Raw genomic sequence first — 65,807 nt, 5'->3', positions numbered from 1 at the left:
CAACGCTGCGGTTCTGTATAGGTACTGGTGGAACTTTCGTGGGGTAGCGCTTTTGAGTATAAGTAGTAAGCAAAGGTGGATATAGTTGGAGTGGACACATGATCTTATATATGTAAAGGTGCAGCCGAATACTGGCGACAATGGGGATTGTCCAGGCAGGAAGCGGCTCTCACGCAATTCGGATTGGCGACGAGTGTGTGTGTAGAAACAGTAGGAGGCAACGAGCCGAATCGCCGATGCACATCTTTGGATGTGGATGTAAAGGTGTACCTATCACGTGAGAGCTGATGGCAGAGTGTGGATTGCTGGATGGTTTCTAGAGTATAATTATGTAGGGGCTTTGAGTTTGGGGTATTGGTACTTTTGAATGCGTTACGGGTGATTGTGTGGGTAGAGACTTTGCAACCAAGAGTTACGGCTGAACAGTGTTTTATATTGTTTGTTCTGTTTACCATGTCAAGTTCTAGTGGCTGCGCACTCTTGAAGTCATTAATGAAGACTTCATAAGTCATTCTAAGTCTTTCAAAGACTTCAAGTTTTTTTACGAGGACTTCAAGAGTGCATATAGCTTAAAGTCTTTAAAAAAGTCTTCACAAGTCATATTAAGTCTTTCAAAGACTTTGGAAGTCTCCAAAAGACTTCAGGTTGTTTACCAGGACATTGAGAGTGCATATAGCTTAAAGTCTTTAAAAAAGTCTTCATAAGTCATTCTAAGTCTTTGAAAGACTTCAGAAGTCTCAAAATTACTTTAGGTTGTTTACCGGGACTTCAAGAGTGCATATAGCTTAAAGTCTTTAAAAAAGTCTTCATAAGTCATTCTAAGTCCTTCAAAGACTTCAGAAGCCTCCAAATGACTTCAGGTTGTTTACCGGGACTTCAAGAATGCTTATCGCTTAAGGTCTTTAAAAAAATCTTTATAAGTGATTCTAAGTTTCTAAAAGAATTCAGAGTGCACAGTCACTTGGTCAAATAAACAATATAGACTGTTTGAAACATATGAAATTGGCAAGTGACGGTTTCGATGATTAATACTGAGTCTGGTTTTTTTATATTGTAATGGTATGTCAATGTGATACTATCGAGAGAAAAATATTTGGTGCTAACATTTCGTTGTATGATGACGTTGAGAAACTGTTCTTTATTTTATTAATAAACAATTGTTTAGTTTAGCTAGGGTGATTAGAAAAACAGTGACATCAATTTGATTCTTTTTATCTTTGTGGATACAAATAAATAATTATATTTGTGATAGGGGTTTACTGGTTCAAAATGTTTTGTGCAATTTTTTCTCAACTCTTAGATTATTCAGAAAAAGTTAGAACTGCAAAAAAATTCAAATGGTTTGATGAATTTTCTATAATGTTGTGAAAAATTTGTAACAATAGACCCTCTTTGTTCATTGGTCCAAATAATTTGTTTTGCAAAACTTGTGTTTATGAAAACGTTAATAAACAATAAAAACCACTTCTTTCGAAACGTTTACACTTGACATCTTTAACAATACTATAATTGTTTATTATGTAAGGATTGATGGTACATTGAAATATAAATATTCCTTACAGCACAATCATACATTGACAAGCACTAGTGCGTAGCAATGAACCTAAATCATACAAAAACTTATCATTGTAAGAATTCTTTTATCAGCTCTCATTAAAAAATACGCAACTTGATAGCATCTCCGTCTGATCGACATAAATGTTCACCAGATCCCGTCACAAAATCGATCATACCATAGTCCATTCAATATCGCAACGAAAAACCTGACACTCAGCTTGAAGGGGAAGGGGGAACAAGTCAACAGAGGCTAACCGTATAAGCCACATACACGAAACAGGCGTGTGGCGCGATTTTCGCAGACACAAAAGCCGATAAGGGACACGGCAAGGCACCGCTAGTTTGGTCAACGGAGCCGATTGATAGGAGCTTCAAAGCCATAGGATGGTAACGAAGTGACGAAGAAGAGGGAAGGAGGAGCTACTGTGGCTTGCTTGTCTATGGAACGTTTGGATGGATTTTTGAAAAATTTTGGTTGGACTCGAGACATAGATTTTTAATAAACATGGCATGATATACATATTTTTGTTTTTGTTTTCAAACACAGTCTATATTCCAGTAAATGTTTTAAAACTTGTTGATTTGGTTCAAGGTTAATATTTTTGTTATCACACTCTCAGAATTTCCAGTATTTGAATAGTAATTAAATAACATTGGATCTGTTGCAGATTTTACTTTCTCCAAGTAGGATTTAGAACATACATTACGTTACCTGAGTGTACAAAGAACTCTTTTTCAGTATTATAAATAAGTTTATCAAGGAGAAAATCCAGAAAAGGCTTGATCTCCATATTTGCAGAACTTTTTATTATTTTGCGTACACTCATGTATACCTTATGCAAACCTTGTATCAAATACATTAATGCTTTGATACGTCGGAAGTCAATGGACATATTAGGAAATTATTTCAAAACATTAAACACCAGGTTTGCATGAAGTACCAGTCAAAAATAAATATTTGTCTGATTCTGTTAGAGTACTGATGGTACTGGTACTAGACTGTATTATATTATGAGTGTCATACAAAAATTAAGCTGCACCAAAAAACGGAAAAAAATTTACTATTTTTAGAGTCTGATTTCAGAACTTTTCCAGGCTACAGATTTATTAGATAAAATACTAATTACTGCTACTGTATTGAGGCTTTAAAAATTCCTTAGAAAATATTAATTCATCACATCAAACTTTCCTAACCGTTTTATTTTGTTAAAAGATATCTTTATGGGAATATAAATAACGCATTCTAACATGTTTCTGTTTAAATTGTATTATTGGTAAAAAAAGTCGTATCACTCAAAAAAACTTATACACTTTATTGTTGTGTATAATGTTAAATTACGCTTAGGGCTGTGTATGGAAGGTGTAGCATTTATGTATTCTGTTTGGCATAAACACTTAATCAGTAGATCTAAATGTCTAAAAAAGTTGTTATCCTCAAACTCTTTTTATGCTCGCATGATAGCTACCCTTTGTATAATTACAAGTGGTAAATATTGCACGATTTTATGTGCACTGCTAAGCTTCAACATAGTATTGCACATGAATCGTCTTTGAAACGTGAAATTTACTTTTGTTCACGTTAAACAATATTAACCTTTTTCTCACCAACACAAGCTTCGACGTTAATATAATAACAAAATAAAAGCTGATATAAAATATCCTCGGAAGAATATCTTAACATTGTATGATCTAATAAACTAAGAGATCGAGTTTTTAAGAACGAGGATAAAAATATGTGCTTTGCAACAACTTTAAAGAAGTGTTTTAAATAAATAGTCATGAAAAAAAAAAATTCGCAGGAGCTAAAAGAGTCAAAATCAGTCAGACTTCGTAAAAATTTTGAGCTTCCCTCGAAAACTTTATTGGTTTGAGCGATACTTAAAAAAGTTATATGTAAGTTTAAATTAAACATTAAATTTTTTTTTAATTTTTATCATAAAAAAATGATATTAACTTAGGTTTTTTGTGAGAGAATTTAGTTTGTTTGACGTTGTTAACAGAATGTACGTTTAAATATTAAACTAAAAAATATTAACAGAAATGCAACATGCATTATGTTCAAGGTAGGTAGGTGCAAATAAAGGTGTGCACCAAATGCGAATATTCTTAGGTACAGTGTGATCTTGTTCAATTAGCTGTATGTAATTGAATATTATAATCTGCACATATGTGTAGGCACTTTAATTTTACTTAATGCGTATACAAAAATTTTTTTCAAATTAAAAAAATTAAAGAAAAGTTTGTTTTTTATTTTATTTACATTAAAGTCAGTTCTTAACAATTTCAAGCTTATCAACGTATTGGTTTATTCTCCATTCTCTCTAGGATTCTCTACTTGTTTTTTGCTTGTGAGTTTTCGCGAAAGCATCATATCCTCTACCTGCGAAGAAAAGTGGACGTTTTGAGAAACTACTATGAAAAAATGAATTTCCAGACTCTTACTTACGCGAGAGCTATTCTTCAAGTACTGCATGAACGTCTGCATACTGTCCAAATGCATAATGTCTTTCCACATAAGACCCATGTCCTTGAAGTCCTTCGGAACGTGTTCACATTCGAGCCATTTGTGGGTGAATTGACTTTGTGGTGGAACGAATCGTAGATCATTAGGCAAGCATTGCCCAAAAGCGACAGTATGCTTGGGAAGCTTCTCGACTTCCAAGTCTCGTAGAATCTGTTTACGCGTCGCTTCTAACTCGCTCGAAAACTCGCAGTGGCGGGCCATGGCCACTGGGATCGGCACAGTTGGCATTTCTTTTACAATTACCTAAAGATGAGTCAAAGATTTTTGGATTATGTTTACAACAATTATCATCTGAATTTTAAGGAATTTTTACCCCAGAGGATTTTGTTTCATAGTTGATTTATCATAAATAGGAGAACTTATGTTCAAAAGTAGGTTTCTATAAAGTTTAACTCAAAATATATGCCACAAAAAAATAATGCTCGGATTCGTCATGATACGCATGGGAGAGGTTTTAGTTCTAGTTATTGCCGTATGATGCTTTTTTGCATTGTAGAATGGTGCTAAATTTCCGTGACTTTCTTTTGAACACATAAAATAGTAGAGGTTTTAGTTTCAACTTCAGCCACTTCGTTTACTTTTGTAAAAACTCTTCGGCGCTAGTAGTCGCATCTCATGACGAATAAATTTAAATGCTTATTTTAAAAATAAATTTGTGTAGAAAGTTGGTGTGCCATATCATACAGAAAATCTTTTTTTTTCGGATTTTGGTAGTAAAACATCTGAAACTCGGTGCCTGTGGTAATTTTATGGAAATAACTAATTACTCTCAAAATAAAGTGAGGCATTCGCTTCGTGCCACAGTTTGTAACAGCGCCATCGTCAGGGGAAAAAATGTCAATCGTCAATGCCACTCAATGCTAACTAGCAAAAATACATAGCATCTTATAGACAATGATATATTACAAGTGTTTATTTTAATAATAATAATATATATTTAACAAATAAAATCAGTTATTTAAGTCTCAAGAGCATACTCATAGCAATTAATACTTTTATTTTTTTTTATACGAAAAAACAGTAAATTTCTAGTATGAAATGGATGTAACGTATGAGTAAGCATAATAAATATTATTTTCTAATGTGCTGATTTCAAGAAAAACCATAATACACATTTATGAAATACAAGCATATAAGTAGACAATTTTTTTAATGCACTCTTTCATAGGTATTTTCCCGATTAGAAGTATACCCAATACCCAAAGAAATTATGTCAACTGTTAAGGATATATTATTATTGAAATAAACGCTTGTACCAGATCATTGTCCATAAGAGACTGTGTATTCTTGTTAGTATCGACATATTTTCCCCTGAAGGTGGCGATGTTTTAAATTGCTACACGAAACGAATGTATAGACGTAGAAATAATTTCATCCAGTATCTATCACCTGTTTAGTATCAATACTTAAATACCTGAGTGGATTTGCAGGCTTCCGCTGTAAAATTGATCGTAAACATATCCTTGAGTGTCTCCTCATCTATAATTTGTTCATCACCGCCAAGTTGCTTTAGCCACTCGCAAAATTCCCGACAAATTTTGTCTAGTAGCCTCGCAGCTCGCATTTCCAAAGTGGCCTCAGGGTCGTATCCTTTTAAATCCTTTTCGCACAGAGGTCGCCACGTTACAACCTTTTTGAAAATAATGAAAAAAAAACATAAAATAGAAAAATTGTTTTTATGAATGATTGATGGTAAACTGATTGTTGTATTTGGCAAACAAGGTTATAAAGACATTTTAACTCATACCTTTCTCCGTGGCTTTTTCAAAAATAAAGCATATGGATTTACCAATTCTCTATAAAAAGACTTATCAGCATTTTGCACCAATTTTTGAGGTGTGGGTGGGTGTACCTTTAATCACATGAAAAATTAAAAATTAACGTTCTATATCGCTAGTACAGATATAAATTAAAAAATTTTGAACTCAAGGTAACATACGCTCATTCCAGATGATCTAATAGATTCATCATCATTTTTGGTGTAGACCAGATTATCAAAACTAGATCTGGTTCGCTGATGGTCCGGATGGTGCCTTGGTATACTCAAAATGTCAGCTATCAGCTCATGAGACGTGGATGGAGGGACCTTTGGGTGAAAGGAGTTGGTAAGGATGGGATATTTGTAGTTAAATTCAAGGTCAGATTTAAAGGTAGAGGGTCTAAGATAAAATCTAGAATTAAGTAATGCTTGGAATAATCTAAGACCTAATTTTATGGACTTGATATCTTCTTCTTTGTCTACATTTTCACATTGATCTTTGATTCTTTTAACGTATTCGCTGGAAAGTTTTTCGATGAGATCATTCGGATCAAAAGAGTTTTGTAAACAACTTTTAGTTATTCTCATAATATCTTCTGATGTCATGATTGGTGGTAGTGGAGAATCTGCTTGATGTATCCGTATTACGTCAAAGCAAGGCAGTTGTTCCTCCTGCACTTCTTCATTCGTTTGATTCTTTGGAATCGTTGAAATGTCTTCTTCGTCTTCCAACTCATCAGTCGACGATTCATCTGATTTGTACTTTATCAAATCGAATGTTGTCTTTGCTTTCTTGAGAACTTTTGTATCTCTCCCCTGATTTTCATCCACAGAGGAGACCAATCTAGCAATGTTTTCCGTAGCAGTTTTGATTCTCACCAGCGGCTTTTTGGGCTTCTTTTTCTTCTCTTTTACTTGTTTAAAATCTTTAATTACCTCTTTATCTTCATTCACTTGCGTATCGGCGAATTCCTTGGCTTTCTCGTAACTATCACTATCACTGTCTTCACTAGGTTTTGCAACCAAAGCAGCTGCTCGTTCTCTCAGAGATGTGGCTTTCTTCAATTTTAGAGCCTTCAATGGTTCAAAGCTAGGACGCCACACAACTGGTGCGTGACAAGGTGCTGTGTATTTTGAGGTAGGCAGTTTGTTTTCCAAAGCTTGGTCATCGTCCAAATCGGAACTCTGATTGCTTGGAGTTGAGGATCTGGATCGGTCTGATGACTGGGCAGAAAGTGAATGTTCTTTGGATCGAAAAATAGCGTGTTTTGGTGACGAGACTTCGTTTCTTACAGGAGACAGTAAGTTGGTGTCAATTACCACTTTTTGAGGATCATTGAGGGAGTCAAATTTGTCAGAGATGTCTTCTTCATCAACATCATCTTGATTCTTACTGATTATTGGCAAGTCAATGAGGTGACTGTAATCTTCAGAACTGTAAAAGAAGATACTTTTTAGTTCTTCAGAGTCAGAACAACTGCTTGACCCAACAACGTTGAATACTTGAGGTTCGTCCTCAGCAAATTTAAGTGCAGCAAGTGACAGCTTACGATTCTTTCTTATTTCTTTTTCAAAAGGCTTGTAAAGGCAAGCATAGCACTTATCAAAGTAGGCTCGAGGAAAAATTTTGGCAGTGGGAATTTCTCGCAATACAAATAACGATGGGACTAGCTCGTCGTTGGCTTGAAAATCGAGACTCAGCCCAGATGTACTGCGTGACGCTGACCGAATCGTCATCGAACTCATGTTTGTACAGTTATCTGTGATTAGTTTTGGATTCTTTTGCACTTCTTGAGAATAAAAAAAAGTACTTCTATCTTGGCACTCGATTTTCTTGTAATTTATGTCAGTATCAAATGATTTTTTAGCCAACTCATGTGCATGAACATTTCTTGAAATTTTGCCATTTTTTTTAGTTGATCCTTTATCATTATTTTTTTTTATTACATCTAAAACTTTATGAACATGTAATTTTTTAGAATTAAAACTTTCCTTTTTTTCTCCATTTATCATGTTTACCATACCGGCTTCTAGTTTTTCCGTATTATTTTTTTTTTTACTACTTGAAATTTTCTCTGGAATTTCAACTGAAAAATCCCGTGTGACATAATTGTCATGATTAAAAGATTTATCAGGTAAAAGTTTCTTAAAGCTTGGATGTAAGCTTGCGACGTACAAATTCGGCACTTGCAGGAAGTCCTTTTTCTCAACTTTGGTGTCACGAGCCTTCCACACATCGTCATTGTCGTATTCAAAAGAATTTTTGCTACTATCTGAGCTATCAATTGATACAGGTTTTGCAAAACTTGGCAAAAGACTAGCTTTACCAAGCTTTGGAGCTTTCTTAGTTGTTTTACAAGTGATATCTTCAGGGGGCAGTGACGACGAAGAAACTAAGTCTGATTCGCTTTGAGATACCTTGTAATGACCGCAAATAATTTTATCCTCCTTTAAAATAGTTGGTAATTTTACCGTATTTTTTCCATGGTATGGACATGATTTCTTGGAAAATACCTTCAACTTTTTTGGCTGTGAAATTATTTCGGGTTTTTTTAAACTGACTATGGACGATTTGGTAGCCTCGAGGAAATCATTATTTGTAATGTTGCTATATTTAGTATTCTCAAATCCATTTGATCCAGCATGATTATCATACTCGAATCTTATGTGTGGTTGGTGTGTTCTACGTGAAGGTGTAGGTGGTGAAATCTCAAATTTGACATTTTTACTAGGAAGCTGAGTTTTAATAGACGAAGCTAGGGGTTTGGAAAGTGGAAAGGAATTAAAATTGTCTCTTACTTTTTTATTTCGCTTCTCAATCTCACTGAAAACTCCATCCCAATATGGTTTTGAACTGGGTAGTGGAAGTTCCCATCTGTAATATAAATTTTTTCAAGTATAAATATTACTCACATTTACTTAAAATGTGTTATGGATAACTCAACTATTACTGTTTTACTGCTATTTTATAACGATAGTTATGAACTACACTAAGTATTCTTGATCCCATATAGATAATATTATTTAGTATCGTTTATTTTTAAAATAATAACCTCTTAAGAACAAGATTCTTAATCACTCGATAGAAATCTTACTACAATATACACGTATCTGACATGCGAAAAAATTCGTGCATAAAATATACGTGCAAGTATCAAAGAATTCAATATAAAATGGAAATAATACTTTGATAATTTGAGAGGCTTCAACCATTTTCCTTTACTTCCATGACAGAATGATTTCCGGTTGGACACATCGCACATTTTAACAAAAAATTTAAATCAATCGATGAAAAAATATAACAAATTTACAGTATTATATTCAACTTATGTTGTTCTACATATTTAAACTATTATCTAGACTTAATGATTCGAAATCCATTTGCAACCTAAAAATTTCTCTACAGTGCTTCAGCACCTACAACTACGTTCAAGCTTTAGTTATTGATCAAACAAAATTTGGCATGTATGAAAATTCAAAAGCTTTCTATTTTCCGAGCGATGCATGATTAATTTTAATAAAAATTCTGTTTACGTACTCAATTTATCTGTATAATGTAATTGGATAAAAAATAATGGTCCACTTATTTTATATTTAAGATAAACAGCAGTCACTCAAACTTGTATAGGTGGCGTAAGCTTGCGGTGTTAACAAAAACTTTTGAATTGCGTGAGTTCGACTGTGAGTAAGAGCAAAGCTGTCGATAAAAGTTTTATCATATAGGGGTAATAAATATTTATGGCAGCAAAAAGCAGCTATTAGTTAATTGACTTTGAAAACAATACTAAGGAGAAAGCAGATTTCTGGAAAAATTTTTATTTATCTAAAGAAGTACAAATAATTATTTTTCAACTGCTAAGCAGACATAAGAGCTTAGAAGATTTTATAATTATAAAAAAAAAATTCGTTGAATAAATTGTACATACAAATTGATACACTGAGGGATTTTGTTTACAAATTTACTGAAAAGTTAAGGAGTCCATTAGTTTGAATTTGTATACATTCAAACAAAATGCACGTACAAAATCAAGCAAATAAGGAGAATTTTTGGTATAGATATAAAAGATAAGACTTCAAAACGTTACAAAATTGTTTTGATAGAAAACTCAGCTCAACCGAAATTAAAAATAAGTCATGAAAAACATTTTTTTTCTAGAAGATCCAACTCTTGATACCTCATATGTTGTGATATAATGTACTCCTGCCCTTAATTCTTTTATACGAGCATGTGATTCAATAAATTTTTAAACAATAAATCATAACAATCTACACGGTAACATTCAAAACTATAAAAAAGTTAGTGAAAACGGCGTAAATAAGCTTGAGGTGTCGATATCCATGAATATATTCCGCAGAAGAATCTCAAATAATTTTTTTTTCTGCTTTGTTTTGTTTTTTTTTATTTTTTTTTCTTTGGACAAATATTACAGACTCAGTAGAAAAAATAGAGTTCCCACTTGGTGACATGCACCACAAGATACGATAACTATTTTAAAACTTTGCGAATTTCGAACTGGAGAACTATGAGAATTAGAAAAACATTGCATGTAACATTCTTAATTGTTTACTCGCAACGAAGAAAGATTTTATCTCGAAAATTGTTAAAAGTTGAAGACATTTATGTAATTGGCACAAAATTTATTAAAAAACGTAAAAAATTAAAAAAAAATTCTATCATACTTTTTTTATTCATTGAGAGATACTTTAAGCTCTAAGTTTTATTGTTTATGTTGTACGTTTGTTCACGTAAAGTTAAAAAATTGATAGTAAGTTGTCATAGCATCATTATACCAAGTACGTATACACCTAATATTAACAAAGAAATAGCGATGTGAAATACATTGTTTTATTAAATTAAGTTAAACAAAATCTTCTATAAAGTAACACAGTATCGCCATCAGGAAGCAAAAGTCCAAACTTTCCTCGCGTAAGCTATTGATCACAAACGTGTCGGGTTGAAAGCTTGTATGGTAGATGTCGCAAGCAGTGGTCTTTAGCTCTGTTGACTCTGTTCTATTATTTAGACTAGATATTATAGGCATTTATTTGAATATTATGATGGATCTTACTTTATAAAACATTTCTAATTTTTTTTGTCATCTTTTACGGAGTAAGCTTGTTGTTTGCTTACAATTTTATATTAATTATGGGCTTAAAACTTTACGATTATGCAGTTTTTTCTATTTAATTGTTGTACTATGCATGTAAGTATTAAAAAAAAAATAATAAATAAAAATTAATATTTCTTCTAAAAATTTTTTCATCTATGTTTCTACTCTACTGGTTTATTGTTGGGAAAAAAAAAAAAAAAAAAAAAAAAAAATAGAAACTATAACAAACAACCAACCACAGATACTTCGAGCAAGTCATAAAAACGATTGTAGCTGACAATGTGCAGCCTCGACTATATTTCTCATCATCTGTTCTTACCGAGGTTCTTATATAGATTTGACAGTTATAAGTACCACTGTTTCAGAGCGTATGTGCGGGTATTGGCCCCCTTTTGAATGAGTTCACGTGATCTAAGTTATTGTGATTGCCTTTTATAATTGACAACTAATATTTTTGTTTTATCAATTTTTATATCCCGTAAACACACTGCACAATTCACAGATAACAAAATGTTGCCCACAAAATTTTCACTTATTTTTTCGCCTCGGTAAACGTATACTCACTATAAGTATATTTTACCCACGAAATCTTAACATTTTTACTTCTGAGTATAATTTTCATAACTTTTTATAGATAATACCTAACGAAAATACTACAAGAAAAATTAAATAACGCGGCAAGATACTTTACATCATTATGGTGCATAATAAAATATCGGTAGAAACGTGAATTTCGTGATGGTACTTGTTTACTCGTAGATCTATGCACTCTTAGATTTTGAGGATTTTCATACTCCTACAACTATACGAAAACTTGTATCTCATCACAATACGCTTAAATCGGGTACTTTGCATCCCCTGGGTTGTAGGTGCAAGAAGTTAAGCTTTGTACATTGGGTGTAAAAGCTGATATTTTTACACTTAGTATGACCTGATAATACGGTGTTGATGTTATACCTACTCGTCTGACTTGGTTAAGGTGAGACCCATCTGCATTCGGGTATTGTTAAGTCTTAGTAGTGAATTTCATTCATTATTACTAATTACCAAATTTGAACGATGGGTCTGGCAACTCTTTTCCACTACCTCGAAAACTGATGTCGTCAGAAAAGTCTACGGTAAAATGAGAAGAAAAAAAAAGAATTCAAACTCTCCTGAAATCTAAAACAGACCTGATGACGATAAAAAAAGCTGAGATCCCATTGATGTTTGACCACCGCACCCTGGAAAAAATCTCGTTCCCCGTGCCACGGCAAATATCAATATGCATTAGAATCGAATCAATTAATAGAAATGGGAAAACCTGGTGGCCGTCCCTCATCAGGAAGCGTATAAAAAGCTCAGCCCCTCGTGATCGCGGAATATTTATGTGGAAGGTACGGCTGAAAAAAAAAAAAAAAAAGAATAGGAGAGGGTTTCCAAGGTCCCAGTTGTTGACAAGGTGTCGTCATCGGACTCGGTACTCGAGAGCACGCCGAGCAAGTTTGTTTGCTCCGACACTGATTCCCCAAATGACTGCGAGGATATACGTACGTCTCGCTCGTCCTCCGCTGAGAGTAGCAGAGGGACCGTGAGATGAATTTGCTCTCCTCCCCGCCCTCCGGCCACTGTCTCTGTGGCACGCATTTGATTCAAAATCCTTCCTTTTGTCGTGCTCTACCGAGCTGGAAATCGATTCCTTCCGTTTTTTTCTTTTCCCCTTATAATGTCGGTGAGAATTTTCTTTTTTTTTTTTTTTATTTTTTTTTTTTTTTTAATACCCCAATGGCCGACGATTTTACGTTGAAAGCCCACCAGCCGAATTCTTTGATTTCAAACGCAGGGTTTTTTTTTCCTTCCGCCGTTTTCTGGTATTGCTGCTTCTTCTGTTGCAGCCAAGATGCACGATGGCCAATTTTTTCTCTCCTTTCTTTCTTTCTTTTTTTTTTCCTCTTTGTATGACGGGTGAAGATTGAAAGGTGCATTTTTGTGTACTTGTCTCTCTTTCCTGGATCAAAAAGAGTGAATGTATTGGACTGTTGCACATGGGCGTGTAGAAAGTATCTTTTTCTGGATGTTACCTTTGGATATGTCAATTAATTAATGGCCTTACATCTACGCTTCTCTTCTAAATAATCATGAGAATATAAATAAAAAATTTTTTTGAGCAATTCCTGAAGGGCTACTTCAATAAGGCTACTCGGTCAAAAAATTTTTTTTTTATTTTAATTATAGAGGATTTAGAAAATGAATTCTTTTATCTTTTAACTGAGATAATTTTTACGAAGTTTTTGTTTAACAGTGATCTTTGAAATTTAATAAAAATGAAGGCATAATTTGTTTTTGTTAATTACTTCAAAAATTTTTTTTTCAATCTTTTAGTGATTTCGATTTGTTAAATGTTAAAGATGCATCATCTAAACAGTGGGACTTATAGGGGATGAAAAGTTCATTTTTCACTAAAATCATGAAAGTACTTATCATATTCTTACAAAGGGTTGATAAAACGTAATAATGATTTAATAGCAACTTTATAATAATTTACCATTGATTTTTGAATTTGAAGAAAAACTAACTTTTAATAAAAAAATTATTTTTAATCATTTATGTAGCCATAACTATGAACGATAGTAAATAATTTCTTGTTTTGATTTAGTTAAATTTTTTTCATTAAATTATTAAAATAACTTATACATACTTGTATTCAGTTTGTAATGTAAGATACTATATTAAGGGACACATCAAAAGATTTTACAAAACAAAAATAATCCGTAAATGTAACTTATTAGTTCACATTGATAACTTTTATTAGAAGTTAAAATGGTTCAATACAAAATAATATACTCTTATAATTTAATTGATGATCGATTTTTTTAAAACTGGAAATCGCAATTTGAAATATATTTTAACACAAAATCATTACCAGTAGGGCACCTAGTAGCGCTTTTTACTTTGAAACTTAATTTTTTTAATCTGCTACTCTAGTTGTTTTTTTTTTTTTTTTTTTTTTTTTTTTTTATTGGTTAGGGCAGGGTAAAAAAGAAAAAATTATTATCTATACGTCAGAAATTAGGCCACTCGGTCTCTACCTTTTCTCAATATCATCTATACTATACCACCCCCTGTTTCCACCCTCGTTTCCCCCACAAGTTATCGGGAATCGCGCTTGTTCGAAGAGCTGGATTTTTCTCTCTCGTTTGCATTCATTACGTCCGTGAATTGTAAAAAGTTCGTCGGGTGGCAGGAGTAAGAGAGTGGGAGATTGAGATTTAGAGCTAGAAAATTACGACGTATAAAAAAGTTGTGTGGTATGTTTCACAAAAATGGCACTGATTTTCCACAAATTTTTTCTCCCTCTTTTTTGTCACCTGCTTCCGTCTTTATTTTAAGAGAATAATGCGGGAAAAGGTAGCTTTTTCATTAAAAATAACTTCTTTTACAATTAAAAAAATTTTTTTCTCGACAGGAATTCGGGATACACAATTACTTTAATATTTCTCTGTGACTTTTGTAATAACATGCAATCATACCGTATGAAATACCGTACAAAATCTAGATGATACGTGAAAAGCTTTTTTACATTAGTTTTAAAACTTCATCTTATGTTCGTGCTCTACAGTTGCTAAATTAATATAACACAGCTGGATTTTCTGCGAATAAAAAAAATAATAACTTTCAACTGACCAAAATATGTACATCAAAGCATGAGTATGTAGTTTATCGGCCTATATGCTATCACGTAAAAGAGAGCACTGTCTACCGTTTGTATGGCAGCACAACGCATTTTTACGCGATGAATTGCAAAAACTTTTTTACTTTGATTGCTCTTTTTGAAATTTAACTTACACATTCACAAGGTTATTAAAAAACAATTTAAAAAAAAAGAACTATTGACGGTATTCAACGTATTTTTATCGTTTCAAGTTGTCATGATGAGGTTAAAACTTTCTCCAAATAAATGAGTAACCATTTATAAGGCTTTTCATCGAATGTATGAATAATAAGACATTTTCATAAGTTTTTGATTAGTAATTTAATGATGAATTTTATGATATATTTTAGTCCAACAGTAAATTGAACATTAATTTATTAACGATAACTTTATAAGATGTGTTATAAACATTTTAAAAATATTTTCTATGCAGTTTCAAAAAAATACCTAGGTTATGACAAATAAATTATAGGAACGTTCCTTGTTTTCGAGTGTCGATGTAAATAAGGCACTAATATTTAGTATAAAATAATCGACGTTGCTTTGCATTTAGCTGTCCATGACAGTAGTGGTCAATAGCTTCGAAAAAATTAAATTCGAATAAAAATAATTATAGAAAACTAAATACGAAACCTCATTGCGCTTGACATTAGAATAACGTGAGTTATACTTAAACTAGCAGCCCCCCGTCTCGGCTTCGCCCGAGACTTACTAAATAAAACACCGTAGTGTGTTGACATGTAATGTGAAACATTTTTAGTTAAAAAATTTTACACATATTCCCGATACATTTCAGAACAAAAATCTTCTTATTAAAAACATATTTTTTCGGAATCTATATAGTTTATTTGGTCAAATAATGTGTAAAAATTCAAAAAAATAATTATGCTGAAAATTTATGCCATAAAATAATCGATGGCTATAAGAAGTTGTTGATTTAGTTTCTTCTGTGTAATTCACAAAAAGGGTTATTTTTTAAAGCTGTTAAGATTTTAAACCCCCAAAAAATTTTTATTAAAAAAAAATTGTTTTTTCTCATATCTCACAATTTTATTACCAGAGCAACAAAGTCCTGGACCTTAAACCCAACATTTTTATTGCCACAAAAACACAAATACATTTTCTACTCATTAAAAAATCTGAAGTAAGATCCTTAGAGATTTCAGAGATTGCTGTGAGGGTACAATGAAAAGCTGATCTCTCACGTAATGGACTCTTTAGTTGACGATTTTGACGCTGCTGTTTCAATCTCGATAAATTTTCTGCGTCAGTTTCTTGACGCCTCAAATTGTATTCATTAGATACATTTGAGGTTTTCTTTCCAATATACCCTTTTGCGACTATTGGTATGCTTATGACTTTTATGACCCTTGAAGGCTATTTTCAGTCATTTTTGTTAATTTTAATACATTTATTGGCAAGGTAGTTAGACGTCCAATGGCCCTAAAAAAGACCGGTTAGCTTCTTAAGTTAACTCTTTCTTGACTGCAGTTAACAGCAATTGTGACTGTCTGGATACCCCAGTCAGGGTGATCTTTTCTGGCCTGTTGCTTAAGACCCAGACTGATTGGGAGAAAAATTACAAAGTCCGAAGCTTTGGGGCTAGTTGTAGTGCTCTTTCCCAACGTCTCCCGGTATAACGTCGAAGACGTTGGTGTCTAAAGCACCTTTTTTTAATTGCAGATTCAGTTGTTTTGGTGATCTTAGATGGGGCGATTGGTTAGTGATACTTGTCCAGTGGAGGCTGTCCCGTTGGCTCAAGTTTTTTTCCTTTATAGCTGTTATAGGTTTGCCCAGCGCAGACCTTGGAAAGGATCAGTGATTCCTGGTTGAATGCTTAGAGTCGAGAGGGTAATATAGGGTCGTCGGTCACCGGGTTTTCCAGCCTTGCGAAGAACAACTCCGCAGGTGACGTTTGCCAGTGAATAGCTGACTTGGTTTAATAGTGCCCGTCTTTAGTTGAAATAGTCTTTTAGTCGACGAATCGCTTCCGGAAATGGTAATAAAAATGTATTTGTTGGCAAGGTAGTTTACACTTAGGTGGATCCTAAAAAAAATTGATGAAATTGATGGTTAAGTAGGGAACGTAAATACTTATAAGGGTGCTAAAAAACGCCAGTGGTGAAACTTCCAGGCTATTCTTATTCCTGATGATGAAGAGCTGGCTACGGTTGCTTGATTCTTACCCTGGGAGTCTCGATGTACGGAGACTGTGATGGAGGAAGGTACGCTGCTGACCAAAGAATATCTCGTCTCGGGTCGTTCCCCGGATAACCAACTGCTCAATTGCTCATCTTTAAACGGGAACATGTGGGTAAGCGCGTCGGGGACGCGACGACCAAGATGGTAGCCATTGTGGCTGCCCGTGCCCCTCAGAGCTGTTTTCTCTTGCTTACATTTGTAGCCAAAAATTCTCTAACAACACCAGGTGGGATGGCGGGACTGCCACACAACTCTTAAGAGTTGGTGCAGATTGTGCTCTGGCTAGATGTGTCTCCTGGTATTGTGGCAGAGACGGCATCGGTTGAAATTAATTTTTTTTTTTTTTTTATCGCCCTCGTCGAGTATCAAGGTGAATGGACACTTACGTCCCTTTCCCCTTAGAGAAGAGTGTCGTCCGTAACCGGGATATCCAGCTGCAGGACTATCAACAGCATTCTCTGAACAGCTTGTTGAGCTGCCGAAGCTCGACTATACCACCATCGATACGCTCCGGCCTATTATAACCACACTTATTAAATTATGTTGCAGGTAGCTTTGATTTTATGTCGACGCCACCTAGCGGATTTTACTGAACTAAAGTGAAAAGCTGGCGTATTTTTGCAAAACTTTGAGCTTATTTATTGCTATTGTTATTAAATTTCTTAAAATAAAAACTATACTAAATCCATCTAGGAAGTATCATAAACCAGTGTGCAAAATTTCAGCAAAATCGGTCCAGTAGTTTTCGCGGTTAGCGATTACAACGGTTTTAGCGACTTTGCTTTATATATTAGTAAGATAAGGCATGATACACAGCTTTCGCTGGACTATTATTTAGACATGGCATACTAAAATTCATCAACTATTAAAGCAAACACTAACATTCTAGCTGCATTCGAAAATATTTTCTCCATACTTGACCAATTAGATGCGCTTTGCTCACTCAATAATATTTATTAATGATACATACTTCGACAAGTACTTATTTTATTTACAAATGGTATTAACTGTTTGATCACCAAATTTTTTCGTAACGAGTATTACAATAGAATTAGTAAACTAGTAAATTAAATAGTGTTGTTTTTACAGTATACAAAATTTTTTGCGTTGAATATTTTTTAGCTAACAGTTTTTTAAAATTTATCTAATCTTGAGAAAAAAAAAAAATTCCGATGTCAACTAGAATATGTTTGATAAGTTATTTATCGAGTGGATATCAAGGTGGATATTTTAATTAAATGATTAAAATCTAGCCTAAGCTGCATTAACTCGCTGTTGCTATGGCTTTTAATTATGGGGAAGTTTTTGATCGCTTGTTCAGTTTGACTTTAAACAAAGAGGTGAACTGAAATTATTAGGGAAAGACTATACATCTCAAAGTAGAGATTTTCCAAAAGAGGTAAATGTAACATTGTTAACATGCTCCTCTGTCGAGCTCATGATGTAGTTATATTTAATGCTTTTTGAATTTTTTCTTGTACTCCTATTTTAATAATCACCAAACATTTTTTACCGACGGGTTTACTTTTTTGAGAACTTAAAAACTATATACAATCATTAATAAAAAAAAAAAATAATTATTTTCTTTCGTCGTACTATTTCATTTGCAACTAGTTTTCTTAATCAAATCATAATTTTATTTATGACAGAAAATTCCGTTCATATAGTATAAAAACTGAATTTCCCCACTCTATAGGAGAAGGAGAGGCATTGAACCAAGTGGGAGAAAACCAAGGCGATGAGCGAGCGAGGACTAGCACAGAGCGGCAGTTTCAGCTAGGAGTCGATAGCGAGTGGTAGGCTCCTACTACGAGCCTCGTACCCTATAGCTCACTGTCCTTCTTCTGTAACTCTATCAAAACCAAGTGAATAGACCTACATTGAATAAGACTTGCTTAGTCTATTATCGTAATTTGTGTTATATTTTAAGATTAGAAAAATTCAACAAACAACAAATTTAGCTCTAACTTTGGAGTACTTCTATTGTTTGCTTTTGGTACCTTTATATGCCTGAATGTAGTAAGGACGACTTTTGGGCTTGTACCCTGAATTTCGTTGTTCCATCCATATACTTAATACATTTCTTTTACTTTTTTTCTTCAAAGATCATATAGACCAGTATCTTGTGATTAAAATAATCACCGTTGAATCAACGAGAAGACAACAGTGGGAACAACTAATCTTCGTGTAAAGGAATCGACGTTATGAGCTCAAGATGAGTACACCTATCGTGGGCACCCAAAAACCTTTCTAAAATAGTACGTGTGAAAACACTATAGTATTGCTGACACCAAGAACATTTCTACCGTGTCCTTATTCCTTCCTGATCATCTCCTGGAAGGCCATAAAATATACAAATTATTCATACGTACTACCCATGCTCCGCGTTAGAAGAAGCCTACATAACGTTTCACTCCTTCGATTATATAATGTAATGAATCAAAGTCAAATTAACACATACTAAATATAAATTTCCCATCTGCTACATACATTTTTTTTTTTTTTTTTGTAGTAAGTATAGTGCTATACTTGAGCACTTGGGGGAAGAAAGGAATGAAGGATGGGAGGCCTGCCATAACTGGGAGAGGATGGGGAGAAATTAGGCAATTATATTTCATTTCCTTGCTCGAAGATATATTATGTAGTAGTAGCACTCTCATTTCAGAGACGAGCGAGAAACCAGCCAACAGGGGCTCCTACCCCCCTCGCTTACCGCCATCCATCGTTGCTTTATTCCTTTTTTGGCGTTAGCTGACGCAACAAGTAAAAGACAACCACCATGGACCCTGGAGAAGCCAGGTCGAAACTCCATGCCTGGAAGAAGAAGGCAGCCCAACTCAAGGCCACATTGCGAGATCAGAACATGGAGATCCATGGAGATCACCGACAGCGACAAGGATCTCTTATATAAAGGTATAACACCCTTTGGCCCTCCTTTTCTTTATGTTCCAGATACCTCCTACTGCCAGATAACTTAGCATACACAGCTGGTTTCGAGCGCAGGGAAGAGTCTTAGTCCTAGAGCTAAGGCCAACAGCCATACTTTTCGGTCGATTTTCGACTCTTAAGTCGACAACAAAGGCTAACCTATCCCCGACCTCTCTGTTTCTGCCCTTAGATGTGCAATACCTGGTAGACGATGACAAGGAGAACAAGGACAACAGGAACGAAGGGGAAGAAGCTGAGGTAGAAGAGGAAGAGGTGGCGGAAGATGAGGTTGGATTTTTTATGGGCGAAGACACTTCGGCAGCCAAAAGACCCGAGCTGACCGTAAGGGAGGACATCGTCAACCGAATCCAGGAATGAACAAAGAAGGGCATTCTCTCCCAAAACGAGACCAACGCCATTTTAAAGGTAGCCCCGGTTCTGTCCAGTTTTGACCTAAGCGTGCCGAAACTCAATGAGAAGATCTCAGCACAGTTAAATGTTAAGGCCCTGTCGAAGGACAACCATTTCCGATTGTATCAGAACCTAGCGGGTGCAGTACTGGCATCAACAGCCGCTGCATTAAGCTACGTCTTCGACTGCATGCGTGAACCTTTCGACTGTAAGGTTACGCTGGCCAACCTATCGACAGCAGTAAAACTGCAGACTGAACTGTACCATAACCTCAACCAAGCCGGCAAGCTCTTCCTAATAGGACGCTATGAGGACAAGATACAGAAAGTCCTGAAAAATATCGAGTCCACCTCCCTGCTCTTCGGTGACAACTTGAAGATGACCATCGAGAATGCACGCACGTTAGACAAGATGGCCAAGGAGCTCACCGTCCAAACCAGACCCACCGCATAGAAAAGTTTAAACTCCAAGCGCCCCTCAACTTTCAAGGGCCAAAGGAGGAGGGGCTATAGACCTATCCAAAACAAGAGGCCATATTACCGATCATCATACAGGAAAAATCAGAGCAGGCCTCGCCAGCAGCCGTCCAAGAAGTACTACACCCAGTCGCAGCCTCCACGCCACTAAACACAACCCAGGTAAAAATTGCAGGCAGATTGAAATACTTCACCAACAATTGGCCCCAAATAACCACAGACGAAGCTGTGCTGTCGATCACAAGGGGCCACGAAATTGAATTAATTAGCACCCCTCCCTGTCAAAACGCCCCCCCCCCAGCCACGCAAGTATCTGAGAAAGACCATGAAAACGTATTGGAGGCGCTGGACAAGTTGTGGGTAACGGGGGCAGTAGAAAAGTGCGAAAGGATTGAGGGCCAATTCGTATCACCATATTTCCTACGTCAAAAGAAAGACGGCTCACATAGGTTCATTCTTAATCTAAAGAGCTTAAACAAACACATTCTGCAACAACATTCCAAGATGGAGGACATCAGAACGGCCATCAACCTTATCGAACGAGGGGATTATATGTGTAGACTAGACATTAAAGACGTGTACTTGCTGGTCCCTATACACAAAAGATCCCGGCAACTGCTTCGCTTCAAATTTCGCGATGTGCTTTACCAGTTTAAAGTCCTCCCGTTCGGGCTCTCTTCAGCACCAAGAATTTTCACAAAGCTTATGAAACCGGTCCTTACGGTCTTGAGATCAAAGGGCGTGAGGTTGGTGGCGTATCTCGACGACCTGTTGATCTTAGCTGAGGGTGAAAGAACTTGTGCACATTACGCACAGCTAACACTAAACCTGCTCCAAAGGTTGGGGTTCATAATTAACTGGGAAAAGAGCATACTGACCCCCAAGAAGGCAATGGAATTTTTAGGATTGATTCTTGACTACAACAAATTAACCCTAGAGTTGCCTAACGAAAAACGAATCAAAATAAAGACTGACTAAATACGAGCTCTTAGCTGGGACAGCATTCGGGTCAGGGACCTAGTGGCTCTAATCAGAGTTTTGGTCGCAGCATGCTCAGCCATCGTCTACAGCTGACTTTACTATAAAGAACTCGAGCGGGTCAAACAATCAGCCTTGAGGTACGTGAACCACAGGTCTAAAAAGTGGGTCAACTGGTCCTCGGGGGCAATAACAGACCTCGAATGGTGGCTGAGCCAGATCGACCACAACACAAACAAACTTAGATGCGCATCCTACGACATGGAAATCTTCTCAGATGCCTCTTGGTCAGGCTGGGGGGCCGTTTGCGGAACGCGAAAATCTCAGGGATTCTCGTCATATGAGGAAAGCACAAAGCACATTAACCACTTAGAGATACTTGCGGCTTGCCTCGCACTTTAGTACTTTGCAAATAACCGCCACGATACACAAATACTACTTCGCATAGACAACATTACAGCTCTTGCTAACATAAAAAAAATGGGAGAAACTAGGCATCCAGAACTTTATAATCTGACTCGTTACATATGAGAATAGTGTATGGAAAGAAACATATGGATCTTCGCAGAGTACGTAGCCTCTAAAGAAAACTTGGCAGACGAGGACTCGAGGCTTTCGAATGTGGACACGGAATGGAAATTGGCAGACTACGCTTTCGAAGATATACTGGCACGATTTGAAACGCCCTCTATCGACCTTTTTGCATCAAGGGCAAACACCAAGTGCAGCAGGTATTGTACTTGGGACAGAGATCCGAAAGCAGTCGCAGTCAACACGCTAACCATATCTTGGACTAAGGAGTTCTGGTACGCCTTTACCCCATTCGCGTTGTTGTTGAGGACTTTGAAAAAGGTACGAGAGGAGGCAACCACCGATATCTTGGTGATTCTTTTCTGGCCAGGACAACCCTGGTTCCTGACGTTTAACAAACTACTGATAAGTGAGGTAATGCACCGGGGACCCCCACCCCTCCTTACTTATTATCTGCACCCAACAGATCTATGATCCATCCTCTGGCCCACAGCCTTACCCTGGCTGCAGGAATCTTATCAGGCAAGTGTACCGGAGACAGGGACTAACAGAGGACACGTTGGACATGCTGGTAGCCTCACTGGCGGACAGCTCAATCAAACAATATAACTTGACCTTGAGGTTCTGGTGAGATTTCTGCCAGAAGCGTAATCATGACCCACTGACAATCAGCGAGGCAGTTATAGTCTCATGCCTTACACGAAGACACAAGGAAGAAGCAGCCTACGGATCCGTCAATACGCTGTGCTCTGCCATCGCCTTGATCAATGGTATCGACACCTCGGGATCAGCACTCATCAATAGGTTCTTCAAGGGGATCTTCAGGCTACGCCCAATAGATTCAAAGTACGCCATGACTTGGGACGTTGGGCTGGTGTTAGATTTGTTGGAAATATGGGGACCGAACAAGGAGTTGGACCTGAAGAAATTAACCCTCAAGTGCTGCATCTTTTTAGCCCTAGGAACAGCCTTTCGGATACGATCAATCCGGTTCATCAAACTCGAAGGCATAAAGTTTATGAAGAACGGCATAGGCATCACAATCAAGGACCTAGTGAAAACATGCAAGGCTGGTGGTAACTGCTCGCAAGCAATCATCCCAAACTCTCACAAGCCTACACTCTGCATGGCTAGAACAGTTACGGATTACGTATTCAGGACGTAGACCATCCGTGGAAAAAACCCAAGAGCTGTTAATCTCATGGAATCCTCTACATAACACAGTGTGCATCACACAAACTATCAGTCGATGGGCTCGAGAGATCTTTCTGAAACTGGTATACAAAAGGAGTTCACAGCACACTACACCAGACATGCCTCCACATCCAAGGCAAAGGCCCCAGGTCTGGACATTAGCATTATCAAGAACACAGCAGACTGGTCCGAATCTTTCAAGGTGCTTAACAAATTTTACAATAAACCAATTGTTGATCGAGTCAACAACTTTGCACTAGGCATACTAAATGCTCAAAAATAAACTTAAGCTGATACTAATTTTGTAATCTCTTTAAGTACTTATAGTTTGTAACACTAAAAATCTTCTACCTTTTTAGAATAAACATAAGAATAAACATTATCTAACTTAGAATAAAAACGCTTTGGATTGAAAACTAGAAAAGCTCTAAACATCTACATATATTATGTCCTTGAGCAAGGAAATGAAATACAATTGGTGATTAAGCGAACTAGTGAAGTTCGGTCACAATTATATGAGTTGCTCGAGGACATAATTTCCCATCCAGATAAACACAGGGGAAATACTTATTCTCATTTCCAGGTCCCCTCCCACTATACACATAACTCCAAACTAAATGAAGCAACGATGGATGGCCGTAAGCGAGGGGGGCAGGAGCCCCTGTAGATCAGTTTCTCGCTTGTCTCTGAACGTTGACGTCACCTAGCGATGAGAGTGGTACTACTACATATGTCCTCGAGCAACTCATTCATGTAATTGTGATCGAACTTCACTAGTTCGTTTAATCACCAATTATGCTATGAGAAAGTCGCCTAAACCCTTCTCGAAGAGCATTGCGTGGTGAAAAAAAGCACTTGTGAAAATTCACAGATGTACGGGCCCGAAAAAGTTGTACTGGCCGGGAATTGAACTGCGGTCTCCCACTTGCCGATCCACGACCCACGACCTAGCCAACTGAGCGACAGTGCGATCTGCTACATACATATACATGCATTGATCCGTATTTCGGTAGTGTAGTAAATGTTAGGAAATAATCCTATCCATAGATATAAGCTACACTAGCGCTCTCTCTTAGCCTGGCACAAAACTAAAACCTATTTAATAGAAAACATTAAAGTTTATAATTATTGCGATGATGAAGATTAAAAGGTCATGTGTAACAATAAGAAAAGAACCTTCCCAGCTATTTCTAAGCTTTCCGAGAATTCGGAAATCGATTTTATTTTGTTTCAGGCATAAACGGGCTTGACCTTCAAAATAAGAGGCCCTTAACATAAACAAGTGGCTTGCGTGACTGATGGCATGACTCTTTCCAGCAGAAACAAGCCTGACCTTCAGAATAATGGGCCTTTTGAGTGAACAAGTGGCTTGCGTGACTACCGGCATGACTCACCTCAACCAAAACAAGCTTGGTCTTGAGTCTACGGCCATTCATACCTTTGAAGAGATTTTCAAAACAACAGCTTTAATAGGAGAAACTCAAAGACAAACTAGGATGAACAAGTGGCCTACGTGACTTTTGACACGACTTGCAGGGTATAAAAGGCATTGGATTTTCATGCAGGAGTTAGTTGGAATCGAGATTCTGTCCAGGCAGAGCTTGCGACGCTCTATTTTGGCGCCTCCCTCAAAAAACCTACGGCGAGTATTTTCTCTGTAGTAGTTTCGCGATCGATCAGGGTAGTTCAAGTGAGTAATCGCGTTCCTAAGTGTGTTCAGGATACCCAAATATCATCTCCTGGGATAAACTCGGCATTTACCACATCGGGATTCTACTTGCTCCAATTACCAAGGACCCAGGCATCCAGCGACTGACCTAGGAATATCCGATTGACCTGGCACATCCGTGCCTAACCAGGTAACGGACTCACTACCTAGAATAAACCAGAGAACGGAGAGCGCCATCTACGTCTCCGTAGTCTATGACCGTGAGCCAGGTCACAACATAAACAAGGCCGAGGCCGTTCAAATTTTAAAAAGTTTATGCACAGGGAAGGCCGTTGAACCAAGTCAATATGATAGTAAATTAACACTCAAGATGTGCAAAGACCTTGAATAAGCTGTTAAAATCTGCTTGAGTTTGCTGGCCGGATGTGGGGGGAGGATGAGATGCACGTGGGCGCAATGATCGCCTATATTGAAACTCAGAACACACTTTATTGAAAAACTTACTTGTGTTTTATACAGGTGGTTAAACCGTCCGAAGCACTAATCAAAACAGGGTCGCGCTCGACCCTCGAGAGACAAAGATAATACTAATAAACTTAAAGGTATAGGTATTATCGAAAATCACGACGCTTCTCCTCTTGACACGCTGTTGGCTCTCTCTCTGCTTCTTGCGGAGCTCTGCACTCTCCTTTTACAGTCTCGACAGGCTCCGTCGCTGCGATGGTGGCACTGGCGTGGGCGTGTGGCGCGGGAAAACCAAACATACCGCCCGCCTCGTTCCAGGAACGATTGCACGTGGTTCATTTGTGGCCATTATGAGCCTGGCCGCCCGCCATGAGCCCGGTGCCGGTCGGACCAGGATCGTCTGTTGCGTGATCAGCACACTCAATGACGGGAAGCCGGGCAATCTTGGTGATAGGACGGACGTACTCTCCCGAGGCAGTTCTTACCCGAACGACGCGGACGGACCCATCTGGATCCGTACCATATAACTATTTTTCTGTACATCGGCCTATGTTATAACATAGGCCTGTGAAGCAAAAAAAAGTTATATGGTACGGCCCCTGGTCCTGGTTTGACGTCGACGATTAGGCCCAGTGGCCACTTCCCGATAGAGTTCAAAAGCGTTGGATCCACAACGAGGACTACGTCTCCAACGGCGAGATTGGGACGGGGCCGGGACCATTTCGTCCGTTGTTGCAAGGTGTTGAGATACTCGAGGGTCCAGCGGCGCCACAGCGCGTTGCGCATGCCTTGCACAAGTGTCCAATGGGTCAGGCAGTCTAGGTTTTCAGAAGTGTTGGTGGCAGGCAGAGAAGTAAGGGGTCCTCCGATCAGAAAGTGAGCTGGCGTGAGCATGTCCAAGTCCTCCGTATCTCCAGATAACGGGCCCAGAGGGTGACAGTTGAGAATCATTACAATCTCTGCAAGCAGGGTTGAAAACTCCTCGAAAGTGAGGTGCCTAGTTCCAACCACTCGACGGAGATGAGTTTTCATCGATTTAACCCCAGCTTCCCATAAGCCTCCAAAGTGTGGGGCGGATGGTGGAATGAAATGCCAGTCGATTCCCTCGTTAGCCAGACTCTCAGCCACTGAATCCCAGTCGTGGTTGGCCCCAGCCATCAGCTGCTTGAGTTCGTGATCTGCCCCGTGGAAGTTCGTTGCGTTGTCGCTCCAGATTTCCTTCGGTTTTCCTCTGCGGCCTATGAAGCGAGTGAGTGCACCGAGGAAACTCGCTGTTGTTAGGTCTCCAACAGGTTCAAGGTGTAGGGCCTTTGACCACATGCAGACAAAAACAGCGACGTATCCCTTGACCGACTTGGCACCTCGACCCTTGGATCGGAGGATGGAGAAAGGTCCCGCGTAGTCTACTCCAGTGCGGCTGAAGGGCCGAGCGGGCGTCACGCGAGCTGTCGGCAAGGGAGCCATGAATTAGTGAAGGGGTCGAGCTGGTGCTTTCGAGCACACAACGCACTGATGAACTCGTCGCTTTATCTCCACTGCTCCTCCAACGATCCAAGCCCGTCGCATGACGTGCGAGTACGTTGAGCGAAAGCCGCCGTGCAAGGCTCGCTGATGTGCCCAGTCGATAACTAGCCTCGACAAGGGACATCTGGCATCCAGGACTGGTGGGTTTTTCTCTTCATAAGCAAGTGGTGAGTGACGAAGACGGCCGCCGACTCGTAGTATGCCTTCATCGTCCAAGAAGGCGCTTAGCCGGCTGAGGGGGCTCGAGATCTTGACAGGAAGAGAATTTTTCAAGGTCTTGATGTCGGCAGCAAAGTAACGAACTTGACTAAGTTTAGCGCAGCAAAGAAAACTGTGCTGTAGTTCTGCGACCGTGATTGGAGCTTCGGATTTCATGCAATTGGGTATTCTGATACCAGTCATGAGTTTCTTACACTCGATACGAGTTCTTAGTATCAAGATGAACCGTCGGCATCTGACGAGCCCTCGGAGCATGCGCAGCAAATTAGAAAAGTCGTCCATGAAATCGCGGCTTCCTTGCAAGATGGTCAGGCAGGTGGTTGATGCGATGGTGTGTCGGCCTCCGTCGTAGTGACCGGTCGGAGAAGGCGGCTGCTGTAAGGTTGAGGGCCACGTAGAAGGTGGGCCTGTTAGCCAAGACGGGCCGGTCCACCAGAGGGTGTTGTGTTGAAGAGTCGAAGGTTCCGCACCCCTGGTAGCGGTGTCAGCCGGGCTGTCGCTGGTGGGAACGTAGCGCCAGGTACCGTGAGCTGTGAGTTCCTGAATGTGATGGACATAATTGTCGACAAGATCGTTCCCAACAGGCTCGCTGGAGTGTAGCCAGCTGAGTATCGTGCTCGAGTCACTCCAAAGGTAGTACGTGCAATCCAAGATCGTCAAGCTCGCATCCACGAGTCTGAGTAGGCGAGCAGCAAGAAGAGCAGCTCTCAGCTCTAATCGGGGAGTAGTCATCCGTGTATTCTGTCGCTCCGATGGAACGAGACTTTTGATCGGAGAAAGCTTTGTCTTCGCGCCGATAAGACTCACATTTACCGTGCCAGATTCCTGCTCGACTCTGATGTAGACCGCCGTCGCCAAGGCTCTTCTGCTGGCATCGGCAAAGGCGTGTAGTTGGATCGAACTGGCCGGGGACGATTGAAGCCATCGAGTAAGGGTGAGTAGAGAGACGTCAGACAGCTTGGAGCGAAATGACTCCCATCGCTTAGCGTAAGATGCCGGCAGTGGCTCATCCCATGTTAGCTTCGCCCTCCAAAGGTCTTGGATAAGCATTTTGGCCACGACAATAATGGGTGACAGCCAGCCAGCAGGGTCGAAAAGCCGAGCCGCTTCAGCCAGGACACGACGCTTTGTCAGTGTATCGCTCTTGTTGAATGCAGGGGGGGAAAACCGAAAGCAATCGGCACTCGGATCCCAAGCAATTCTTAACTCATTCACTGGACCATCCGTGGTGAAGTGAAGCCAACTCGGTCGCAGTAAATCTTCGACTTTCAAATCGTGCAAGAGAGATGGCGTGTTTGAGACCCACTTCTTGAGTACGAAGCCGCCCGCCTTCAGAAGTTGAACCAGTTGATCTCTACGCTTTCTGGCCGTGTCCTCGTCGTCTGCGCCGGTCAAGAAGTCGTCGACATAAAGATTTCGGCGGACAGCGTCAACTGCTTCAGGAAAGGCAGCTCCTTCGTCCTCGCACAGTTGCGTTAGAGTCTTTAACGCTAAATAAGGTGCGCTAGCCTCTCCGTAGGTGACTGTAAGCAAGACGTAGTGAGTCTCCGGCTCATTTTCACCTTGACTCCAGATGACTCGTTGTAAATGCACGTCCTCCTTTCGGATTTGTATCTGACGGAACATCATCTTGATGTCTGCACAGAAGGCTACTCGGTAAAGTCTCCACCGAGTGAGGACACTGACAATGTCATTTTGTAATTTGGGCCCTGGATAGAGAGCGTCGTTCAGACTGTATCCCGTTGAGGTGGGGCTCGAGGCGTTGAAAACAACGCGAAGGCGCCGCCCACCGTCACTGCGCTGCCAGATGGCGTGATGAGGTATATAGTTAACCCTCTGAGGGCAGTTCTCCATCTCCTGCTCCGACACTGGACGCATGTGGCCTAATCGGATGTATTCGCTCATGAATGCCACGTAGTGCTCTTGAAGGTCAGGATCCATTTTCATTCTCCTCTGTGCAGCGTGTAAGGCTGCTCTAGCCTGGTTCAAGCCGTCTCCGAGTAGATCGATATAGTCTTCTTTGACAGGGAGAGGGACGACATATCTGCCACTGCTGTCTCTCGAGTGGTGCTGAGCGTAACAGGCTTCGCACTTGGCATCAGCCGGAGAGACTCGAACTATACTTGGTATTTCTTCGACCGCCCAATACCGCTGCATTAGTCCCACGAGGCACTCACTCCAGAGTCCCGTGTCCTGCAGCATTGCTAGGCTTGATGTGGTAGGAGCCGGGGGATTGCCTTGAGCTCCGGTGATCGTCCAACCAAATATCGTTCGTTGAGCGATGAAGCTCCCTTGGCTGACGAGGCCGGAACGAAGAATTCGGCCATACACGTCTGTTCCAAGGACCAGGTCGACTGGTCTGGGTGACGAAAAGTCTGGGTCGGCCAGTTTGAGTCCATGGAACAACGCGTCGGCATTGAAGTTGAGCTTCCTGGAGGGAGTAATCAGACCGATATGCTGCAGCACGTGGGCGTTAACTTGAAAGACCTTTTGCCCATCGGAAAGGCTTAGCTTCGTGCACGCCAATGAGGAGCTCATGACACCGCCCGAGATTCCAACAACCCCGATCGAAGAGTTCCTTAAGCCGTCACCATACTTTCGAGATAGTCGTAAGGTTGTAAGAGTCGACTCTGAACAAGGATCGAGAAGGGCTCGAGCTCTTCCGGAACGTCCAGTGCTACCACCCACGCTGATGATTGCCGTTGGTAGAAGGCCTAGTCAGAATGACTCGGAGCCATTCGAGGGACCCTCGCTGGGTTGTGTGTCCAGCTTAGGGAATTTCGGAGGCCTATTGGAATCGGTGGAAGAGTTTGTTCGCTTTCCGCAGGCATCATGAAGGGACGTGTGATGTTGTGCCCCGCAGGCCTGATATGACATCGGAGAAGGGCAGTTGCCCGCGGAGTGGCCCTCTCGCAAACAGTTGTAGCACAATCGATTTTTGGTGGCTAGTCCATGCCGATCATTTGGTGACATTCGTTTATAGGTGATGCAGCGCCCAACGTAGTGAGGTTCCTTGCACGCAACGCAGCGCGCTGAGCCAGCTGTAGTCGCGGCCACTACGCGGGTTGGACGAGCAAACGGGCTTGACTTCGGATCGCCCCTGGAAGTAGCAGCAGTCGATCTCGGTGCGTCTTTTGGCGCTAGAGACGAAAGAGTTCTGCAGCGACGTCGGAGGAAATCGGCCAGGTTCTTGAAAGTAGGGTAGAAGTTTCCACTACCACCAGAGCCCTTGTCGGACACTTCCAGCTCTTCTTCCCAATCTCGCCGAGTGGCTGTATCCATGGCGTCGGAAGCAAGAGAGATGAACCAATCATCCCACGAGTCAACGGGGCGAGCCAACGTTCGCAGTTGGTCGCGGTGTCTCTCCAGATCATCGAGCAACGCTTGAAGTCCGTGGGCAGACTCTTCCTTGAGCTGGTGTAGAGATTTGAGAGCTTTGATATGCTCTTGAGTCAACAGTCTCTGGTGGTCGTAGCGGGACTCCAAAATGGACCATGCGACGGCGTAATTGGACTCGGTGATCTGTAGGCTGTCGATTGCTGCCTTCGCCTCGTCGAGCACGCATGTCTTGAGGAAGTACAGCTTGTCTACGGCAGGGATTGTGTCTTTACCGTGAACTAGAGACTTAAACAGGTCCCTGAATGTCTCCCAGTTCTCTCGTCGTCCATCAAATGTCGGCAGAGTGATCTTTGGCAGTATTGAGGTGCCGTAGTTCGCTTGGGGTTGGATCTGGGGAGGCGGGTCGTTTCGAAAGAAACGTGCACGTTCATTGTACAGGTGGCCTCTAGCTTCAACGTAAAGGGCCTCCACGGCGAAGTACTTGTGATCTGTGAAGTACGGTGCGTCTTTCGCTTCAGATGCTGTCAGCAATCGGACATGAGTGACGGTGAAGTTGGCCCAGTAACCCTCAAGGAGTTCGAGTCGACTGAGAACGAGACCTTCCGTCCACTGTTCTGATTGAGTATCTCGAACCGCTCGAGAAGTATTCTCAATTACTTGACTCAGAGCAAGTTGAGAGTTGAGCATGTCCATGATTCTGAAAATAGATCAATTGCGTTGTAGCAAGGGTTTTGAAAGTAGTCACTTGAGTCAATTGAAGTGAGAACCGGTAAGAGAGGGGCTGCAAGTATGCAAGCAGCGTCTTGGGTTGCATCGTTAACATAAAGGACTGTTAACGACCAGGGTTGTTCGATCTCCTTGCGTGAGCGTTGTTGCTCGAAAGGAGAGAACTGTGAGTCTCGGGTAAAGAAAAGTTCCATGGCTTTATGACCGTTGTTGGTCAATGACCTCCTGACCACCTTCGTTCAAGCGTCGCTGCTTGACCGCAGTGGCCAGGCGGTCCTGTTGAATAAGCAGTTGTTGCTTTTGATGCTTGCCCGTACAGCGTAGGGGCTGTGAGTAATTTTTGATTCGAGTGGTCTCGTGCTGGGGACCAATCCATGTACGAAGCGATATCGGCAAGCGGCTATTGTAAGCCCTTTGTCACACGGTAAAAGAAGCCGTTCTAACCTCAATAGAACTGTCGCGAGAAAAGTGTGCTCCAGCCACTCTCAGCTCTCGGCCCGCACAGAACCACACGTACACACATGTATACACACATACATACACATGTGTGTGTGAAAGGGAGGGACAGATATGTATGATTATTGGAGAGATCACGAACTGCATCGTGCCCTGCAGCAGAATGTAGTAAGATAACCACACATAGGCGCACGTACACACACGGACACACACGTATAGATGCACACACACACACATGTGTGTGAGAAAGAGAGGGAGAGAGGATGATACATGATTTTTTGAGAGAGAAAGAGCGCGAACTGCATCGCGCCCTACAGCAAAATCTAGCAGGATAGAGCACTGTTAACCTCCTGGTGCCCGGGCGTTTCCGCATCGCTGCACTCGGACGGGCACTCATTGCACACACCACTGCGCGACGAACGCTGGTCCGGGGCGCGAGGATGACAAAGCAGCGTAACGGTGGCCGAGCACAAAGAGTGAAGAAAAGAGCGCATCCCATCGCGCGCTCACGGGGTGCAGAGAGGGGCGGGCTAATAAGCCTGCTCTGAGTGTCATAACTTGGCTGTCGTCCACGAGTGGGACCTTTTGCACGAGCACCGAGATCGTTCCCCCCAGATCCGGCTCGAAGGACCATTTTGTTAAAATCTGCTTGAGTTTGCTGGCCGGATGTGGGGGGAGGATGAGATGCACGTGGGCGCAATGATCGCCTATATTGAAACTCAGAACACACTTTATTGAAAAACTTACTTGTGTTTTATACAGGTGGTTAAACCGTCCGAAGCACTAATCAAAGCAGGGTCGCGCTCGACCCTCGAGAGACAAAGATAATACTAATAAACTTAAAGGTATAGGTATTATCGAAAATCACGACGCTTCTCCTCTTGACACGCTGTTGGCTCTCTCTCTGCTTCTTGCGGAGCTCTGCACTCTCCTTTTACAGTCTCGACAGGCTCCGTCGCTGCGATGGTGGCACTGGCGTGGGCGTGTGGCGCGGGAAAACCAAATATAAGCTATAGGAGTTAATAAATTATTGTACAAATAATAATTAAAAAACAATTTTCTATCTTACCTCACTTTCACTTTTCAATAATTTTAATTTAATATTCAGTATTTCAATTTATAAACAAAGGCAATTGTCGATCAAACTCATTTGTAAGTAAGATTAACGTTATATTTCAAATTAAAATAATCATCCACTTACTAGAAAATAATAAAAGCAACTTACAGTAGGGAATGAAATTGAAACAATAATTAAAGTAATGCTTATCAAGAATTATCTTTTGTTGTAATTAAAATTTTCTTAAAAAAGATTGATTTTTTATTCTCAGTTGTTCTGTTTGACCGCAAATTAAATTGAATTTTTAATCGAAGCATCCTGTCATCGACGATCACATTTCATTTTAATAAATTAGTTTATCATTGAATTTAAATTAAATTGTAATAGCTTGGTTGCAAAATTAATTAATTTAGAGCTCTGCTCAATTCGTGATATGAAGCTTAAAAAATCTCTGTCATTAAGTACATCGCACTTTGTCGGAAATTTTCTCTGAATTAAAAAAATAACTCAATGAATTAAAAAAAAAAAAAAATGTAAACTAACCAGGTAATATTTTATATTTTAGACAATACAGCAAAACTATTTAATATTTTGTTAAATGGTTAAAAAATGAGGAGCACTTCAATGCTAGCAGAAATTGTTGGTTGTCGTTTGGAAAAGGAAATATCTTAAATATTATGATTTTATGGTAAAGTGTATTTTTTTTTGTTTTTGGTCCGTAAATAATTATTTGGCAAAAGAAAAAGGAATACCATTAAGTACTGCAAATGCCATTAAGTTATGATGATGATACAAAGAAGCAGGTCTTAACGTAATGGAAATGAAAAAGTCTTGCTGAAACCAAGGAAAATTGCATCGTAATGTGTCTATTTAAGTTTATCATCTTTCATCATCCTGTAATTTGTTAGTACTATTAACTATAAATACATTGGTACACTGCTTACTCAACATTTTTGGTACATTTTTATTAATACTTTGCAATTTTTTAATCAAACAAGGTTATTTCCTTAGGCCTGAAACCATCAATGTATTGAAGCAATTTTATTTTGTAGTAAAAAGCTCTGCATTGAAAGTTCAGATATAAAAATGTTATTTCATAGCAAATTGGAAATTGGTTATTTCAAAATAACGTTCTTTTGTCATACTCTGTTTCTGATTTTTTAAATTGTCGTTACTGTGCTTCATATTATCTATTAAGTAGCTTTTGACAACTAGCTAATTAATTATGCTAAATTCAATGAAAAATTTATTATCCAATTGTATTACAACCCTAATGCAGATATTAATAACTCGTATTGAAATGTATCATAAAAAAATAACAATTTTAAAATTTTAAATTCAATTCATCATAGCTTCAACTTTGTGTACTCAGTAATAACATGTTTGCAGGTACAAATCAATTAGCTTTTTTTTCAGCAGTTTTAATAAAATACGGCACATTGTTCTTAATGAAATTTCGTTGTTTAGACTTGTGGATTATGATCTTGTTGCTGTATGAATTGGAAAATAAAATGGTCGTAATGTACATAACTTTTTACCAAAACAAAAATATATCTCAAATATATATAAAAATAAGCATTTATTAGTAAACTTTTACCATTACTTTCTCGAACTCTTGTCGAAGCGTGGTTTATACACCCCGTACGTGTCCTGCTTGAAATTAAAGACAGCATCGAAACGCTCACTCCGGGTCTATGTGCTTCTCTCGGATAAGTTGTCCGAAACGCATGCCCATGAGGTGAGCTGTGTCAGTATCCGTCCGTACCTATAGAATGGCCGTAAGAGTCGCGCAGAGTAGTAGTTTTCATGAACGAGTAACCCCCCCTCCCCCCACGTCGATTCGGATCCTCGAGTTCAGTATTTGTTGCGTAAAAATGAGTCTAAAATAGAGAGTAAGAGAGAGCTAGCTCGCAGAAGAGTTGACTAGTTGATCAACAACCCACGCCTAGAAATCCGCGCTCATTCGCCCGACTGTTTTAGACCCTCTTATTCCTTTTTGTCGTGAGTTCGGAAGAGTTTTCGCTCTGACATGTTCCGTTGGGCATCAGAGACTAGCTTTTTAAAAGGAGGTTCCTTTGGTTGCGTGCATGTACGAGGGATTCCACAAAAAATCTTTGATCAACTTCTTTTTTGGGATCATTTTAAGGTTGCGAGGATAATTGTCTTTTTTTCTTTTCATACGGAAAAGGTTGACTGTACTTGCAGAGGTTAATGAGAATCAGAAAATAACTGATGTCACGTTGTTAGAGCTTTTACATATGTTGAAGTTGTTTAGTTCAAAAATACTTATTAAGATCAAAAGTAACACGTATTTGTATGGGACGTTATTCAATAAATTGAACAGATTTGTTTTTTTACAAAAATTGGCTCTTACATCGTTGCTTTGTCTTTAGTTTAGCGAAGCAATACACTAAAGACGCCTTTCGGAGTTCTTAAAACAAACCTATAAATATCAGTGAAATTATGTTGTTATGAAACGATTTAATATTAATGACAGACTTTCTACCGATTTTGACCAAGTAGTTGTAGTTTACGTGGATCGCGTTACGATGACTACAAGAATCATTGGGGGCGCGATTCCTCGACAGCAACAAGGGACCCGAGTCAACAATGAAGGTCTTGTCATGAATAGTGGCTTTAAAGTGATTGTAAATTATTTTTTTGCTATTATTATTAGTTGTCCTAACAACAAGTAAACTGTTTTGCCTTTTTCCCAATTTCTTTTCTTATTGTTCGTTTACTCTTCAGTTTCGACGGTTATACAAAAATAATAGAGTCTTGATTCGTAATTTTAAATAAGTTCACAAAAAAAAAAAATAACAGGTGTGCAGTAAAGAAAAGCTTTACGTTAATTAAATCTGCGTAATTCCATAATTCAACAAAAACAGATGTCTAAATAATATAGGCGGCATTAAAAAAGCTTCACAAGCTTCTAGTAGAAAAACTCGATACGTAAAATATCGCATTAAACTTGAACACGCCCATGCGTGGACAATATATGTGTACACAGAGAAGTACGTCACTATAAGGCTGGAGCTGTCAAGCAGACGAAAATATGAGCCAAAGTTCGGCCATTCACGCGCGAACTTTTCAAGCATCGCTGGATTATCGAGCTTGCGGCTCTGCTGTACTGCTGCTCCACGTATATATACACATTCGCTTGGAGAGACGGAAAACGGAAATGAAGCACGGAGACAGTCACGCGCCCGATCTACTTTCGGGTATGGGGGGAAGGGGGAGAGGAAGGATTTCCAATTTGAATTTGGACGTTCGTATATTTACGATCGGTTTCCCGCCGAGCTTTTGCGGTCCGTTACCTTTCTCTCTCTCCCCACGCTCCTGCCTTTCCTATTCTCGTTGTGTATGTGTGTACTCTCTCTTTTCCTCTTTACCGTTCGTGCTTCTTTTATTTCGGATCGTTGGTTGCGTCTCCCATGTATAATGTAAATTCTTTTGGAAGTCAATTTTCGTTCGCTGCAACGATGTTTGCTTCAATGTTTTGGGAGAAGTAGGATGTGTAACCAATAGGGTATGTACGGTCAATTTTCATTTTGTCCAAGTTTCAGTGTTAATGGGCGGTGATGTACAAAAACAGATCGTAACTTTGATTCAACAATCATCTGTATGGATCAGTTGATCGAATTTATTATCCAATGGCAGTCTGTGGTAGCTTTTTATGAAACAAACATGTAGTTAAAAGAAAAATAGAACTAAAGACACGAGATATTCCCATAAAAAACAGCTAGAATCAGGAGTAGCAAAATCACGAGAGCCAAACATTAGTAAGTGCAAGAGAAGCGATGACACGTACAGAAAAAAAAAAAAAAAAAATAGAAGAAACAGCGAGCGAGGAGACCAAGAACATTCAGAAGCAACAAACACCAACGTTGAAGGCAGTAGTGGGCGTCCGGTCATAACTTACCTCGATAGCATCGGGCTTCTCGAGTTTAAGGCTCCGAGTAGTCGTGGCAGAGCGCATTTCTCGAGCGCCCGAGGAACGTGACGGTATGCGAGTCTGCTGGTGTGTGCGTATAAGGAGCGGGGCTGCGCAACTAAGGACTTTAATTTAACTATTCGAGACATATTAAGGGTAATAAAGTTTTTGGACTCGCGTTAACTACGAGGGTCTTGTTTCTTAAAAGTCTCATACAGGCGCGTGCAGTTCGTCCCTGTTTGTAGATCATGGAAATTTTAAGTTGAGCTTAATAGTTTCAAACGAAGAAGATCGGTATGATGCCCGTGGAATTTCGTTGGCCTACTGCACCGTTCAGTTGGCGGATATCATATACTTTTTTTTTAAAACTACTAAATTTTTTTAACAAATTTTTCTTTCAGCAGTAACTCAACGGAGGAGATCTGTTTGAATTGCGATTTCCATTGTCAGTACATATCCGTTGTAACTACTCACAACGTTGTTCATGAAAAATCAAAAAAGAGTTCGAGAAAAAAAAAAAATTTTGCTTAATTACTTAGTACAAAGCAAAAAGTTGAAACGTTTGTTGTACACGTGTATTCGTTTATCTTTGATCTCACGAGTTTTTTTAGGGTACGCAGGGAGACGTGTAAATTGGAGTGTAGCTTTTTGTTAAATTGAAATATCCAGTGCGCCAACATACAGATGCATGCAACGCACAGTGTACACGAAAAGTTATCAAAGTAAAAACAAAACTAGACACACGTACCGTATTCTTTAAAGGCTAACCACCTTAATTAAAGCACAAACTTATCGTTTTGGCCCTCATAGTCACAAAAGACTTTGATAAATTTTTCTTCTCCTTTTATTTCTACTTATTGATTAAATTATTTGAAATAACAACGTTTTCCGCTGGTTGGAGAACAAATAATCTATTTATTTGCAATAATAAAGAAATGATATTGCACTTTTGGATATTTTCAGATGTTCGTTACAAAAAAATAATAATAATTTCTGTTCTTGTATTCGAAATTAAATTGAAAAAAAATAATATAAAAGTAAATACGTTATCCTCGATGTGTGTACGATGATATAATAACGAATATCACTGTCCCAATGTTCATGCTGCATTCAACCTAATTATATAATTTTTTAGACAGTGCAGAATCATTGGCACCCAACCATCTTAAGAATCAAGTTGTAATGAGAATTTCAACCCCCGTTACGTGGAGTACGAACATGGATACTTTTGGATGACCCCACTGATGGGCTCGAGTGGAAAAAAGTCCTGCAATCTAGTTCAATCAACACGTAACACACCACACGTTTCAAACCTGTTTGACTATCTATTTTCATATTCTCTCTTTCATGTAAGAAGCTCTGAACAAATTCTTTTTTTTTTAACCTGTTAAAATAAAGCTTAAATTACGTTTACTGACTGATTTTTACGGCGAGTATCTATATGAGATGGAAGCGCTAACTCTTCATTGATTACATCTTTGACTTGATATTATTCCTAAAATAAGCTCTTCTTTAAATAGTTAGTGGTTAGAAATAATCCAAAATCAAACGATGATGTAGCAGAGCATAACACTGAAGGTTTAGTCAGAATAATGACTTCTAAGACAAGCCAATCATTACGAGCGACGTATTACGTACGCACATAGATGAATACAAACTTAATTCAGCCACATGTTAAAGCAAACGAACGCATAAGTTTAGCAGGACTTGCTACATTCAGTGGCAATGAAGTATGAGATCCGGGGGTGTGATAGCAGCTGCAACAGTAGTACAGGTCGACGTTCCGTCGGACGGCTGGATCGTGTACGTGCACAACTCTATTTGATATCATGCACCCATACATCGACCAGGGGCTCACTTTGCCAAATTAAAGAGACTGCTGAAAGGATTTTGGTACATTTGGAGAACGGATGCTACAACGATTTTCGTGTCTAATGGAGTCGATGAGATAACTGGTCGAGTCCGAGTCTTGTTTTTATGCAATCAGAATAATCAAACGCAGTCTTCAGTTCGTATCTTGCGTTTCACTAATTATTCACAGCTATTTTTTCAAGTGTGTAATTTTTATTCAGCGTAGGACTTAATAGTTTTACGTGGCATCGAAATATTATGGCTTTTGAAGAAGCAGTGCAAGATTACCTAGCTATGAAAAAATGTCGTGGATGACTAACGAAAATTACTTCCGTTGGTTAAGAAATAAAAAAATTAATTGTTAAATTTTATTAGATATCATGAGCATTGCAAAGCATTTCGCGCGTTAAACTAAATAAACTCTTAACCAAACGTATGCAAGTATGTTATATTTACTCTAGCAGCCCCCTGTCTCGGCTTCGCCCGAGACTTACTACATGGAACACCGTAGTGTGTTGACATGTATTGTGAAACGTTTTCGGTTAAAAATTTTACATTTATTCCTGACACTTCTCAGAACAAAAATCTTTTTACTAAAAACACGTTTGTTCGCAATCCATACATTTTATTTGATCAAATAATAAGCTGTAAAAATTAACAAAAATATAATTATGCTGAAAAGTATCGTGCGTTCCTTATGCCATAAAATAATCGTTGGACAAAAGGAGCAGTTGACTATCAGTTTCTCCCGTGTAATTTTCGAAAAGGGCTATTTTTTAAAGATGTTAAGATTTTAAACTCCCAAAAATATATATTAAAAAAAAATTTTTTTCTCTTATCTCACAACTTTATTACCAGAGCAACAAAGTCCTGGAGCTTAATCTCTACATTTTTTATTGCCACAAAAATACAAATATATTTTCTTCTTATTTAAAAAACTGAATTTAGATCTTTAAAGATTTAAGAGATTACTGTGAGGGTAAAATGAAAAGCTGATCTCTCACGTAATGGATTCTTTATTTGTCGATTTTGAGGCTGCTGTTCCAATATCGATAAATTTTCTGCGTCAGTTTCTTGACGCCTAAAATTGTATTCATTAGATACATTTAAAGTTTTCCTTCCAATCACCCTCTTGCGACTTTTGTGACCACTAAAGGCTGTTTTCTGTCAACTTTGTTAAGTTTTAATATACTTGTTGGCAAGGTAGTTCAATGTCCCATTGCCCTTAAAAAGACCGGTGAGTTTTTTAAGTAAACTCTTTCTTGACTAAAGTTTACAGCAAATGTGACTGCCTGGATACCACAGGGTGATCTTCTCTGGCCTGCTGTTACAGACCCAGACTGATCGGGAGAAAAATTGCAAAATCCGAAGCATTGGGGCTAGTTGCAGTGCTCTTTCCCAACGTCTCCTGGCATAACGTCGAAGAAGTTGGTGTCTAAAGCACCTTTTTTTGCAGACTCAGTTGTTTTGATGATCTAAGGTGGAGAGATTAGTAGAGATTGGTTCGCGATGCTTGCCCGTTGGAGACTGTCCCGTTGGCTCAAGTTTTTTTCCCTTCATAGCTGTTAGATTCACTCAGCGCAGACCTTGGAGACGATCGGTGATTCCTGGTTACATGCTTAGAGTCAAGGGGGTAACATAGGGTCGTCGGTCACCGGGGTTCCCAGCCTTGCAACAAACAACTCTGCTCGTGACGTCTGCCAGTTAATGACTGACTTGGTTTAATAGTGGCCGGCTTTATGTAGTCTTTTAGTCGACGAATAATGTTTCCGGAAATGCTAGTAAGAATGTATCTGTTGGCACGGTAGTTTAAACTTAGGGGGCCCTTAAAACAACCGATGAAATTGAAGGTTAAGTATTGAACGTAAATACTTATATTGGCTCTCACAAAGGCCAGTGATGAAATTTCTATAGTTATTCCTTATTATAATGCTTGATGATGGAGAGCCAGCTGTGGGTAGCTTGACTCTTACCCTCGGAGTCTCTGTGTACGGAGACCGTACATGAGGGAGATATACGCCGCTGATCAAAATATATCTCGTCTTCAGGTCGTTGCCTGGATAACCACCGCTCGTCGTTAGTCGGGAAAGTGGGCCTGGAAAATACCTTCTCTGTAGGTATGCCGTTGGAATGACCACTAAGAAGTTGGCAGTTGTGGCTGCCCGTACTCTTTAGGGCTGTCTTCCCTGGCTTATATTTGTGGTAAAAATTCTCTGACGGCACCAGGACAGATTGTGGTACGGCCACATGACTCTGAAGTGGCGGAGCAGGATGTGATCTGGTTTGACACGTCGCCTGGTATTCCCCCGGAGACGTTATCGGTTTGAATGAATTTTTCATCAGTGGCGCTCATCAATCCTGAAGGTTCTAGGTGAAAGTGAAGACCTAGATCACTTCCCCTCCGGAAAGAAGCGTCATCGGTAACCGGGATACCAAGCTGCACGTCTCCAGCTACATTGTCGATGAACTGCCAGTCGACGATTGAAATAAAAATTTCGACGCTCCGGCCTATTATAACCACACTTATTTCATTCTGTTGCAGGTAGCTTCGATTTTATGTCGACACCGCGCTGTCTAGCGGATCCTTCTAAACTAAAGTGAAAAGCTGGCGTATTTTTGCAAAACTTTTAGCTCGTTTATTGCTATTGTTATTAAATTTTTCAAGATAAAAACCATACTAAAACCATCTAGGAAGTGTCAAGAGTCGGTATGCAAAATTTCAGCAAAATCGGTTCAGTAGTTTTCGCGGTTAGCGATTACAACGGTTTTAGCGACTTTGCTTTATATATTAGTAAGATACAATAAAAAAATAGAAGAATAAATTATGTTCGATATTTCATAATGCTACAATATTTACGGTGATATACATCGCAAGGAATGCTTTTACCTCCTATTTTTATTAACTTATTTGAATTAAATCACTAATTAAGTAGCTCATCTTCGTCTCCAAATCTTCATATCTCTGCATTGCAGACTCCCCAACTAATTTTTTATTTTTTAAAAAGCATTTATTTTTATGTCATTATTTCTTAGTTTAGAACTCTGTCATCGTGGCTTGTCAATTTTGTTATGAATAATTATTGGATCAATTTGTTTCATTTTTATGAGTTTGTATTTAAGCCACTCAGTGTAGGCTTCTACGTTTTTGTAATTTGTTTGTACAGCAATCGGTCTTTTTGTAAATTTTTCTCTGTTTTTGCTTGTATCGTCTTCCTAATCTCCATGTCTCATCAGTTTATACATATTTACAAAACTATTAAGCATCAATACTCTGCGTTTATGTATTTTTGTTATTCGTTATACTTCTTTAAATTCATATTATATTTTATCCACTTTAATTATCAAACAAATGCTTGTTCATCGTCTTTCTAAATCTTCGTATCTAAGTTTTTTTGACTCAACTTTTTCGTATCTATCTGCTTCGTCTAAATCCTTTATGATGTATCAATTTTTTGTCCCAGTATACGTATTCATTTTTTTGTAGCTTTCTATAATATATCTGTTACAAATATATGCAGGATTAATGTGTTAGTTACTGTGATACTTTTCTGCTGTTCATTTGTTGTCTGTACTTATTAAACTCTGCTACAATAAGATTTTTTATTGATCCCTTTAGTTTTTGACAGATAAATCTTGTCATTTAAGACTGTGTTTCTGTTCTTCAGTTCCTGTCCTTAATGTTTTTACTGGATCTTTCATGAATTTTAGTCCCATTTTCTTGTTATACTTGTGTCTCTGCCTCTGTATCTATTTCCCTTTTGATTAACCTCTAGTTTTCCAACTAATTCGCACATGATTAAGAGATTGATCTCATTTCTATTGTCTTTCTTTGTAACAAATATAACTTTATGAGATAATTGGACGGACAATGCATTCAATTTTGGTAAATTATGCTATTCAATCATTCAATTACAATACTTAATTAATAATAAATGCGTACTATACAAAGTTCAGTACTTAGTGACAACTAACTACAAAATATAATTTCAAATGTCAATGACAGAAGATTAAAAAATCACCATAAACCATCTCGGTAACGTAGCAATGCCTCTTAATTTCTATTTTAATAGAAGGTGGGCCAAGCAAGTGAAAGAAAAAAAAAGGGCGACGCTACAACGCGCAGTTGACGTAAGAAATTGCCCGGTGAAATTATTTCCTTTATAAATCAGCGACCATACGTTTCCAAGCACGCGCGTCGGCTCATTTTCCATCCTCCATCCCAGCCTCGAGGGCAAAAGCACGAGCATCCATTACTATATACGCACAGCGTTGCACAAAACGGGCGCAATTATTTTTCGCTCATTTTCTTCCTCTTGTACACATAATCTCGTTTTATCTCCCCCTCCAATGTGTATACCTCTTTTTTTCCCCCATCCACTATTTTTCTCCCACATAACAAAGCCTTTGAAGAGCCCCCCTTCTCCCTGGCAAATTGTCGGAACGCTCCACTCTGTAAAATTCTGTATTTGACGTGACCCCTCAAACTTTACCACCACTCGTCCGAACAACCCTTCGATCTCCCGTGGAATTAGAGGCGGGCGAACAAAGCTCTTCCGAAAATTAAAATGAAATTTCGTCAAAACGATCTCGGCCACTTGCGAGCCTTATGGGTCACAAGTCAATTTTGGTGCTATCTACTCGGCCGAATGGTCCATTAGGCTAATAATACGTACATACATTAGCAGCAGCGGCAGTAATAGTAGCAGTGGTAGTTGGACCGTACAACCGGACATTCATCATCGTCGTGCCCAGCTATATGTGTGTAGTAAACGTGTGCGGTATGGGGATGTAGTCATCTCGCAATTGTTGCTCGTCTGTGTATATCGACAACCAGAGTAGCGAGTGGCTCCAACTGTTGTCCAGTGCACAACTTCCGCTGATTGATTAGTAACCTATGGTTGAACTCTCTTGGCCATCGTGCGACGCCAGCTGACATCGAAGTGAGGGAGAGAAGCCGCGAGGCAGGGATGGAGTGTACCAGGGAGTGAGCCGAGAGAGAGAGAGAGAGAGAGAGGAAGTGTAGTAATTTGTCGGGCTGGTGCAGGCTCGACTGGCTCCAAGCTGATAGCGAGAGCTCCCTTTACTCCGGCCCACCTCTCCCTCTTGCTCTGTTCTTTGGATCCTACTGTGTGTATGTTATAGGTATGTGTTCGTGGGCTACGTATTCTGGTCCTTATCTTCATATCTTTCATTATTTTTTTATGTATCTCATAATTTCTAAGATATACAGAAAGATGTACATTTTTTGTTATGAAGTGATGTTAAAGTTAGATCGCTCATTAGAATCACATGATGTAAGGATAAGCTTTACAAAAATAACATTGGTTGGTTTTTGATTTCGTGCTCTCATTCTATCCTTATCCAATAGGCTTTGTTGCAAGAAGTACTTTATTAGTTTGTACGTAAAAAGAGAGAATTTGTATTATGGTTTGTTAATCAGTAAAAAATACTTCGATGACATTGTGAATAAACAAATAAACAGAATATTATGTCAGACAGAGAAATTGTTCAAAGACCAAAAGGTACGTAGACTACGAGATTGAGGTGATGAATCTTATGGATTAATAATATGATGTAAGCAAAATTGATAACGAATAGCCAATCACTCCAAATCCCACCAGGTGGTGAATTAAGTCGGAACACAGTGCTTCTGTGATTACATTTTGTGGGATTTCCCCGACAAACATACACGTAATCAAAAACGTTTTGAGTTGGTATATAGTTGATTTCTGTTCTACTGTACTCAGTCGCTTTCATTTGGAGATCAATAGTACCTACATAACCTATTACAACCATCACGACGTAATATTCCGTATGAAGGAAGATTAACGATCCCGCAATTATAGGGATAAAAAGAGGCCCGATCAATGGCAATGCAGAGCTGTTCTTTCACAGTCGGTCTTCTGTTCTCAAGAGATTTAAAACAGTTCGCGAAATTGTTGGGAAGGAATGGCATGATAGTCGATCGGAAAAGCTTCTTTTCGTTCTCGTTGTCGAGGACCAAGGATGGGAAATAAAGGAGTGAGAGCAAAAATTGCCGGACAGAAAGCTTGAAAGAGCCGAGCTCTTGTAAAACACTTGGGCAAACTTTCAACCTCGTCCGCTCTTCTTGGCCCTTTCATATTTTTCCAGGAGCCACCGCTCTCCTTTCATTGCTTGCCTTTCCTCCCAGTTCCACGGATCGTCTTGAGACACCCAAAAAATTGATTTCGCGATCGTTACGCAATTATGATGTCCATAAAAAAAGGAACGAGTGGTTGGTGGGGTGAGCGAAACGAGAAAAAAACGACAATATTGGAGGAATCGAAGGATTGCGAATGTTGATAAGGAGAAAAATAGTTGGAAACTGGGGAGAAAGGAGTCTTTGAATACTGCTGGGGAAATTAAAGTGGCACGTCAATCCCTTTTTTCTTTCATAAGGGGCGCAGGAATCCACCGATGATCTTATTTAATTTGATTTTCAGCTGTGTGCAGTGGATCGACCAATTGCATAATAATTATGAGAATGCTTTTCTTTAACCATTATTAAGACTCTTTTCATATGAATATTTCTCGGCAAAAAATAGTTTGGCCATTTGTAATGTGAATATTTAATAAGATCATGTGACAAGTAGTTAAAATAGTTATGTGACAGATCTGGACGCCAATCAAAATATTAAAGCCATAGCGAAACTAAAGGCCGCTCTTAGAATTGGAAACCTTTGGTAGGAGTTGGGACAAAAAGTATGGAGGAAAAAACATTGTGACTTTTTTTTGTAAGAGAAATTGACAAGAGGAAGAAGGGGATAGTAGAACAAGCCCCTCTTGAGTCTCTCTCCTTGGCTTGTCAGTGGGAAACTTAATTAAATATCCGAAGTGGACACAGGAATTACTGCAATTAGTATGATGCTTCTCTCGTCCTTCCTACTCATCGTGGCCCTTTCTTCCGTGCCACCGTCGGTCTGATGCGCAGATATTACTGCCTTAATGTCTAATAAACGTCGCCATCGTGCTACTAGAATGGCGCCTTTCGCTTAACTTTCATCCCCATTTCACTCATCTGACTCTTGTTACGAAAATTATCCCTTGCCCTTCCTCTTACTAAGTTCCATAAAGGTCCTATGCTCTTTAAGAAAAAACCATTTTTGTACCAAAAATTTCACCTTAAACTAAATGGGTTGTAAAAATTTTTTTTCTCATAATAAGTAATCAAACTATTTTTGAGGTGGGATGAGACGGTCGTGATGAAAAACTTTTAAATAAGACTCAAAGGTTTTGTCTCTTTGTTTATGAGACCCTGTAGCACTTTGTAAAAGTGCGACCTCACTTAATTTTGTTTAATTAGTAGTAATTATACTATTTACATTCAAACACAAATGCATTCTCCATAATCAAGAGAATGGATACATTTGGACAAGGTTCGTACAGCACACCTCATCACGACGGCTTATGCACATACACGTGCTCCCCTTCACCCCCCTGCAAGAACGGCCCAACTCCTTTGAAGGGTTTTTATATAATGAGCAACAGCTTTATAAGGGTTGAATAAAATAGACAATTTTTTGTGATACATATTTTTTTGGAATGAATAATATATTTATTTATTTTTTACAGACCTTTGATGGTCTCAATTATTTTTTTCCCATACTTTTGTAACCACTGATCGTTCTTTTCAGATTCTTGAATAGTTCTGTTGATTGATTTCTGATAATCCTCAAACTTTTCTGATTGGAGCTGAAACATTCATATGTCATATAATGGAGAAATTACATTGTATTCTGATGCAATAAGTTACTTACCAGTTTTCTGTGATGTTTTGGTGTTTGTGAAGCTAACGAATATATGGTGAGTTGCAAGAGAACAGGTCTGAAAAATATTATGAGTATATAATACATAACTTTTGCAAGAAAAATTTTAAAATTTTTTTCTTCACAGCTGTAATACCTTTTTTTAAATTCACTTAACGGTACATCGTTAATAAGAAAGTCCAAAATAATATCAACTCCGACTTTATTATGATTGAGCATGGTCAAAATTGTATTATAAATTTCATCAAACAACAATTTTTTACTTAACATTTTAAGATGTTTTCGTAAAAAAATTTCGCTGCTACTACATCCTATCACTATCCATAGTGGAATTTTTTCATTACTACCATAAATATTTTTCATTTCACTGTAAAGTTTATACACTTCATCTAATTCCGTGATTTGTTGAAAACCATAACACAGTAGAGTTCGTTTCAATAATGAAGAAATGCTGAAATTAATTTTATTTTTGTTTTATTTTTATTATTATTATGTTATTGTAAGATTTTGAAGTTTAGTTAATCAATAACAAAAAAAATTACCTATTATTTTTCGGGTTTCGCAACAAATTCTTAAACCTGTTAAGTACTATTTTTTTGCTATTCAAGTCATCCATTTTACAAGCCATGGACAAAACTCTTCTTCTGCATGATCTTGTAAAATCGTTATCTGTTATTTTGTCTTTAAAACCAATGTCTTCAACTATAAGCTGGATCGTTTTTGAGACGTACGTCTAAAAAATTTGTATCAAAGAAAACATGTTTCTTTTTAGTCATTTTATCTTTATCAAACATGTATAATCAAAAACGGAGTCCATCCAATGCATTATAACAATAGAATGGATGTTTTCAAGAAAAAAATGATTTTAATCAACAGTTACCTGAAAAATTAAGTAGTCTTTTTCTATGTTTAATAATTTTTCGTTGAGCCAGTCCATTAGATTTAGACCTACATACCATACAAGGCAGCTTTTTTCATTTTTCAAGTGATCGTAAAGCTGCATCAAAATTTTCAAATCTAAAATATCGTTCCTTACCAGTGCGAAAGCATCATTTAACAACTGAATGCGGTTGTACACATGTATATTCTCACGATTATGTGATTTGAGATAGTCTATTACTAATTTCCAATTGTTGTCATCGTAGTTGACACGATAAAAGCCTAATGCACGATTTTACTTGACAGCATGTTTTGAAAATAGTGGGTATTGTAAGACTTATGATTGCAAGTAAACTTACCTGTATATTGTTTATTCAAAATTATCCAATCCTTAGAATCAACATCAGAGTCAATGATCATTGAAATATTTGTTAACCAATACTCCGTTGAAGTGTTAGTAAAATCCAATTTTCCCTTACTAGCGTAGTTGATGGGAATGTGCCACGTATGTTTGACATGTCTGCTTTTGTAACTGGCACCATCATTAAAAGAACACTCTTGTTGGAGCTCTATTTTGTGATTCTCATAGTTCCTCTTTACGTTTACAAGGGGATAGTCCTCAAAATTAAGCCAAGAATCCATTACAGTTTTTATATCTAAATTGATTTTTATGGAGTCCAAAACTTCTTGGATTGCTTGATAAAAATCATTCAAGTCCACGTTTGCATGAGATCTAGAGAAAATGTCATTTATTTGTATTCCACCTGTTAAGATTATTTAATAGAAAGTTTCAAATGGCGAGCTTTACTTACTTTTTGCTTATAAAATTTTGTATTCCCTTCTGAAAAACTAGTTCCGTAAGCATATGCTGCATCATGCGCACGATACAAGCTCCTAATAATTAAAGATTGAAAAAAAAATTAAGTACAGTTTACTTATTAACACAGTACGTTAGACGAATCATTTGAGTTACCTTTTCTTTGTGTCAAAGTGGAATGAAGCATTAGTCGTATTTCAAAAGGATCTTTCACATTTTGTACATTTTTATGCATAGAAAAAGAGTATTCTCCAGATAAGGAATCAATTAAACTATGTACCATAAAGTTGTTTATTGATTGAAGCTTGGGATCAACCTAGAGACAAAATTTGAAACAAAAATTAAGTTTTTTCTGGAAGACTTGTGAAAGTTTTTTAATATCGTAATAAATTTGTAAAAAAAAAAAATAAATACATACCTTTTCAAGTATATAATAGACCATATATGAGGAAATGCTTTCACTGAGCCACATATGATTCCACCACTTTGGAGTGGCAAGATTTTCAAACCATTGCTGTGTTATTCCACGAGCTATATTTTTTACAGATGAAAAACTGGGTATTGATTTATTTAGTCCTAGCAGCAAGTTGGACCTATTTAATGTATATCACTTAAGATAAGTTTTTAGTGGGACTTAAGTTGTGGAGGACGTAATGATTTGAGTTGTTTTACCCGTAAAGTGACAAGCCCCAATTTCCCATTACTGAGCTGGAATAAAACGATAAGAAAATTTGATCCAACTTTCCAATTTCATCCTTCACACCAGTAAATTTTTCTGTCTCCTTATAAATCCTTTGACTAAAATTTAATGTTGCACTAGCAAAAGGAAATAGTTCCGGAGTAGTGTGTACTTTAAAATTTCCAGCCTCATTGCCAATGCTTTTGAAATCAAATACAGCGAAAGCTAATAGATGTATGGACATTTTTGGAGTAGTTTTAAATGTCGTCATTTGAGTCAAACCATGAGTTGTAATACTTTTAACTGGCATATTAGAAATAGCTACGAAATCATTTTTGTGTATTATTGTGACGTCAAAAGTAGCCTTATAACTTGGTTCATCAAAGCAAGGCAGTACTAAACGGGCATATGTTGGCTTAAAATTCGTCAATACATACACACTAAAATAAATGAATAATTTAATTGTATTGACTTATTTAACTTTCGAATAATTAAGTTTAGGTCTTGTTATGCAACTTACTCATTCTCTCCTTTCTCATTTACATAGGAACTGTAAAATAAACCAGTTTTAGATTGGTTTGCTATTTTTCCAGCGTAACTTACTACTAAAGAGTATTTTCCTTCAGAAAATTGGCCATCTGCCTTTGAAAAGTGCACTAAATGTTTATCTGGCTCAAATCGAATTGTAAAATCATAAGGATCATCGTTATGTAGACTTCTTATATTGCAGTTCTCACGATTATACAACAATCCTTGTGAATGTAATGTTATAATTTGCGTGGGTCTTACAATTTCTAATTTCATCTTTACAACACTTTTGAATGTTAAATATTCCTTAGAATGTCTCTCAACATGGTAGGGTCTTATAGAAATCTTGTAATTCAAAGGATGTATATTTGGAGAATGTAATCTGTAAACGTCATCCTTAGTCATATCTTGAATTATTTCTAGACTACATTTGCATAATTGTATGCATAAACTGATTATGCACACTGTAGTAACTGCCTTGAACATTTTGGTCAATTGTAGTTGATGAAAACCTTTAAAAAACGTAGTTTATAACTTTTGTGAAATTTCAATTTTAACAATGTATATTAAACTAATCCAGTAGTATATTCATTGGTGCTTTGTCACGTAAGTTTTGATATATTTTCAATAACCATTATTTACTTTTAGAGATCTATGGTAAGGAAACGGGTTATAAAATGGTTGTAAATGTGTCGTACATTGAGATTCATTTTAGTTCATCAGATAAACACAAGGATAAATATTTCTGAAAATAGTTTTCAAATCTTTCGAGAAAGTTTGGAAGGATTAACAAAGATGTGTGAGCAGTACCAAAACTTGATTACAATGCTTGTTGTTCGACTAAGTAGAACTTAATAAACAAAAAGTAAATGTAAGAATTTGTTTGCAGGTATAAAATTTTCCCAAAATAAAAGCTCAAATCAGTAAGAAAATTTTGTTAATGAAAAAATCTTTTCTATCTAGTTTGCATCAAAATAAGCTCCAAATTGTCAAAAATTGTAATTGCAATCGTAAAGGGCTGAGGCACAAAATACTTCATATTTAAGTTTCAGATTATGTCTACATGACTACTTGTCTTTCATGCATTTGGCGTAGGAGTGGACTAAATAATTATATTACATTATGTAGAAATTGTGCTTTAAAATCTGCAGTCATTCAGTATTACAAATTATTGAGTCTTTGATGTGTAAATAAGCCAAAGAGTCTGAGAAAATCATGCAACAAAAAATCGTGTAACAAAAGTAGTAAACGTCCGAAGTATATTAAATTATTTTAAGTAGAAAGTTCGGAAGGATCTTAAAAACATTTTCAAAGTATTCTTGTTGGATTTTGGCGTTTCCAAGTTTGCTAATTAAAAGCAAAAACATTTCATTCTTAACGACGGGCTTATAAAAACATGCGTATTTGTGAGATTCTAACTTTTAGTATAGGTGAAAAAATTATTCTTTGAATCTCTCGGAATTTTTTTACTCTTCTATCAACAAAGATGAGCAGGAAGCAACTTGAAAGTTTCTATTATATCTAAGGGTTCTAAATAAGTTTACACGATTATTAGTTAAAAGTTCCTCATTAGCTAGAGGTGGGTAGATTTTTATTTTGTGACTTTAAGTGTTAGCATTTTGTAATAGATAAAATTTGTTTTTTCATTTTAATCTCATTTTAATCGTTGGCCTTGAGTCGTATGTTGACGACTAATTTTAACTGAGGATCAACTACATTACTATTTTTATCAGATTTTTTAATCTTATTTCGTTGTTTCAAGAAAAACAGATTCTTGTGATTTTTTCAATTACTCTTGTATGATATTTTAATAATTCGACTTTTTTCCCATTGATAGTATCAACAAAAACTTTGTCAATTTTTTAAAATAGGTCACTTTAAGCTGTTACATTTTCTTAGTTGTCAGTTTATGAACTTTTTAAATTAAAAATCTGTTGAAAATTCGAAAAAATGTTTGAATAGAACCCAAGCCTATAACGCTAACTCAGTCCCTTTTTTCGTAAAAAAAAAAGAAAAAAAAAAAAAAAAAAAAAAAAAAAAAAAAAATAAACTTTTTACGATTAAATCGCTATGGTAACTTCAGCAAAAAAATATTTTCCATTATTTAAAAAATTTTCCAAAATTAAACCTCTATAAGTGGAGTTATACTTAGTACAGCGGGCCATGGAAAATTTCCTTACACGTAGAATAAACCAAATACATGCGCTCTCTCTCTACAGCTCTAATTTCATCACATCATGTTATACTGTCAACGTCAATCATATTATATCTTTGAGACTATTTTAAATGAATGACGTTACTATTGAAACATTTAAGACAGTACTGGAAGTAAAGCGTATTTTAAATAAATCGCAATAGAGGCTTGTTAATGGACAATAAGTTTTTCGTTTAGGTTATATCATAACTGAGTTTATGTTAAAAAAAAAACTAGAAGAGTACTCCACAAACCTCAAAAACAATAAACAAAAAATAGTTTTAGAATAAATTAACATAAATTAATCGTTACCTACAGGCTTGATATTTTTTTCGGCTCTGTCCGTCTCGTAACTCAAAAGCTTGACGACTGACTGAACAATCTTTTTTTTTTTCCTTGAACCAAGTGAGACACCAATATCTCGATGACCAAACTAAAATGACTAGCGCTCATTGGTTACTCTTTTTATATGCAAAGCCTAAAAAGTTTGCCCGAGTCACCACCTAGAACGCCTCCGTCTCCCTCCCCCGTGTAATTTACCATCGCCAGCGGAACTATACGAGCTTTACTTATCACTACATAGCAGAAAGAAATTTTCATTACCTCAACACATGGTCGAAAATTTTTCAATTCGAATTTCCGTCGAGCACCAGTGGTGAACCGTGTCCTGTAGTTATTCTTGCGAGTTCTCGAATTTTATCGCGAACAGTCCATCGCTCGCGGTTATTTGGTCGTGTCGATGTTCTAAAATTTTTTTTTCCCCCCTTTTTTTTAACGCACCAATACAATCTAGCCCTGCACACGCTATCAACTGAACCGAAACTCTAGCCCAGCTATAATTCCGAGAGGGAGAGTCCGGCTTTTCGATTCCGTAAAGTATGGAAGCTATCAGAGCCAATGACCCGAAATACGTGGCTGGCCAATTACCAATAATTCTTTGACACGTTTTGTCCACGCTTTCTTCCATAACTTCTACCTCTACTCTACGCAAGCTTGGTTACGGACCGTGCGAAGCGTTATTTATCAAAACTGCCGATACGTGACTCGATTCTCGTCATGAAAATTCGTCAAGCGGCGCGACTTTTTTCTTTCGTTGTGCGCTTGTTTTTATTTTAAACCATGAATTGTTTTTTTCTTATTCATGTATAAAAATTCTTTCATTAACTGTTTGGTGAATGTTTGGCACTCGGTGTGTATATAGGCATGGGTGTACTCATTACAAAAATTTATCAAGTACTTCGATAGCAATAATTTTCCTTAAAAATTTTTTTTTATAATCATTTTGTTACAACGCAGGTCAAAGTAGCGGAATGTTTTTTAGAAAACAGAGTTTAGTGTGAAAACATACACATTTAAATACTTAGACACCTTATTCTACTACGTATTTTTTTTTATCTGTTTTACCGTATTAATATTCTTATTTATATTATTATTCTCATTATCATTACTATCATTATTATAGTTACTATTATTATTATTATTATTATTATTATTATTATTATTATTATTATTATTATTATTTCATTTTATTACTATCGGTCCAACCGCTACCGTCTCGGTTTCGCCCGAGACTCACTCAATGGAACACCGTAGTGTATTGACACGTGCTGTGAAACGTTTTTAATGAAAAATTTTACATCTATTCTTAAAATCTCTTGAAACAAAGAAATTGTAATTAAAAAAAAAATTTGTTGAAAGTCTATACAGTTTTGATCGAGTAAACAGTAAAAAAAATTTATAATGATGCTGAAAAGTACCGTGCATTCCTCATGCCATTAAATAGTTGTTGGTTCTAAAGGGTCGTTGATTTGTACTATCTCACGTTATAACAGATAAAAAGGGCTATTTAATAAAACCATAAATATTTGAAACTGACAAAAAATACCTTCTTAATTAAAAATTTTTTTCTTCCAATAACAATTCCTTACTACCAGGTCAATAATGTCCCTGGATCCTCATCTCTAGCCACAATAAATACAAATACTAATAGTTCCATTTATTTGAATAGCTGAAAGATTTGAAAAATTAATGTCAGGGTTATAATAGAAAACTAATCTCTCACTTAATGAATTCTTTATTCGTCGATTTTGACACAGCTGTTTCAATCCCGATAAATGTTCTGCTTTAATTCCTTGGTGCATAAAATTGTATACATTTGAAGCATTTAAAGTTTTACTTTAGATTTATTCTCTTAAAACTATAGACATTATAAAAAACTTTTGTAAAACCTAAAGGCTTTTCGTTGTCAACTTTGTTAAGTTCTAATATATTTGCTTGCAAGGTAGTTCGACGTTTAATAGCTCTAAAAAGGCCTGGTGAGCTTCTTAAGTATACTCTTTCTTGACTGAAATTTTCGTGAAAACCTGACTGCCTTTATAGCTCAGGGTGATCTTCTTTGGTCTGTTATTGTAGCACTACACTGATCAAAAGAAAAACTATAACGTTTGAAGCTTTGGGGTTAGTTGTAGAGCTCTTTCCTAATGTCTCCTGGAATAACGCCGAATACGTTGGTGTCTAAAGCATATTATTTTTTTGAAGAGCTTAGTCGTTTTGGTGATCTAAAGTGGGGAGATTGGTTCGTGATGCTTGCACATTAGAAACTGTCCAGTTTGCTCAAGTATATTTTTCCTTCATAGCTTCACTGTTAGGTTTGCCACAGACCTCAGAAAGGATCAGTGATTTCTGGTTAAATGATTAGAGTTGAGAGTGAACGTATATAAATTTTTTTTTTATATAATAGTGCTCTACGTCCGGCTCCTTTTTTAATAGGGGCACTACTATGGGTACTTAGCACTTGGGAGAAGGAAGGGAAGAGGGATGGGAGGCCTCCCATTACTGGGAGGGGGTAGGGGGAATTAGGCAATTTTTGCTGCGAGAAGGTCGCCTAAACTCTCCTCGAGGAGCATTGCGTGGTGAAAAAGCACATGAGAAAAATCACAGAGGTACTGGCCCAAAAAGACGCACTAGCCAGGAATCGAACCACGGTCTCCCGCGTGCCAATCCATGACCTAGCCGACTGAGCCACCGCGCGCTCTAACGTATATAAAGATACTTCTGATGGCCCTAAAAAGGTCCAGTGGTGATACTTCCAGTCATTCCTTATAATTTTGGATAATGGAGAGCCGGCTCCGGGTAGCGTAACTCTTACCCTCGGAGTCTCTGCGTACGGGGATCGTACTCGATAGTACGCCAGGTACGCCACTAGTCGAAGAATATCTCGTCTTCGGGTCGTTCATCATTAACCTTAATTAACAAGCCCTCATCGTTAGTCAGGGAAATGGGCCTGGAGAATACCTCCTCTGTGGGCATAAAGTTGGGGCGAATCACTGAAGAGGAGGCTGATAAAATTTCCAACTCCTCAGGGTTTTTTCCCTGGCGTGCTGTTGCAGCAAAAAAAAAGGAATAGTTAAAAGGGGCCGAAATAGATAAACATTACAAGGGGCGTTCTTAATATTTCTAAGAAAAGTTTTGCATTGTTTTTAGATAAGATTTTTGAAAAAAATAAAAAGATAAAAACAAAACAACGCAAATGAACACAAATTGGACCCAAAAATAACTGCGTTTATTTGTGAGAGCAATTTTCGTGGATGCATTAGATTCATTGAATTTTGGAATCATCACTTTCAGAGCGTTGAATTTGATTCTCTAAAATACATAAAAGTTAAGATAATACCAATTTCTTTAAGATCCAATGGGACAAAACAATTGAAGCTATATTTTTTTTTTCTGGCGTCATAAAATGAAAAAATGTTTGAATAGAAAACGAGCCCATAACGCCAACTCAGTCCCTTTTTTCATTGAAATCTGTCAACAGGATATAAAGATACGTACGGTTTTACAAAAACGCAAAAAAAAAAATAAAACTCACCTATTGGAATAACTAAAAATAAAAAATAATTTTCGTATGTCGTATAAAATAAATTAATTTATCCGCCCTCGGGTGGTTTTGGGAGGCTGGTACTTCCTCGGGCAAAAAAGCAGTTTTCCGATACTCGTTCGAAAAGTCTCCTTTACGAACCTCGTTATGGACCTCGCCTTCGGCTCGGGCCGTAAACCTCTCGGTTCGCAAACAAAGACTTTTCAAACTCGTAGGAAAACTACTATTTCCCGATAGTGTGGGAAAAATAGGTGTTTACCGCACTATTTTTAGTGTGGAAAATCGATTTTCCCGCATAGGATGCGGAAAAAGTGTGCAGAAAATATTTTCCGCACCGTATGCGAAAAGTTTTTTCCACACACCGAAAGAAATTTTGCTACACACCAGAAATCTCTCGGAAAACAAATTAAGATACCGTCTGTGTACAACTATCGTAACTCCATCCGGTGTAAGTTTCTACTCTCAAATAAAATTTCTTCTTAATGAGTTTTTTTCGATAATTTTATTAAACTGTATAATATTTAAATTTTAGAAAATTTAGTTGGGAACCACAATCCCATTGTATTGGTGTGGGATCCTTTAACATAATTTGTTACAGTTGCAAAATTCTTTGAAAATGTTTTTGTTTAAATAATTCAAAGTTTATTTTTTAAAATAAAATTTTGATTTAATCAAATTTCTGTTTCTATATTTGAGGCATAAAAACACTTTTTTTTTTGACAATTATTTGGTATTTTTGCAGTCGGGGGGGCTTTGCCCACCCGTACCCCCCCCCCGGGGTGCTCCAGCCTCTGGTCCCCCACCAGGGGTTGCCACCCCTGGATCCCGCACAACCTTCCTTGCGAATCATCAACTCATTTACTTATTTCCTCACACTCATTGCGAAAAATCTTGTACGCAACTCGTGCGGTAGATTTTCCACACTCATGTGATAGACTCACACTCTTGGCTGGTGACGGTAACTCGTGCCTTGCAATCATACTCGTGCTACGTATTCGTGTGCTCAAGTGCGAGTCAATCACGACTCGTGTGGGAAATCGTCTGTTCCGAACTTGTTACGTAAATAGTTATAAAAACTCTGGAATAATTTTTATAAACAAAAAAATACGAATAATCATATTTTTAAACCAAATAACAAATAACCTCAATAAGAGATATAATTTAAATTTGGTTTTATAAGCCAGTATAAAAATAAGGAAATAAATACTAGAAGTCCCAACCCAAATCATTTAATTCAGTAAAAGGGTATATACATAAACTACAGACAATACACACATGCACCCTCACAGAGAGAAAGAGAAAGAGAGATCTCGGAAAATGGTTTATTTTAAACTTAAACACTACACAAAATATTTTTGACATATTTTCAAGAAAACTTAACCTTTTTCCGATGTGAAACTTTCTCTTAAAAAAGAAATATAAATAAGATTATACGATTTCACGTTATATTTTGCAAAAAAATTAATATTTATTATTACTAATAAAATTTAGATTAACGATAGAGACACCTCTATTGTTTTCTAAATTTCTAACGGTTTTTGGCATGTTTTACACTAAATGTATGTAATAGTATATGAAAGTATGTAAACGTACGTAAATTATTTAAAAAACATCTGATCATATGAGTGGCTCATAAATTTATAAGTCTTGGGGTTTTTTATGTAATTAAAATATAAGACAAATGTAATAAATAAAATTATCAAATAAATACCAATAAATTACAAAAAATAGTTTTCTCTTGAAATAACTACTTAAGCATAGAAATTAGTTTTTGACAATTTTTTTTCTTAATTTACAAAAACTATCAATAACAATAATTATTAACAGTTGGTTATTAGCTTGGCATTCCTTCGACTTCTCATTAAAAAAAAAAAAAAAAAAAAAAAGAAGAAGAAGAAAAAACGTTTTACGATCATCACTGGCATGCTGTTGCAGAAAAATCTGCTCTGGTAGCACCAGGTCAATTGAAAGAATCCCCACAAAACCTCAAAGCCCAAAGAGCAGATTGTGCTCTAGCTGGACGTCTCAAAGTATTACGCCAGAGACGTTGGCGTTCATGAGGCCTATTTTTTCTTGGCACTTGATAATTATGGAAATTCAGGATGCTATTCAACATAAGTCAATTGTCTACTGGAGAACAGCGTTCGGTAGCCGGGATACTCAGCTGCACGACTAACATATCTGTTCTTGATATTCTGCCAGTGAACGATTATGATCAAAATTTTGCTCAAAGATATCATAACTAGATATATTCACTTTGATTGCAGGTGGCTTTGATAAGAGTGGGCATAAGCGAGCGTTGCTGAAATGTTTAAAAGTTACTGATTAGCTCCGTCATTTTCGCGACTAACTGGAAAAAGAACAAGCTGATCAGAGATGTGCACATGTGTGCATGTGAATCTGTGTTTCCCTCTCTACCGCTTCTCTCACCTCTAAGGTCTCGAAAATGGTGTCTTCAGCCACACTCCCTTATACCCACTCTAGCTTTGATTTTACTTTGACACCACGTAGCGGATCCAGCGGAACTAAAGTGAAAAGCTAACGTATATTTACAAAATTTTAAGTTTGTTTATTGCTATTGGTATTAATTTTTTCAAGATAAAAACTGTACAAAAGCTACCTAGAAAGTGTCAAGAATCCATATGCAAAATTTCAGCAAGATCGATTAAGTAGTTTTCGCGGTTAGTAGTTACAACGGTTTTTGAGACTTTGCTCTATATATTTGTGAGATTATGATTACAATTATTATTATTATTCTTTTTTTTTTAATTTCTTCTGAGTTCCTTGATGGTGAATAGTAAAGAAAAAAAAATTACAAAAAAAAGTAATTAGAACAGTTGTCATTATACACTTCTCTGTAGTGTAAGGAGTAATTTTTTAATTTTTTCATTCATTGGTAATACACATCATCTATTTTTGATGAAAAAAAATCTTAAACCTAGTATGAAGGTGATCTGAGTTGGTCACATAGTGTGTATGTGTGTATGTACGTATTCAAGTATTTTGAGTAACTCAAGTAATTGTTATCCAATTGGGCCCAAATTTTGTAGATAATTTTACGTTCAAAATTTAACTGAGCTAATGAATTGGACAAGTATTATTAAAGATAAAAAAAATTTTCAACACTTTTAATGCAGTGCATTAAAAGAAAAAATACACTTTTCCGCCCTTGGGTGGTTTTGGGAGGCTGGTACTTCCTCGGGCGAAAAAGCAGTTTTCCGGAACTCGTTCGAAAAGTCTCCTTTACGAACCTCGTTACGTCCCTCGCATTCGGCTCGGGCTGCAAACCTCTCGGTTCGAAAACAGAGACTTTTCAAACTTTTAAGAAAACTACTATTTTTGGCTATAACTTTCAATGCATGAATTTTTTATACATTTGCTCTTAGCGATAAAGTTGTGCAAATCAAAAAACAAAACTTTTCGACATCACATGTCTTACTCTAACATACTCTTCTCTCTGTAACGCAAAATAAATATAAAAACTACGAAAAAGTTATTTTTTGCTCATGAAAAAAATAAATCAAAAATGAAGAGTAACGTATTAAATACTACATGTGAAGAGATCACTGTAGTGACATTTTTTCGTTTAGTGAGTTTTTCGTTACAGTACCGTCTAAATACTCCAAACAACAATCAGTTCCATACGGCCAAAAATTCATTTCATACCATCGATTTATTTGCGATACAAAAGTTGTAAATTTCATAAAAATACATTTTTTTGTATTGACTATTTTCGTCCACTTTGTCGTCCAATAACACATTTGGTTTAAAATAGTCGAAAAATCAATAGATAGCTTATAACATTTCTATATTTTGCTTGCGATAAAATGTTAAAAACAAAATTCATCGATTTTATTAAAATGTACTTATTTGTTAGCTGTTTTGGTCCAGTTAAACAAAAAATACCTAAAATACAAAACAACTAAAATCATCTTAAAATGTATAGAATACTGTTTTGTTGGATATAAGTTTCTTAATTCATTTGACATTTACGTTAAGAATATTAAGTTAATCAAAAATTGCCGTATTGATATCTATAATTAATATAAAACTTGTTTGGATATCATATTGAATGACGAGTTGGTCTCGAAATAAAATTCATAATCTCAAACCGCACTTTTTGCTTTGATGATTCGCACATAGGTCATGCCTCGTTTGCAAGGTATAATATTTTGTATAAATTTAGACGCTTGTTTTATTGATAAACAAATTTATTTGCTGTTTTGTAGCGCCAAGATGTTCAAATGGCACACAAATGAATCCTTGGTACAGGTGCGCTGGGACAACCAATCTAGCGATGAATAAGGCGATAAGACGACACTCGGCAGAAAAGTTGACAAAGGCCAAAGTTTATATGAGTTAAGGGATGACTAAGACACGTTCGCTGAAAAATACGAAGAAACGAGAAAAACGTGGTATGAGAAATAAGAGTCACGAGGAAAGAAGACCCGGTTTCTCTGGCTCTCGAGGTGCGCACGTATACTTCACGAAAAGAAAGGAGACCTCGCAAAGGAACGAAGCAACAGGAGAAAAATGAGCCGAATGTCGTCGAAATGGAGGGTAGAAGATAAGGCGCGATATAAAAGTTTTCGAGTGGAAGACAAAGAGCGGCCTGTGGTATGATGTATCGCTATATGGGATGAAAACATTCGTGAGGATGGTGCACAAGCCGTGGCCGAGTGGCTGATTTAAAAGTAATACCAAGCTCTTTCACGTAATTGTAAGTGAAAATTGGAGATCTACTTTTTCCTGCATCGACATGAAATTTTATAGTACTCATCCATGTTACAATTTTAGATCATCGGCTAATGCTGTAGTTTATAGTAATATTAATTTCTTTTAATATAAAATTTTTTTATGAAATATCAATATTTAAAAGCCAACGCTCCAATAACGAAGTGATTTCTTTTAAAAAGTGATACAAGAGATAAATCAGCTATTTGTGGTGCAAGACAAGCAATAACTCGAATGCAAAAATGAATTAACTGTAGACCCACGGAATCAATTTGTAGGACTTACTAAAGTGATATCGAGTGGAAATTTTTTTAGATATCTTTGTCTATGTGACGAAGCGATGTAATGGATATTTCAGTGGCTTTTGCACTCGTTTCCGATAAGAGAGAAGGTCACAAGGATAATTCGAATCTTTTCTTGAAACTCGAAATAAATTGTACATCTATGATAAGCAAACAATAGACAATTACACAGTTGTTTTTCGCAGGTAATTTGATTTTAATTTAAAAAACTTTTCTACGAAAAAACATTATAGATAAGATTTCTTCCAAGGAGTAACGGCTGATGCATAAGTGACTATTTTCAGAGAAAAAAACAACGCCCAACCGATTCAATATCTTGCTCTCTCTTAGGGTTTTTCCCGCAGTGGTGATCGATAAAATCTTTGGATTCATGAGCTTCTTTCAATTGTAATTGTAAATAATTTTGCTGTCTTAACTTAAATCAATGATTTTAAGTACAGGTGGATTTATAATCATTTTATTAATTATTATAGAATAAAAAAAAAATGCGTTATTTATACAATAAGTGCAAAAATTACAAGACTCCATGAATGGAATTAATGGAAAGTGTTACTGATTAAATTCAAGGATACTGAAAAATATTTGGGGACAAGTCGATAATATAGTTAATGTATGTTCTAGCGATTTGACATTGAGCTACATCTCTATTTTTTTTCGATTGGAATGATTATTCTCTGAAATCCAAATAATTACTTTATAATGAGGCTTCATTAATATAATGATCGGTATATATAGGTACTAGATTGAGTTAAAAAAATCCATAAACGTTAAGAGAAAAATAATGCTTTCAAAAGAAATTTAGTATTTTTTGATGTCCAAAAACACGCGGTAAGGTAACATATATATATGTAGAAAACAAAAAAAAGAAAAGCTTTCGTCAGACCAAACAAAAAAAAGAAGATATGTATTATGGTAAGAAATTAACGCAGGCAAGAAGCGTAAAATTATCGCCGGTGCGAAGGTCTAAGGCTGCATCATTCATACCCACTAGACGTAAATTTGATTTAAACGACCGAGACCCCGAAGAAACAAAAAAAAAAACAAAAAAAAAAAAAAGAAGAAAGGAAAGGAAGAAGTAAGTGAGGGAGAAAATAAAGAAATATCTCGGCTAAATAAGCGATCTCTCAGTGGAGGAAAGCTTGAAAAGACGCTTAGCATTCAATTAATGAATATTGATGGGCCTGCAGATTTGTACAGATGCCGCTTAACATAGCCTCGAGAGCGTAAGCCCACAGTGATAATACAGCTTTTTCGAGGGCGTCCGTACACAGCACTCTATTACTTCGTGAGAATGAATTTCTCAAGTTGAGTAATCCTCCGATGAAGGAGGAGCCGTTTCCTTGCAAAGGAATGAGAAGAGAAGGGGTGGGGGCTGGGGTGGAATTTCTTGCTGATAAGACGATGACTCGTTGTTATCAAGAGCCTTTCGATCGTTCTTGCTTACTGAATCCCAAAATCTCATCGTTATTATCGATTTCTATGATTCTATGTTCAATTGTGTCATGATACTATTGTGGTGCCGAAATTGCAATGTAGTTTTTCACATCCAAGCGTTTATAACACGATCGGTTCAGCGTGATATAATTTTTTTTCCAACAAACCTTCTTAAAGTACATGCCCACATTGATTTATCATTTCAAAATATATAAGATTCTATATGTTTTTGTTACCAAGTTATATTTATCATAAAATAAATTTTTCGTACTTAAAATAAATTTAAGAAAATACTATTATTATTTAACGTGAATTGTAAATTATTTTTAAACCATTAAAATTATCAATTATGCTGTATTTAATTATACCCAGAGGCTATTTGTTCTTGTAAAAGGAATTTGAAGGCTTTGTAAATTCAACCTTTTTTTCTTGATTTTCAAAAAATTTCACAATGATGTCTAAGGCTGTCATATGCAACACTTTAAATTTTGACGTCAGAAAGACTTAATTCGTTTCGTGATTACATCGTAGAATTTCAACTGTATAAAAACAAAACAACATAATTCGTTCTTTTGAATAGAAAAAGTTTCATCTTTTGTACTTTAAAATAGAATGAAGCTCAATTTAGTTTTCGTAAAAGGTCCGATTCATAAATTTATTTTGTTCAAATATAAAGAGCATTATTTCATCTTTAAAAGTATAAAAAATATTTTTTCATTGTTTTAGAATTTTTACTACAAAATTTTATTGTTTGAACTCTAAAATTTAACTTTTTATTTCGGAGTGAAGATTATTTACATGTAAAATTTTATTTAATACTAATTTCAACTCATTCAATACTTTTCTGATGTTGACTTGCAAGTTATTTCAAATATTCGAGTAATTCTTAGTGACATTTTATAAATTTGTAGTATACCCATGGAGCAGAGAATACATAATATAGTAAGTTGTAATGAAAAAAGAAGAAAAAAAAAAACAATAAGGACCCCTAGTAAAACAATTTATGATTCCTAAAATGCAATTAAACACTCTAAACATGACGGCCAATTAACTGCCAACATGCACGAATTTTTTAATGTTAAAGAACATAATTTGTTTCTTCTTTTTACAAATAAAATTAACTTCAAAAAATGTGCTGGCCACAGGGTGTACATTATCATTTGAGAATAATGTTTTGAATGCATGGATTTTATAAAAATCCTATTGCGATTTAGTAGAGAACTCAATTCACCAACACTTGTAGTTGATTTCAGTGAATTTAATATATTTTTTATTGCTTTCCTTAAGGACATTCTAAATGATTTCATAGACCAAGTAACCCCCACGTACTGATAATTTAGAATTTTTGCAATCAATAATTGCGTGATACTTCTTTCCTACTTTTAATTTCACTGATCAATTATTTGAAACTAGCTATCTTCTTTAAATTTTCCAACCCAAATTTCAACCCACAAAGCTTTCCATCTGCCTCTGGTGCATCTCGTGAAATTCAAAAGAGCCTTTTACCTCCGCAGTTAGGAAGAAGACGGAGGCAAAGGAAAGAAAACACGGACCAAGGATCGAAGAGCGACGAGATAATAAGACACGCGGACCGGAGTCAGTGCCGATAAACGACGAATGAACTATATACCCCGGTCGCATGCACTTGCTTTCCATATAACTACACGTAAAATGAGACACCGAGTCATCAAGTGAGCTCGTAGAGGGGTCGCGTCTTCATTCGCGAGGGTTATACGCGTATTCTTATATGTATTTTATCGTCCGGGGCAGCTGCTCGTCCGTTTTTTTTATCGGGTGGACATATATATGAGGTCCTCCGAGGTCTGCTCTATATCTGCTGAGAACTTGTTTTACATTTTTCATATCCTTGCTTTTATGCTTACCACTGTGTGATGCGGAAGGAATTGGCGATGCTTCGAGTTGATTTATCCGTTTAACAACATAACGATACTTTTGATTTTTGCAGTATTAAATTAATGTATGCCATATGAATTATAAAGTATTGTACAAATATTTTTTCGTAAAGAAATTTCAAGCGGTGTGGTACAGCATTATGCAAGTTTAAGCATGACACCGTGATACGTATCGTCTATATTAATAGTTATTTACACTCTCTACTTTTTTTCATTCACTCGTTATAGACAATCTAGATATCATTTAAATTCTTTACCTTACTGGCTAAGTTTTGTGCCTTGTATTACTTTGCAAAGAATAAATCATTCAAAAGTCGCTGGAAAAACACGGAAAATGCAATTTTAAACTGTGTGATGCAATATAACGAAATACGAGCTCCCATTTTCTCCGCAATTAACGTAGTTTTAGAATCAATTTTTTTTTTCTAATATTTTTATAGCTGGTGTCAACTAGTTTTTTTTTGTACGGTTATTAAAACTTTCATGATAAATAATTTAAGGAAATAATTTAAGGCAATACGATGCTATTGGTAGGTAAAGAGCTTTACTGATATCTGGAAGCTTTTCATGCATAGTATGAACGTTTTAATGATTATTTGTGCATTTTTAGTGTAATGGTCAAATTCTCTTTTCTACTTTGGGCAATAATTTGGAACGTTTACTGCTCCCTCGTTCGAATTTCTGTTTGGCTAAGGACTAATAAGCTAAAGTGCGCTGCATGTGTATATAGTTACTTTAAACAAGTAAGCGTCTAAGTTACTTCATTTTTTTTGAACGTAAGCAAGTAAGGTTAAAAGATTATCTGACTTTTATAATCAACTAAGCTTTCATTTTTCTAAGTCTAGCTTATAAAAATTAGAGTTGCAGATTTTTTCAATGATTGTGAAACTTAGTGTGTACGTACAGTGTTCAATAAATAAAAATGGTAAATCAATTTATGAAAAAATTCTTTCTTTTAACATTTATTACTCTTTTAGTAAAACTTTTTCTATTAAAATTAGATGATTAGATAGTTTGTGATTTGTTTAAAGTAAGTTATTTATTTAGATGAGTTTAGCTTATCAAGTTATTATACTTAACTTGTAAAAATTAAATTTTCTTTATCGATACAAAACTTTTCTTTGTCGTACCAATGTCATGATAGTGATAGATCCAGCCAAAATATTTAAGGATATGGTTAGAACATGTATTACAATTTTGAAAGAGAGGTAGATGTTGGATTTCATTCAAGTGCCTTTTATGTTTGTATTTTTGAATATTGTTAATGGTAACATTGAAATAATTAACGTAAGACATCTTCTCAACAAGGCCGAATTCTGTTGCATAATTGGATCTTGATTTTACTAATTTCTTTTTTTTCGGAGTACGAACGTAAGAATACGAACTCGCACATTTTGAGGGAATGGAGCCTCAAAATGTGTGCGTATGTATCCGCATTCTTACGTTTATACTCCAAAAAAAGTTACTACGAATAAAATCAATATTCTCTAATGACATAAGCTCACAAGAAAATACGTTAAGTACTAATGTCACAATGGTTAAAACATCGTTTGTTAGTCAAACAAAAAATGTCCAAAGGGCATAGGGAACATATCTTGTGATTAAAAATAGCAAAACCTCGTATTTCTCTAAACTAAACATATTAGCGTATATTTTTTTCTCCAGTAGATCTATATACACAGCTGGAATGATGGAGAGCTCATCCACCGGTACATGAGTAACGAGTACATACAGAAGGGTAGTATCGGCGCGCGGGTGGGTAGCGAAAAGCAATCATCTCGGCCGGACGCAATCAGGCAGCGTCTGAGAGAGAAAAGAGAGACTGGCTCCAGCTCCGGTGTCACGCTGCAGTCCATTTCATTTCTCTTCCTTCTCCTCGATCACTCTCCCTTTCGCCTCCTCCTTCACCACTACACGTTTCCATTCACTTGTATTTCTCTCTGAATCGTCGTTTTTTAACGCTCGCTGTTCTGTTGATTTTTCAGAGTTTATTTATTGTTTCTTTCCTCTTGGCTCTGATTCACTGTAGCTACCGGACAATCACTACCTTATGAATGGCGT

The 65,807-nt window shown here is 37.2% G+C and overlaps 4 protein-coding genes across 4 annotated transcripts; 1 reads left to right on the top strand and 3 right to left on the bottom strand.

Moving 5' to 3' along the window:
* The first annotated feature begins 12,126 nt into the window (after positions 1 to 12,126).
* Positions 12,127 to 23,645, top strand: LOC149373218 (uncharacterized). Its single transcript, XM_089597776.1, has 11 exons — positions 12,127 to 12,327; positions 12,375 to 12,521; positions 19,596 to 19,757; positions 19,848 to 20,114; positions 20,199 to 20,630; positions 20,738 to 21,498; positions 21,793 to 21,929; positions 22,206 to 22,582; positions 22,662 to 22,795; positions 22,841 to 23,329; positions 23,393 to 23,645. The coding sequence occupies exons 1-11, from the start codon at positions 12,127 to 12,129 to the stop codon at positions 23,643 to 23,645; spliced, it is 3,360 nt and encodes a 1,119-aa protein (XP_089453902.1).
* A 2,077-nt stretch (positions 23,646 to 25,722) lies between these two features.
* LOC149373217 (uncharacterized) lies at positions 25,723 to 26,960 on the bottom strand. The gene is made up of 2 exons (XM_089597775.1): positions 26,091 to 26,960; positions 25,723 to 25,896 (listed from the first exon to the last, which is right to left on the bottom strand). The coding sequence occupies exons 1-2, from the start codon at positions 26,958 to 26,960 to the stop codon at positions 25,723 to 25,725; spliced, it is 1,044 nt and encodes a 347-aa protein (XP_089453901.1).
* A 3-nt stretch (positions 26,961 to 26,963) lies between these two features.
* On the bottom strand, positions 26,964 to 29,777 carry LOC106637678 (uncharacterized). The gene has a single exon (XM_089597774.1). The coding sequence runs from the start codon at positions 29,775 to 29,777 to the stop codon at positions 26,964 to 26,966; it is 2,814 nt and encodes a 937-aa protein (XP_089453900.1).
* A 17,273-nt stretch (positions 29,778 to 47,050) lies between these two features.
* LOC106643997 (aminopeptidase N-like) lies at positions 47,051 to 49,008 on the bottom strand (the record flags this gene model as incomplete). Its single annotated transcript, XM_023390612.2, has 7 exons — positions 48,758 to 49,008; positions 48,504 to 48,678; positions 48,242 to 48,401; positions 48,081 to 48,162; positions 47,628 to 48,001; positions 47,270 to 47,550; positions 47,051 to 47,122 (listed from the first exon to the last, which is right to left on the bottom strand). Coding segments are annotated over exons 1-7 (1,395 nt in total), but the record flags the coding sequence as incomplete, so codon positions are not given.
* Positions 49,009 to 65,807: the final 16,799 nt, after the last annotated feature.

This window comes from Copidosoma floridanum, unplaced genomic scaffold (genome assembly GCF_036245765.1).
Source record: "Copidosoma floridanum isolate Cflo_tuat_1 unplaced genomic scaffold, Cflo_Japanese_pri ptg000035l, whole genome shotgun sequence".
Classification (NCBI taxonomy): Eukaryota; Metazoa; Arthropoda; class Insecta; order Hymenoptera; family Encyrtidae; genus Copidosoma; species Copidosoma floridanum.
Note: the sequence above shows the minus strand (reverse complement) of the source record. Positions and strands in the feature narration are given on the sequence as shown.

Bases quoted from the DNA above. Each gene is read 5' to 3' on its own strand.
- LOC149373218 (XM_089597776.1), top strand. From the start codon at position 12,127: ATGACGATAAAAAAAGCTGAGATCCCATTGATGTTTGACCACCGCACC. The intron at 12,328-12,374 runs GTACGGCTGAAA...AGGGTTTCCAAG, and splicing joins GCGGAATATTTATGTGGAAG to GTCCCAGTTGTTGACAAGGT. The intron at 23,330-23,392 runs GTAGACCATCCG...TACATAACACAG, and splicing joins ACGGATTACGTATTCAGGAC to TGTGCATCACACAAACTATC.
- LOC149373217 (XM_089597775.1), bottom strand. From the start codon at position 26,960: ATGGCTCCCTTGCCGACAGCTCGCGTGACGCCCGCTCGGCCCTTCAGC. The intron at 25,897-26,090 runs GTACCATATAAC...ATCACGCAACAG, and splicing joins TCAAACCAGGACCAGGGGCC to ACGATCCTGGTCCGACCGGC.
- LOC106637678 (XM_089597774.1), bottom strand. From the start codon at position 29,777: ATGAGCTCCTCATTGGCGTGCACGAAGCTAAGCCTTTCCGATGGGCAA.